This window comes from Lolium perenne, chromosome 2 (genome assembly GCF_019359855.2).
Source record: "Lolium perenne isolate Kyuss_39 chromosome 2, Kyuss_2.0, whole genome shotgun sequence".
Classification (NCBI taxonomy): domain Eukaryota; kingdom Viridiplantae; phylum Streptophyta; class Magnoliopsida; order Poales; family Poaceae; genus Lolium; species Lolium perenne.
In genome coordinates, this window is record NC_067245.2 from 120,793,224 (window position 1) to 120,865,312 (window position 72,089).

A 72,089-nucleotide genomic window follows, 5' to 3' on the forward strand; every position below is an offset into this window, starting at 1 on the left:
TTGCCTCGTGCAAGAGCTAACTCCTATAAATCAGTTTTATTCCCATAGAGCACAGAAGTCACAAGAATTAGATTTAACAAACCAGTTACTACATAGAAATTATAGGCAACCAATATAACTAAGCATACTTTGCACGAAGAGGCAACTCTACTACTGTGGTAATCAAGCAGAACATCAACGATTAGACCCGAAATTTTCTCACCGTTTCCTGCTTGCACTCTTCCTATTCCACCAAATAGAGAGAGCCATTCCTAAGGGGAGAAGAAAATGATGATTCTATCGATCTAAACTGATATAAAATGAACTGAAATACATTACGGTAGGATAAAAAATGTAAACAATCAACTCAAGCCATTAAAAAAGACAAGCAAGAACACGGGAAAGGGGAATGATGTTGGGGCCTATGTCGAGAGAGGAGAAGAGAGGTAATAGAGGGGTACCTAATTAAGGAAAACCTCACAGTTGATTCACAGCTGCCAGAACACCTCCAAGTACTGCCTGCACCATAGTAATATTATCATCAGCCAAAAGCAATCGTGATGCAAAATTACACATCAGCGATGTGTCAACCAACTGCAACCATTGAATCATCCATTTGATTTTTGAAAGATATAAATAAAGGGAACATATTAAAATAATATCGCATTAATTCATCCATGTAGTCAAGTTTTACACAACACGTATATAAATAACTCACAAACAGGCTTATTTTTTGTTACATAAATCAGCTTACTGAATAGTAGCTTCAGTTGTTGTTCTAGTTCTGGGTCAATCCATTCTTGGCTATATTCCAATGGAAGCGTGTTCTAGGATGTAGACATTTGAGGATAAACAAAACTGTAAGAAACTCCCTCGTTGTATGCAATTCAATGGATTCACACTCAAAGGGCAAATTGAAATTTCTAAGAGAAACCTACCTTAATCCATGTCGAACAAACTCCTCGGTGGATCCTTTCTGTTGGTGTAGGCCCATAAACTAATGCACATGTCACATGAGTTCTGGAGGGAGCCATCCTGTAGATGTGCATTTAAGCTGTTAGATGTCCCACCCTCAATAGCTGTTAGATGTCCCACCCTCAATAGCACACATAAACTGAGATAAGTCACATAGGCCAATAAAACCACAAACGACATGACATGAAGTATATGTTTTAGCTTAAGATAATGTCCCCACTCCAAAGTGGATTCATAATGTGAGAATACAACTTGTAGTTGAAGAATTTAAGCATCGTGTAGACATCCATTTACCTCACAAAATGAAGAGCTTTACAACCTTAGTGCTGAATCATCTATAATGGGAAATAAATGGAAGACTAATTAAGTACACATACATACTTTTGAGATGATGATATGGAGTAGAATCATGGCTGTAGACGAGGAGCAACCGCTGCAAAGAATACTCCCAATTCCCAAAGGAGTCTTAGCTGAAGGAAATGCAGCCATAACTTCAATAAGGCTCCGCTGGCTAGCTACAATCCATTGAGCATACTCATCCTGGACACCACAGAAGTGTAACCTTCAGTGAATAATATCTACCAGGTAAAAACACTACAACATAGGTTTTCAAATAGAAGTAACCTTTCCAGCAGGAGAATCCAAAAACATGAGCAGCTAAAGCATTCAAAGCAGCCTCAAGGATTCAGAAAATGATCGCGAGAGGCACCTCCAAGTTTTATATTACTACATTATTGTCAATGGTGTTTCCAGCCTTTTTACTATTCTCCACTCTACCAGACTTGCAGTAGCCATCATGACCAGCTTCCAACAACACACCTAGAGTAAAAGGTAGAGAGGTTCATCCATTAAATCAAACAATTTAATTTCCAAAGAGTGCTAGCCTACACAACTTAATATTCCGTTGTTCCACCCAACCATCTACTCAAAACCTGAACTTTTTCCACGAATGTCAGATCTGCTAGACAGCATTGCTGTGGTAATCAAGCAGAACAACAACGATCAGAGCCCCCAAAAGAATCACCTTTTCGCTCCCTTCCTGTTCCACCAAAGAGAGAGATGCATTATTAGATCGTTCCAAGATCGTACCATCCATAAGCAAGCAATTACCGAACTCCATTTGTTGTGTCTCAGATCTAAATACCTGACCAAGAAATTAACAAACATGGAGCACGGTTGCAAGCAAAATATCTTAATTAAAAACCATGCACAATAGAGAGGGGATTGAACGGGACCATGAGGGCAATTGAGCAACGTCGGATGCCTCGTCACAGAGGTGGTCGCCGCCTCATGTTGCCTCTATGTGCCTACCTCTCACGATACGAGAGCTGCCCAACACGCAAAAGAATCTTTGCTCACGAATCGGAAGGAAGAGAAAGAGATGGAGCTTACCTGGGAAGGAAGAGGAACGAGGTGCTCGCGAATTGGAGCCAGGGCAACAACCCAGGCGTGCCGCCGCCTCCTTCTTCCTCCGGGACATGCTCCTGCAGGACCACCTGCTCCGCCCCTTCGCGCTCACCTCGTTATGCAACCGAATACAGCCGCCGCCGCATCCAGACGATGCCGTCACCGGCCCCGTGTCCAGCCGCCGCGGAGCACGCTCCCTGCCACCGATGGCCCCCGCGTCCATCCTCCGTGGTCGCTAGGGCACCGCTCTTCCTGCGGCGGAGCCGCAGAGATGAGAGGAGCGGGAGGCGGCTCGGGGCGGGAGTGGGGAGGCGGAGACGAGAGAGAGAGAGAGGAGACACCGGCTCAGATATTTTCACGAATCGAGATCTAGGTTTCACCGCGGGACATGGGCGCGACGCGGACGGCGTATGCAAAACGGACGTGGTGATTATGCTGGATCGCTCGCTGAAACACCGGCCCCGCACGCACATGGGCCCAACCGTCATGGAGTCATCCAGATAAGCAAGAAGTGAAAGAAAAACTACTGCATCCGACGGCTGAGGTGAAAAGTGGGATGCAGATTTTACTGTTGCAACCTGATTGGACGATCCAGATTCGTTTGCCCCTTCAGACCCCCTGGTTGAGAGGGTAGTCTTTGAACATTTATATATACTAGCAAAAGTGCCCGTGCGATGCATCGGGAGAAGACCAAGCGGTAGCTCCGGTTGATTGTTATTAAATATTTTTCAGCCTTGAAAATTTAATTACTGAAAATCCAATTTTCTTCAGTGAAAAATATTATTTGATGAAACGTTTCCTCGCTTTGTAAAAGGTGAAAAATACTAAGAAGAAATATGAAATATATAGTTACTGGACATTGGTTGTTACTCTTTGTTAATATGGTCGCTCAAATACCCTAACACTTTAAGAGTGTGATATCTAGACATTAAGAAAAGAATTAACTCTCGGTACAAACAACTACATAAATTTAGAACAACTAATTTACTGGTCTTTTCGTAGACTGTTGATCAAAAACAGAGGAATTAACAAAGCAATTAACAAAGCAATCTTTTGTCCGGCTCGAAGCTCCACCTAATTGGGATGGAGTGGGCTGCACCATGCACTCTAATAGATCCATTCATATATGAACACCTCCGTCGCTGCAGGATATGAAGACATCAGTAATGTTGATATTTAAATAAAGGCGGTGAATCTACAATCCGACGACCATCCTTGTTCCAATAAATGTGTTATCCCGTGAAGGAGAACCTATTTTATAAATGTGATATATAATTTGTTGCATCAATCATACATGCTGCATCGCATCGTGTATCCCGGGTAAATAGCGAATCACCTAATTAAATATGGAATTGTGCGGGACTACTTATCTCTTGTCCCGGTTCCATTTAAATTTGCGTAGCGCACCCATGCCGTGTTTATGTCATGCTAATTAACATTTAATATGCGGGGTAGAAAAATAACTTGAACCTAATAATTGTGTGTCGGAATTCCGATTCCGCTTAAATTGGATAAGTTGCATCGCATCATCATTGTCATGCCATATATCATCTTCATCATCCTGATTCTTCTTCCGTAGTAGTAAGACTTGCATCGCATCCGTTGTTTGTCCATCATTTGCTTCTTCCCGGATAGGATCGCGAAGTGGTGTTGTGAGATACGACAAGTTCTCCGGATGTTACTCGGCAATCTTTAACAGGCAAGCATTTCCTAAACTGTTGTCTCTGCAGTAGTCGCTCACATATTTTATTTTGCCTTCTCTCTTATGCTGCATTGAGTTGTGTTCTTGTCACGTGTCCTATCCACTTGTCACCTCAAGCAACCCATATTGCCCCCACCACCCTCCTACAGCTGTTGTTTGGTTATCGGGTCTGCCTTGCAAGTCGTAGCGACTTCATGTTCTCAATTCCTCGTCGCCATCAACCGTTAACTCCTGTCGTCGCCGACATCCACCAACTGTTGTGCTAGATTCCTTCGACTGAGCGGATGGACAACAGGGACGCGGATTTGGCTTTGGTTGATGGAAATTTGGAATTAGGCCAGTCACTTGCACTTGCATAATGCATAACCAGATAAATCCAAGAGAAAGAGAGTAGCTTTGTTTAAAGGAGAATTAATAGAACAATACAACTCACGTGCGTTGGATCCATCAGATGAAAACCGCTTGACTCATCCACCTCTAACCCGCTTAGCCTCCTCCAACTTGCTCCCTTTCGACCAGTAGTTCCACCTCACTTCCCACCAACAACAATCCTTCCTTTTCCTCTCTTTAATTCATGTAGGCAACAGAATTCACACCAATCAATGGTGGTTCTTGATTCACCTTGCTGATACTCCAGGAAAATTTCAACGTATATAAACCGGTGGCACTTATTGTAAGGGACCGATGTGGGACTATTCAACTAAGAGTATGGCTGCTATCGGGTTGCTTGTAAATTTCTGGTATGGGCCTGATTTGAGAAAAAGTCTGTGGTGGCATGGTAAAAAAATCCAATTGCATGAAACAAAAATGTGTATTGTTATAGATCAATTTATCCATTAGTAATTGAAATATGGTGAAATATGAACTAAATGTAAAGCAGGCAATCTATCCATTTATCTAGATTATTTGCCTGCATGCTTGAGTTTGTGAAGAAAGACGAACGGAATGAATTAAGATGTGGATTTTTTTCTAAAATTAAATAGATTTGACATTGCAAACAATTATTTGCACTTGTAGCATGTACGAGTATCATCCACGGACAGTCAGCTAGGAATCAGATAGCAATTCGATCCTACGTCTAGAATCCACACGCACATAGCTAGCACAGAAGGCGGCACAACCAGTCACACGCGCATGGAGCAGACAACTTTGTCCAAAAAAAAAAAAGGCGCGGAGGAAGACCGAGAGCAGATCAACATCATGGCAGGAGGCTGCTCGACGCATGCACATCTTGGCCTGCTCCTCACCACGCCCTGTCGGCCGTCGCAGGAAAGTGGTTCGTCATCCCCGCACCACTACCACGACCCCATTGTGAGCCATCTCCCACCTCTGTACCAAAACTGTGAAAGACCACCTTCCGGATTATGTTCATCCATCGCAACAAGCTTTCATAGAGGGTAGGCGCATCAGTAATAATATTATAGTTGCCCAAGAGATTGCCCATTCTTTTTCTTTGAATTCTTGGAACAGCCAAGATTTTATGATCAAAATCGATTTGGCGAAAGCTTTTGACAGGTTAGAATGGCACTTCATAGCCTCGGCTCTAGCTCGTAAAGGTCTGCATGATCATTTTATAAATCTCATTCATTCATGCATCTCCTCACCGACCTTTTCAGTTATCATTAATGGTCAGTCATTTGCTCGCTTTAAAAGCAGTAGAGGTATCAGGCAGGGATGCCCCCTGTCTCCTTATCTATTCGTTCTTGCAGTGAATGAGCTTTCACTGGCCCTACAGGACGCTTTACAAGATAACCACATGTCAGGTATCTTGCTTGGACCAGATTGCCCTCCAATCCACAGTTTAATGTTTGCCGATGATTTGTTAGTTTGTGGCAAGGCTAATATGCAGGAAGCTTCTGTTATTTCCCATATTTTAGAGCAGTTTTGTCATAACTCGGGTCAGGTTCCCAACTGGAGCAAATCTGCCATTTTATTCAGCAAAAATGTACCTTTAGAGGTGAGACAAGAACTCAAACAGATTTTTCAGGTACCAGACCTTGACAGCAACACCATTCATCTTGGCCACCCTCTTATTCTTCCAGCAAAGGACAGATCTGCAGCTTACAGCTTTGTTTATGAAAAATTTAGAGCTAAATTATCTGCTTACAAAGCTAATAGGCTCTCACATGCAGCTAGACTCACACTTATTAAATCAGTCTTCGCATCCATACCGGTCTACTATATGTCTAACATTCTTTTCTCCAAGAAATTTCTTGCAAAGCTCACTGCTATCATAAGAAATTTTTGGTGGACAGGTGTGAAGGAGGAGCCGGTCACTAGGAGTTTGTGCCTTAGGGCATGGGCTGATATTTGCATCGAAAAGAAAAAGGGAGGATTAGGAGTCAGAAACTTGCAGGCTGTAAACCAGGGACTCATACTTTCGGCAGCTTGGAGATTGGCAAAAGAACCACGAAGCCAACTTGCTTTGATTCTTAGGGCAAAGTACCACCATGATACAAGCATTTGGAGAGCAAATCCAAATAAACCGAAATCTGCTTTTTGGACCGCCATATTAAAGGTAAAGCCTCTTTTAATTTCAGGTGCATTTTATCAAATCTTTGATGGTAGTAGTTCAATTTGGAGCACCCCTTGGTTCTCCGAGTGGGAAAAAATTTATGATAATCTTATTATACAACCACATCCTTTTGTTTATCCTTCGGTAGTTAGGGATCTTTGGCTCCCAGACCAAAAGGCTTGGAACAGAGGTTTAGTTCAATCTTTGTTTAGTCCTCAGACTGCTGCTGCCATTCTTCAAACTCCTATTATAAGCGCAGATGGGCATGACACTTTGGTGTGGAAACTAACCCCAACAGGTCAATGCACACCCAAAAGCGCTTACAAGCATTGTTATAACAATCTTGCTCTACCGGCTAACCAGCAACCCAAGGTGGTTTCCCCACAGATTGTCGCTCTTCTTAATCAGGTATGGCAGGTGACAACCATGGTGCCTCGGGTCCAAACATTTGCTTGGAGACTCCTTCGAAAGGCGCTGCCAACAGGTAAACGTGCAGGTAAATTTTCAAAGCATGTTGAACCAGAATGTTCTAGATGTGGCTCAATGGAAGATGAAATGCATATTTTATTTCTATGCCCATTCTCTAAAGCAGCCTGGTATTGTCATCCTTGGTATATTAGAACTGAAACACTTGCTGCTTTACATTATAATGTCCCAGACATGATTCAAGCTTTGCTCTCTTCGAGCCATCCACAAATTAATCCAGAGAGCTTATACACTTTCCTTTGGTGCTTGTGGAAAGCAAGAAATGACTGTCGCTTTAACAGAAAATGTGCTAGGCCTACACAGGTATTTGCTGCTTCGAATGCTATTGTGCAGGGATCAAAGATTGAAGGCCATCACCTCCCTGAAGACCATGAATCCTCGAAGCAACCTCACCCTTCTGAAGCCTTGATACGGATTCCTTCAAATTTGGCATGCAATTCCATATTCTGTGATGCAGCGTGGAAATTGCAGCAAGGACACTCATCGGCTCCGGCAGGCATTGGAATTTTTATTCAGATGGAGCACGGCCAGCATTGCAAACATCTATATGTCTCAGCCATGTCTCCCACAGCTTCTTCAGCTTTGCAGGCCGAAGCTTTTGGCCTTGTACTGGCGACTAAGATTGCAGATTTGCTTAACCTACAGGAGCCTCATTTCTACACTGACAGCTCAATTCTAGCTTCCGCTGCTGCTGCGACTAGCATTGTCAATGCTCCAGGACACTGGGCGATCAGACCTCTTCTAGCAAGCATTCAAGCAAGCAACTCTTTCCATGCAAACAAGATTTCTCACATTCACAGGAGCTCAAATGTAAAAGCCCATCATCAGGCTAGACTAGCAACCAAGATTAAGTCCAGAACCTTATCAATTAGGTGCTTATGTCCAGACATAGATAACTGTCCAGGGAAAGACATACTATCTGTATCGAGTGTGAATTCTTTCACACTCCTCTCTGTAAAATGTGCTTAAGTAATAAAATCTTCATGTTCAAAAAAAAAAAAAAAAAAAAAAAACACCGTACAATCACTCAGGCATTTCCACAAACATGTTTCGTGCGTGCTCATCAAAGAGACACATTCCATAGCAGGAGCGCCAGCCTCAACGTCCTCCAGAGCCTCATCGACGCAATACTCCTAGTCTCCTACCAGGGACTCACCCAACGCGCGGATGGGCGGACACCTGCCAGGGGGACACGGCGTTTCAGTTCCTCCACCGGGAAAGAGACGTCCGGGGCCTCGCACCATGGCTGAGCTTCTCTAGCTCGCAGGCGACGCGGGTCAGGATCGCCTACCGCTTGGAATACCTCCCCCGGGCGCGAAGTGGCCCATGTCGTCGCGACGTCCTTCTGGCGTACCGGCATGGCCGACCATCCCCAGCTCGCGTTCGACGCGGATCGCTCTCTGCCGCCGAGACCACCTCTCCCGACGGGCGCCGCCGATGCGAGATTAGGGAGAGCTGAGGAGGGGGGGACTGGGGCGGGAGCGGGACAGAGCCAACACTGGCGAACAGGAACGGACGGCGTATTCTCCGGTGGCAGGGTCTCTCGGGTGGTCTCGAATCGGAGCATGAGGCTTAAGAGGATGAGGAAGACCCAAACGGTATAAACTGAACCGGTACGTGGCAATCTAGCGTATTATGTATTTTGGTGGGAGGGCAAAACGGTCCAATAAAAAGTTGGACGAAAATTTTGGCAGAAACCTTAGCTCCTTTATTATTAGGTACTAGGAAATATGCCCGCGCGTTGCGGCGGATTAATTTTAACTGAATATGAGTTACATCTAGAATATTTAAAAATATGTTTATTTATTGATTTTCAGGCAGTGTCCATACATCCCAGTGACCTAAATTGCATATTTGTGGATATGTTTTTGTTAATTGTCTAACACTGTCCATAAATATCACCCACCTAAATTGCTATTTAGATAGTTTTTATATATTTAAATTTACAAGTCACCTAATATTGTAGTTTAGATATTTTGTAGATTTAATAAATTCTAGTTCTTTTTTGGATAAGTTATATGCACATGGATGTGTGCTGCTGGTGATGAGATGTTCACCCAATTAATGGTTTACAACCAAAATTTAAGAATGTTAAATGCACCTCACAAACAGATAATAAACTGAACATGATATCCATTTCTTTGCAATACGTCAACATTTTATTTAGCAACATATGAAACACATTCCAGAACTCATGTTGGCTTGGAATAGTGAATTTTGATTGCATAAACACTATTTATAGTAACACTGAATCAACAGTGAGCAAAAAAACAGGGCATAAATAGATTTTTTATTTTTATACTAACACATTTCTGTTTCAGAAATTGGTAATATCAAGATTTAGTCATCTTATATTAAGTAAATCACAATTAATTTATCCAAAATACATATTGGTGATATCATTCTCAAAATAGGTTAGTCAACAGATTTCTATTTCCCGCATGTATAAAAAGCAGGCGAGGTGGTCACCTCCGCATTAGTAGCATTTGACATTTTTGTCTATAGATCGAATTTTGAGGTAGTAATTTTTTTTTAAAAAATATAGTTACAACCCATAGCTAGCTAGGTATGTTTATAAATTTTCTACAATCTTTTCATTTGATTAAACGTGATGACGTAGCAACACACGGGTTTTGTGCTAGTTGATACAAATGAGTAGCTATTAATTATTGGTATTTCATAGTTCACCTGGGCAAAGTTTGGGCAGGGCCTAAAAAAGCCCAGTGGTAAAAAGCTAGGCCCAAGCCCGGCCCGGCTCAACTGTCGGGCTTGTAATTCTAGCCCAAATGAGAAAAAAAAAGACTTACTCGATAAGCCCAGCCCGACCAGGCTAAACTGGATAAAAAAATCCGAGCTCAGCCCGACCCGACATTCAGGCTAAAAATTAGGCCCGAGCCCAGCCCGAAATGTGCCGGGCCATCCGGGGAGGGCTGCCCATGCCCAGCTCTACTTCATAGGAAGCAAACATATCCTTGATTCCCAAAAAAAAAAGGAAGCAAACATACCCATCTAGAACAACAACCACATTCATTGGTATACACACAATTTGTATACCCCAACCTTTACATGATGCACGATCGGAAACCTTGATCCGAGCATTGAGTTTGGTTAGCTCCAATTGCAAGTTATCAAGCTTGCGTCAGCGAACTTTTTCTGAACTATCCATATCTCATGATCGCTTGCAACTCAATTAATTACCATTCGCAGATGGACACGGAGGTGCGAAGAGGATCACCCATTCAACAATTTTTAATCCGGTGTCATCTACAAACACATGTAGTCAGCCACACACCATACGTTTTTGTACAAATACATTCCACCATCAGAAAGCACAACAACGGAAATGAATACAATGCAAATCCAATCCGAAATTCATGAATAGATAAGATCTCAGGAATCATGTGCCTGGTGCCCCAAACCTCATGGATAGATCGGGAAATCGACGGAAAGATGGACGAATAAATCCAAATCCTTTCCGAAATTGTTGAACAAATCAAGATCCGGGGAATCATGTGCGCTGTGCCCCACAGCTCGAGGATCCACTCGGAAGAACCAGAGAACGACAGAATGATTGGAGAAAGAAATCCAAGAGATTGGGGATGTGGAAGGTGGGGATGGCCGCCGGCCGCCAGGGACCTCCATCCCGGCGCCGAGGTGACAGGGGGCTCAAGGTTGTCGTGGCGACGGTGGGTGAACCAGCTGGGAGCTCGTTCCGGCCACGAGGAAGATCGGCTAGGTCTTCAGGCCACTCGATCTGGTTTCCCTGAGAGCTCTGGTCGGTTGTGTGGCAAGAACGGGCGGACGGAAGGAGGAGGAAAGTACGAACCGTTTTTTCTCTTTCTGACTTACCGGTGGCATCTGCTGTAATATCAATGAAATACATGGGTAATAAAAAACGGACGAAAATAATGGGGAGAAACCTTACTTCCTTTATTAGTAGGTATAGAAGAAATAATGATTACCGAGAGAAAATAGCTAGCTTGTCAACTGATAATACACACAATTATATGTTAAGCAAATAATTACGAAGTTCACCATCCTGAGGTCCTTTTTAATGAAACATGTGGGTATTTGTAGTAGCAGTATGGTATCATTCAGATCATATCACTAATCAGCAGGATGATCATTTATCTTGCAAATATGTTACTAATTTCATGACTAAATTGATTCATTAGCATTATAATTTGAATGACAGATCTACAAAGCAATAACCGTGTCAGCTTGAGACATGTACGTACCAGCTAATCATATGTATCTTCACCTTCCTTTCGGTAGATGGCTTCACCATGAGATATAACAACACCTTAACATATCTGAAGAAATAGATAAAATTAAATTTTAAAGCATCATATGCATAAGGGGCTACATGGAGGATTCATGGCGGCGAATTACACCTTCGATCATGGGCCAGAAGGTAGTTGTCATCAAGTCTTGAGTTGTGCCATCCGGAGTGTCATTATGATGATCGAGGATACTATTGGTGCTAATAATTGTAATTAATACGGATCATCCACATGGTAGTGGGTAGTGGGTAGGATGAGAAATCCATGGTTTATTTTCCTTCACCTCTTGAAAAGTTGAGTGCTCTTAGGGGAGCAGTTGAAGTAGAAGTGGCACCTGCAGGTGCGCACAATGCTAATGTTTCTTCTGCAGATCGATGGGCAACCGGCAGGTGTGCAGAATCCTAATATTTCTTCCGCAGATCGATGTGAAACCCACTGCTGGCACGGAAGCTTCCCGGCCGGGAAGAAGGCCAGGGACAAGATCAGCCCCTCCGCGTCTGGCTGCCAGGTCGCGTACACGTCGTCGCTGAGAAGCTGCGACTCCTCGAGGATGGCGCCGCCGCACTGCGGCCACTGATGCACGGTCGGGCACCGCAGCACTATCTGTCCTCCCGTAATCCACTGGCCATGGCGATTCAAGGGAACTCTCCTTAGGGGAGGCAAACAGTGGTAGAGGTGCACCGACGAATGTGAATCCGTACTGAACCAAAAGGCCTTGCCGGCCTGGTATCCAGTTAATTATCTCTGAAGATGTAACGGAGCACTGGAAGTAGAAGTGGCATCTGCAGTTGTAGAATTCTAGCGTTTTTTTTTTCTTCGGAACGATGGGCATGGAAGCTTCCCGACCAGGAAGAAGGCCATGGACAAGATCAGCCCTCCGCGTACGGTTGCTAGGTCGCGTCTACGTCCTCGTCGTGGCCGTCCAGACGCGCGTGCTCTTAGGGGCTCCGGCTCCTCGAGGATGGCTCTGATGACACCGCCGCACCACGGCCCTTGACGAACTATCGAGCGATGCAATACTACCGATGCACCTGGAATCAACCGGAGGCGGACAATGGTGGAGACGCCGGCAAAGGTGGACCCCATATTGCAACGAAAAGGTCTCGCTGTCGACGCACACAAGCCTCGCCCGCGTGGGCGGTGTCGAACTGTCGGCGTATGGACTCGTCGTGGAACCAGCGAGGCCCCAGAAGTCGGGGTCGTCGAGTCGAGCATAGGGGGACACGTGCGATGGCGGCGACGCGAGAGGAGGCCTTGCGTCAGTGCATGGTTTATTTATTGAAGCGATCAACGGCAGGTTTTGTCTTCCTGATGGACTCGGAATAACGGCAAGTGTCCAGCACGTAGACGACCAGGAGCGCACAAGACGTAACAGTTAAGGCAGGTTTGTGGAGATGACGAACCGTTATTTGTTGACTTGGCGGTGGCAGGAGCCCGTAATTTCAATGAAAATCAGGGGCAACAAAAGACGGACGAACAAGAAGCCTTATTTTCTTTATTATTAGGTATAGATATAGATATAGATAGATATATATATATCTTTACTATTAAATTGGAGTTGGTCGTTTGACACTCAACGCATTTGATGGTCGTCATTAGAAGCATCTTGTCCGTCCAATCATCCCACCTCAACATCCAGCCCACCTAGACCATCCGATCGCTTTTTTGGTAACCAACCCAGCCCCCGCTTGACAAAGAAATTCGGAACAAAATCCCAACCTTTCCTATACATCCCGATCAGAAATAATTTGGGACGTGATTCCTGGATGCAGATTATGTGAAATAATACCATTATTACTCCCTCCCCTTCCGTGTGTTTCCCTACGCAAATAAAAATAATGGAGTATCAGGAACATCACGAGACAGAGGCGCCTGGCGACAAGAGCATCTGGGGCAATGCGGCGCCTTGCTTCCAATAAGTGACTCGAGGAAAAGATGGAGGGGGTAGTACGAGCTCGGCCATGGGGACGGGTTGGAGAGATGAAGTAGGCTCGATGGTGGGGCTCAGTGATGGCCGCTTCCGGCGGGATGGGCACGGCCGAGAGGAGCTCTTGGCCGCGTCGGATCTGTCCGTCCATGTGAAGGCGCCGCCGTCCTGATCCCCGTGCTAGGTTGTGGAATGTGTCCCCTTCTCTCTACAAATTCATTTTCAATATGGATATGGATTATGAATTGTGTTAGGATTTTCATCTGATTGTTTCTTGTCTCCAGAACTTTCAGGTGAAGAAGAAGAGGAGGATCTACATCGGATGTTCTCCTTAAGGGTATGGACACGTCTGGTCTGTAGTTGAAATCAACTTGGATAATAATTTCCATGGTTATGGTTGCATCTCAAAATTTCTTATCTCCATGTAGAGTTGAAAATTTCTGCTGGTTGACAATATCCCAGGCACAACAGGTTGTACATATAATCGAGTATAATGTGAATGATGAAGAATTCAGTAATGTGTTATTATCCACAAATTAAAATGCATATCTTATACATCTATTAATTATGTTGACACTAACACCACTACCATGTGAATAGTGATGCCTCTTATATAGGTGCAGTGCTATTCTTTCTGTATTATTAGGAAGCTATAACCCATTTTTCCTTTTCTGCTCATGATCAAATGTTAATATTGCCAACTCCTACCAGGTACCCTTTTTTCTTCAACAAGTATGGGAGCCTATTTTCTTCTCTAACCACCGGACTGTATATTACTTTCAGGCTGATATATGTTGTGGAAAAGGTGCTATACCTTCCCTATCCAAATTTGACAAGAGACAGTGAGTCAATGCCTTGTAACATTTAACATTTTTCTTTTCAGGTTCAATCATTTTTGTCGCTGAGAGCATTATCTCGTAATAATTTTTTAACATCTGTTCATATCCTGCGACTGAGCAGGTTAATGATGTGCTTTAGGCACTAATATGATACATTATGCTTGGTGGAATAATCGAAATAGACTGAAAGAGGGTGATCTTCTTATCTTGGCGTTCCATGTTGGGTAGTTTTCCAGACGATGGAAGAATAAAGCTAAACAGGATGTTGATAGGTGGAAGCCACCGGATGAGGGTACCCTGAAGTTTAATTCGGGTGCAAGGCATGATATTGAATTATTAACTCACGGATTTGAAAAACTCCAGAGAGGTACCCATTTGCATCCCAACATACAAGATTATGATTCGTTCATTTATCTTTTAGGCGATAACCCTATCAAACTGATTGTCTGCCATGCCGACCAAAGTACTTCTCATTAGATAAAACACTTCAGCATGCAGATTAGTTTGGCTACATTGGTTTCTCTGTGCGATTAGATCAATATCAGAACCCTAACTTAGACATTTTTTGGAATGGAGGTACCCATTCAGGAGGAATTGTAGTGGTTCCTGGCTTCCTGCAATAGTTACTTGAAGATATAAAAGCAGAGAGTCCACCCAGTGCTCCTTCAGTTACGTGTACTCTGCCATAACTTATAAGTTCTCATATATTTGAGTGCATAAATTTTTGAGCAGCATGCTACTTTTTTCTTGTATTTAATTCAGGGTGACCTTGAGTATGTGTGCTGTACAACTCTTGGCATATGTTACTAGCCATCAGAGGTTTTAATGGAAGATCAATGTGCCTGTTTTCTCATACTTCAGACTGTTATCCTCTTGAATGAAGAAATCAACCATATTCTGTTTTCTCAAAGCTGCTTGTGTAGACTGGCTGTTTAGAAAATAGTTATATTTTTATTCTCGTATTTTTTGGCATAGCTTTACACCCATTGATTAAGTATTTTGTTTTGTTTTGCAGAACGTGATGAACTCAGAAAAGATATTAAGCCATTATGTATATAACAATTTTTGGTGCTATCGGACTGATTTTTGAGATAGACTGACAGCTCTGGTTCTTAAAAAGCAAAGTCCAAGGCTGCTGGCGCTAAGCAAATAAATTAGCTCATGAAATGGGTGCTTCTTGTAATGCTTAATTGCTAATTGCCCTATAGAGAAGGAGTATGATGTACCGGCACAAGTTGCCAGTGTTGTCCTGAGCTATTTGCGCAATGTTTCCAAATAAACCTTCAGGCTTTCTCTAAGAAAAACGTTACAGGCTGCGTCTAGACCAATTTTATAGTAACCATGTCTCCTAATTACTTTTTTTGCGCAAAATTATTTATTATTGCTGATTATCCTTGCTGTTATGTATATTTTCTTGGTACATTGTTTGATAAGGTCCGATTGTTTTTCTGGTAGGCAATCATCACTAAGATGGTTTTTACCTGCCAAAATGAGCAAATTTCCGGCCAAGCAAATCGCATATGATGATTTTTTTGCATTTTATTATGTACCTTTTTCGGAAGTACTATTTGTGATCTCAATCGTGACCGTCCATGATTTACCTTAATTCAGGCATTCATTTATGTGCGCTGAATGATAAAGGAAAGGTGTAAAATGAACTTATGAGGAAAAACAATATATAGCAAATCAGGAAATAGAAATTATTCCAATCTATATTTACTTGGAAACTAAAGGAACTGAATTTTAAGCGACTAAAATCATGAGATAGATGGCTATAGTGTACGCTGCCTTTTTTTTTTAATTTCTTCACATGAAATATTCATGCTGATGACAAGTATTGTGGTACACCTGCTCAGGTACCATGAAACAATATCCAACGAGCATCACGAACTGGAAATCAGTAAATAAAAAACCAATTATTCGGGTGTATACTTGTTATGAAAAATATGAGGTACAATCTTATGGATTTGTAGAATATCTCATGGCTGTTTTTTTCATACACCTGAATCTCATACATTGCATTTACATATGTTTATAGCTGGTCATGGGCAGCTTCGCCCAGGGGCGGGCAGGGCCAAGTTTGCACGCTTGGGTACACAGTTGACTTTTTGTAGCGTAAATAAGCAATTTACTGAAGATCGATTTGTGCCGCTCAGATTGGGCCAGACTTTTTCGGGCTTTGGGCCGGGCTTAGACTTAAATTCTTGGTCCGACAGTCGGGCCGGGCTCGGGCCTAGACTTTCAGCTTCACCCTTTTTAGCTCCGGTCCAGCCCAAAAAAAGCCCAGGTACAAATATGTTGCAAGTAAAGTAGAGGTCGTAGCAACGCACGGGCATTCAACTAGTAGAAGTAATATACGAGTTGGTACATCATAAAAAATGTTTGATGTCAAAGATTGGAGACATCTTGACCATCCAATCTTACTAAACATTTCTCGCTTGTCATCCAACCATCCATCATATATTTACCAAAACAAATGACAAAATCAGATCGAAAATCCTCACGGTAATCCATTTACTTCCCAGAAATATACTTTTCCAGATATCACGTGATGTACTTTCCATTAACAGGAATCCATTTAATGGGAAACAATCACGGGATTTTAGGAAACCAATCAATTAGAAATTTCCGGAATTTGCCATACAACCGGATTTTGGGAAACAAATCACGGAATTTGCCATACAACCGGAATTTGCCATACAACCGAATTTTCGGAAACCAATCAATCAGAAATTTCCATATAACGAAATTTACAATGGAGCCTGACTGGAGCGGCGTGCACTTCACATTGCAGCGTTTATACTGGCAAGAATCACAATGCATCGTTGCTGCAGCCTTGTCGATCTCGTCTTCAAAAGTTCTTCGGAACCGCAGCGTTGTCGATCTCCTCTTCACGTTCTTCTCTTCAGCGTTGTCATCTGCCGGTGGTAATCAAGCTCTATGTTGTCTCTGATTTATATGCCTCTGATTATCCTGAAACAAGCAAATAGGAAAAATAGGAAAAAATATTTCCTGGTACAGTTCCTGGTACTCTTTCATTTCTCTCTTACCAGCAGTTGGTCAAAGATCTTCGTAGGTAAAATATTTTTAGCACCCTGTATTCAAATGAACTGAAACAAATTAACATGGACCAATTCAGTACAAAAAGTTTACCATGGACCAATTCAAGAGCCCGTGCTGTTTCCCATATTACCATGGACCAATTCAAAAGTTTTTATATGCCTTCGATTATCATGTAAGGTTTGGTTGTTTCAGGATAATGAAAGTGATAAATACAAGCATGTCTCCTCTATATAAATGGTTAATTTAGTCTCCAAGCTACTTCACCGCATGCCTCACCTTCAACATGCACGCGGTACTGCAGCACAGAGAGTGACGGTAATATCGTATATATCTCATACTTAGTCCATTTCCTACCTATATTCAACAATTACTTAACGGCTCAATCATGTTCCACGCGACTACCTTACTAGGACAATGGGCGATAATTTAAGCTGCGATGACTTGTTTAACGAAACAGAACAGACCATAATTTAGCCTCTGGCGTGCAGGCGCTGCGCACGTGAGGCGGGAGACGGCTACGCGGGCTCTAGCGTGCAGGGCCGCGCTGGATCCGGCGTGCAGGGCCGCGCTGGGTCCGGCGTGCAGGCGCCGCGCACGCGAGGCGAGAGACGGCCGTGCGGGCTCCGGCGTGCAGGGGCCGCGCTGGGTTCGGGCCCAAGATTGGGTCGGCGGGGTTGAGGGAAAGGGAGGAAGAGGAGGACGGCCGGGCGGCGGGCTCAGGCGTGGTGGCGCGGAGGCCTGCCGAGCGTGCTCAGACGTGGCGGCGTAGAGGACGGCCGGGTGGACTAGAAGATTTGGGTAGGGGAGCGCCTCTCCGGCGTGCAGGAAGAAGAGAGGATGGGGAGGGAATAGGATAGAGAGAGTGAGAGGGTTATTACTTTTTTTCAAGAGATTTTCACATGTATACTTATCATTTATTTCAGCTATTTCTATTTTCTAACTCTGTTATATGTTTTTTCAGATCACATAAACACATGGAGACAATAAACTCCGACGGGATGATGCTTGACGGAAACAAAAGCTCACCGAATTTGACACATTCAGAAGAGGTGCAATGAAAAAAATAATGTGTTTAAATGCATTTTTCATATTTCGATATGTAGAGTTTTTATTTGATAATATGTTTGTCCTTTGTAGATCATTGCCGGGGCCAAACAGATATTATCGATACTCTGATAGAACATGCCAGCCATAGGCACGAATGCGATGTTGGTAGAAGAGACATAAAACTCATCGACTATTAAACAACTGAATAAGGTGATTGTCTTTATTTTCTAAGCATGCTTCCATATGCCAATCTTTTAAGTTTTATTTTGTTCCATAAATTTTGCACATAAAAATGTTCCACTTTCGTAGGTCATGAACAATATAGATATGGATGTCATCAGTGTTCCGGAACAAGGTACCATCAAAGAGCCCAACATGATGTTTTTGGAAGAGACTTCACAGGCTTTTACACAGCCAAAGGAGGTGCATAAAATGTGTCTTTTTCTGATTGTGTGATTGTGGAGGGTCCGAAGAAACTAGACTTCAGTGATAAAGTTCACATTATACCCACAAACCCACGCAAGTTAGTTGACGAGTTTTTTTCAATACATCATGTCAATTCAAGACCCCAAATATTGGAGTAAGCAGTATGTTAAAAAAAATATGATAATATGCATTGCTATGGTTTTATCATTTTTAACATTTTCCTCACATACAGGAATGGGTGCGGAGCTCCAAACCGTATCCAATAGGCTTGAGTCTTAAGAAAATTCAGGACATACTTAGGATGGACCAACATACGGACAATGACTGCTTCAACTTGGGAATTCATATAGTGGCATGCGACGAGATCCTACAGATAGTAGAGACTGATGTGCACTACATGGATACGCTTTTGTGTAAGTTACTACAATCTGGCATTTTCATTGTTGTCACTATGTTTCTAAACAGTTTTTTTTCTCAGATGGCGATGGTGGATTCCACACGAGGTACAAAATACTGAGTAAAGCCAAATATACAGTCCCTATCAACATTGTTCAATAGTTGGCCTAGGATAGACTAAAAAATCGCATCACGCAAGTTGGTGAATATATTCACTTATCCAACGGGGTCACATTACATGTGTTTCTAATGGTTCTTCTTTTGAAGTTTTTTCTTCCTTATGCATTCATGGGTCACTTTAACTTATTCTCCATCGATAAGCATGAATGTTATGTGTCTGTTATTGATCCTTGGTCCATGCCGCCATCGTCGGAGGGTAAAATGGTTCGATCGCATAAGATGAAATTGATCTTACAAAGAATTACAATCTACCTAACCGACGCACTTGCATTAGCACAACCTGGTTGGGATGCCGATATATTTTTCTGGCCGCGCATGTCGCCAACTGGTATTCTGCAAAGTTCAAGCATGTGAGTATCTCTAAAATAAAACCCATATGTTTTACTTTCTTCGGTAATTAAGATAATAACGAGACATTTATCTACAGGGAAGCGTCTGGTTATTTCATTTTTATATTATGCTCTCATGGAATGGTAAAAAGCTGGTTCATCCAATATGCACGGTGGATACTTTACGCTGCACTTTCTATTTTTTCACTAAAACTATACATGCTAATGACAAGTATTATTGTGTAAAATGTTATCGACCAGAGAAAGAATTTTTTTGGTACACTTGCTCAAGTACCATCAAAATGAAGCACTCAAAAATATTTCATACATTGTACGACATACTCTAAGGAGTATCGAGAAGGACATTTTTTAATATAAAATAGTTAATTAGTGGAGTACTTATTGCATATTTAAACGATGTCAAATATATGGTTGTTAAATGTATTTGAGACGGGTTACAATCTTATTAGTTTTTCTGAATATCTTGTGGTTTTGATACACGTGATTATTTACAACTATTGTATTGACGCATTGTGAGAAAAAAGAAGAAGCCGTAGCAACGCACGGGCATTCAACTAGTACTTATAACAGTTTAGTTTGCTAGAGTAATATTTTTGTTTTCTATTTTAAAGTCAATATATTTTGCGTTTCCGCGGTAACGTGCGGGCATTGTCCTAGTATATATATATATATATATATCTATACCTAATAATAAAGAAAAATAAGGTTTCTTGCGGTCCAACACTTTTTTGGACGAATTTGCCCTCCCACTAAAGAAAATAAGGTTTGTTGCGGATTTTTCGTCCAACTTAAAACTGCCCTCTAAGTTTGTAGTAATTACCCACCTATATCACCCATAAGTGAAAAAAAGGGTTTGGTTCGTTTTTGTCCCGTCAAAGTTTCTTCCGATTGTTGTTTGTTTCGGACGTTTCCAAGTTCGTTTCCTACGTTCGTATGTTCACGGTAGTGGAGTTTATGATTAGTACATCTTGAGCCGGCCCATCCAGTCAATGTAGCGTGTAGAAAACTAGAAATCGATCGAAGTTGGGATGTGAATAGAGTCAACGTCGGTTTCTACTACCTCCAGCCCTTGTGCTATGCATAAATATACGTGTTCATCAATTGTGATCAATAAGTGAAAATCACACGTCCAGAATACAAGTCTCTGTTTCTCGCGACCCGGTCGATGGATTGTCTCGTCTATAGGACCGCGGCCTAATTAATCTCGCCGAAACCAGCGACAACTCAGCTACTCCTACCCCTGGACTCCATTGACGACGGTCTCTAACACCTGCTATAATAATAAAGGAGCTAAGGTTCCGGTTCGGTTCATTGGTTTCTGTCAAAAAAATTGTCAAATATTTTCTAGGACCGATTTACCCTCCCACCGACTTTCATAATAGCACATTGCCACCGTGTGTACCGATTCCTTCTTTTTCTTCCCACCCGACCGAACTTCTTCTCCACAACCGACCGCCAGCCCTCGATCTCCGACGAGCGGCGCCACCGATCTCCTCCACGGCCTCCGCTTGCTTCCCCTAGCACTCCTCGTGCGGCGTCTCTCCGCTCCAAATTTCCCTCCCGGCCATCGGGATCCCAGTCGCGGGATCTGACTGGTATCAAGGAGCTGCTGCTTCCCGGTGTGCAGACGCCAGTAGGCAGCGGCTGGACTTGCGATTTTATTGTTGGCGGGGTAGTGGGATGATCTTGTTGCCAGCGGACGCGCAGTTGCTCCGTCCGAGCTCTTGCGGTCAAGGTCTAGCAACATGATGTCTCTGCGCTCGGGAATTCTCTCGATCCCCCTCTCTCCTTGCTGATTCTCTTCTTTCTCTCCCTGATCTGTTTTTCAGTGAGTACGGAAGATGGAGAGGGGTGGATGGGGGTGGGGGAAAACGCCGGAAGCAACGGAGCTGAACGTGGTGTCGTGGCGGCGGTCAATCCAGCAAGAATTGCAACAGTTTGCTGGCGCCTGCGCCGGCGCTGGCTGGTGGGTGGTCATGCTCTCACTCTTTATGTGAAGACCAGAACTACCTACCCCGCTCAGCTATATGCTATACTATACAACTAGATTTATATGTGCGCCTTGGCGCACGATCCCGTGAAATCCGTGCAAATGTAGATTTTGTATAAAAACGATAAAAATCTGATGTCCTAAATGTCAATGAGGATGGAATTGTACATAGAACTGCATTTTGGATTTAGGCTATATGACAGTCTTGTGAATACGTCTGATGGAGAGCATATAAGTTTAATGTCGTAGCATAAATCCCAGCATAGATAGATAAAAACATGTACAGGTTCATCTAACACAATACTGTGCTAAGTATATTACATAACATAGCTGATTGAATTCCTGGGTACATTTTACTGAAATTTAGTCAAGGTTTAACAACATGGTCATGTAGGCAACAACGTTGCATAAAAAGTGTCGGATGATCAGACCAGGTTCACCATGGCTGATAGACAAACATGTGAACATCATCCGCTGCAAGCAGTACGGGCATTCAAAAGTAAATCTGGCCATCAGGGAGTAGCTCCGACGGATTCTATTCACACGTAGAGCAAAAGAAAGCTGCAAGGCTACGTATCTACATGTGAAGCGGTTTTTATTAGTATAGCATAAATACTTAACAAATCATCGTATGCAAGTATTGTAGAAAAATCAGTAAGCATGTGGGAAAACATAACTTTGAATGGACGGTTTGTTTATAAGGAAACATCCTTCTTTGATAATCCTCTTACGTAAAAATGCAAACAATCATTTTTAATCTCAGATCTGTTTGAAAATCCAAGCCGATCGCCACATCCATACTAAAAGGCCAAAGAGATCATAGAAACTGAATTTATAAGAACCTGATAACTTAGTGGCCCCTGAAACTAAAATTCAATATGCATACCTAACGTGAAGCTGGAGCCATGTACTCGTATGGTCCCAGGGGGTTATTGTCTCCCACATCTGCATTTATATCTTTTGTCAAGACATGGTGAACAGATAAAAATATATATTATATAAGACATGTTGAAAATACGTAAAAAAATATCATTTGGCCAAGGCAGAGGTTCAACAACTGATTTTGGATCAACAACTGTATCTTTGCCAAACACGTTGTCCGTCAGCTCCATAGCACGTAAAACATGCTCTATAGAGAAAGAAAGATAAGCATGCTCTATAGAGAAAGAAAGATAAGTACAATGTAATCAACACATTTCAAGAGGAATGAAAAGTGATGTGCTAGGAAGAGATGGGAAGACAACGGTTTACGGAAACTCCAACAAATTACTTCAGGGACCATATAATCTCAAAGTTTTGAATCTGAAAAAATACCACGTAATATTTGTCCTTTCTGATGAGGAATAGTTATGCATGTTATTCTTCTCTCATTTCTCAAACAATAGCATCGTAAACTTTCAGTTATCACGCACAACTATTTACATATTATTCAAAAAATTAACGCCTAGACATAGCAACTATGAACGACTGATGCTAGTATGTCACTGATTTACATATTATTCAAAAATTTAAACCTAGACATAACAACTATTTATGAATTATGCAGATCAGGTCTCGAAGCGAGAACATTTGTGTTCCCCAAGTCCTAGCTTTCAAGGAGCAAAGATCTACAGAAAACCTTTACTCAAAGTGTCTAGTGCTGACATTATCCTGGCAGCAAACTGACTTAAATAGCATAGGAAATTTAAACACGACATGCGTCTGCATATTTTCTCAGTGAAATCCCGAGATTTTAGGGTAGATAAAATAAACATTTAGATTAAAACAAAGGAAATATGAGATTTCATCAGATACTACTCCCCATATATACCGGAATAAGCATAAAGATATTGTAGTTGAGAGTCTGATATTTACAATACTGACACAAACAAACATGAGAACTATTGGCGAAGCTAATTACCAATGGGCCTTGTAAGCAACTAAACTGGAGGGCGTTCATTCTTGCCTACAGCACAAGAAAAGGAAATGTAAGGAAATGATGGTATGTACTTTTAAGAGACAAAATAGACAGAGAGAACCTGCAGATCCTTGCCAAATAAGAGGCTGAGGAGGGCCGGTTTGGTAATGTGGCATCTCTTGTCCTCCTATTGTCATCCTATCAATAGTCTTTTAGGCCTGACATTTATAGAAACAATTAGTGTGCAAATCTGCAGCCTCGAACCAGGAAACAATTTGATAAAACAAACTGCATAATTGGAGCTACCTCTGCATTGCGCTAATAAGCATTGATGGGCAACTCAATGAAGCAAGAATGGAGGCCAGTGCTGTGATGACCCCTGCGGTAGACAACAACCTGCAATCTTTAGCTAAAGCAGAAAATACTGAAAGAATAGCATATGATCAATTGGAAAAGGCCCAAAATGCCCTGAGCATGATCAACTCATTGCTACTACGAAGAGAGAAAGAGAGATAACACCTTGTTCTTCAGATTTTGCTCTTGGGCGGCATCGATCTGGATGTGGGGCAGTTCCTTAGCGGATCGATCTGGGTGTGGACCGCAGCACCAGCGCCCATCACGCATCAAAGTCACCCTCAACATACCTGCTTTTTATTCAAACATTCTTCTTATTGCCTGCTGCATCCGCCTGAGCTGTGACAATGGTTTGCGCCTACAAACAATTTACAGAAGACTTGCATCAGCGTAGGACATGGGAATGAACCAGACAAATGTACTATACAAAGCAGGTATGTCTAAAACTTATTCACCAGTAAGTCAAAGACTCATTCACCGCTAAGAAAGATGAATTTCACTCAGCCCAATTATATTCATAAGCAGCTACCTACCAAAGAAATAGTCGCAACAATAGCCTGCAGCAGCAACGTAGAACCTGAAACAAAAAAAAAGCATATAGCACAATGTATCCAAAATATATGCACAAGTACACCATTAAAAAAAACCACGATCGCAAATAAAATAATATTCAGCCAGATCACCAAAAACAGTTCTGACCATGCCAAAGGAAAGCATGCTCTGCTAAACAGAAGAATTTTACCTGCTAAGCGAAGTTTTGGAGACTTAACTGAAATATATCTAGTTGTGCTAGACTAACCCAAACGTAACACTTAAATCGAAGGACAGGCCAAAGCACAACATTAAAATGTGAATATTCATATTTGAGGTAGTATAACCAACAATACTTTCACTGCTTCTTACTCAACAAATTTCAGAACTGTAAATTGGTACTCTAAAATATTAATTCAGTGTCAAGCAAGCAGGATGAATGCATATCAGTGTATAAATGGATTATGCATACATCACACATAACTTGAAGGCTAAAAGAAGGTACATGAAAATGCTAGATGAAGCTCTGGCAATTTGCAGATCAGTTTAGAAGCCTTGGCCCAACCCAAACATGGTACCAAAATCGAGCAACAGCCAAAACACAGTACTAAAATGCAAACATACATATTTTGGGCTGCATAGCAACCAATAATTCCATTGCTTCTTACCAAACGAATTTTAGTATAAAAATATTTAAGCTGAAGTCAGAAGCAAGCAGGTAAAATACATATCAACCTATCGCTCGTGTGTGCATCATATGTAATCTGAGGCAAAAAAAAAGTCAAATCAAAGCACCAGATGCAGTCCAAGAAGCATTTCTGTGGTCACCCAGATGAACCGCCCGTCCATATAATTCAAACATCAATATTATTATCTTAATGTTGTCAGTTGTCGACTTAACACTTTACTTTCGAAAAAACCAAATTGGGTTCTTTTCTGTTATGTTCTTCTTTCAAAGGAGAACATCAAACATTCACTGGAATCAACTTGATCGCATAGTTAACTGAACTGCAGCTCCAAGAAATTTCAAGCAGTTAGAGAAATCCATAATCAATTGCATTTACGTACTGAACATCAATTTATTTGTAGGAGGTAAGTAATTATTGTGCTAACTTTACACCAGAAATGTGAACTTTTGATGAGGGACAGTATATAAAATAAAATAAAAATAAAACATAAGTAAGATCTAGTACTAGCTTCTACACACTTCTACTATATTCTAGGTAATATGGTCCTCTAGTTATGTGTGTTGTAGTGGTTTCCAGAGTATTCTAGTATAAGTTGTAACTAGGATATTTGTAGTTCTTTCCCTAGCTTATGTAGTGTTCTCTAGAACACTCTAGTTGTAAGTAGAGCTAAGTAGTGAAGGCTCATGCAGCCTATAAATAGAGGTCCAACCTCTACCTATGTAATGGGACTATGTACCCCTATTTATCAAATAAATGGAACCTTGTGTTCTATCTTAAGATCTTGGACTAGATCTTGTGTGTTGAGAGTTTTGGATTGAACTCTTGACAGCCCCGCCCCTAGAGCGATATCTAGCCTACGCCCCTAGAGCGATATCTAGCACAGCACGTTGAAGCGGTTCCTTCAACAATTGTGCTGTCCACGTTGTAGCAACACGGTGGAGTTGTTCCTCCACAACCTTGTGCTGCTTCAGGTGGTATCAGAGCCTTGCTGATCCGATCCAGCTGTTGGTCTCCTCATTGAGAGCTGCACCAAGCAATGGAGGAATTGGGGAAAAGAGTGGATGTTGTAGATCAACAAATCCAAGCGCTCCGTGAAGACCTTAACCGCAGATTTGATCAGCTAGTTGAGATGGTAAGAAAGGGTGTTCCTCCTGTTGCCAATGAAGAATCATCAAAGGAGGCAGATGATAGGCGTCGAAGAATGGGAGGTCGTATTGAAGCAAAAACACCTCATTCACGTGTTGTTCAGCGTACTTCAAGGAGGCCAATGTATGTTGAAGCTTCCGAAGGTGACGAATATGACGAGGGCCTTGAAGAACCTGATCTCCATACATATCCGAGAGTACACCGCTCTACATATGCGAGGGATACATACAAGGTGAGAGCTGAGATCCCCACTTTTAATGGAAATGTTGATATTGAGGGGTGCCTTGATTGGTTGTATAAGGTGGAGACTTTCTTTGAGGTTATGGATATTCCGGAAGATCGTAGAGTTTCTTTGGTTGCATACAAACTAAAAGGAGGAGCTGGTGCATGGTGGCATCGCCTTCAAGAAGATCGCAGGCTAAGAGGAGAACCTCGTGCGAGATCTTGGCGGCAGATGAAGAATCTTTTGAAAGGGAGATTTTTGCCTGCAGATTACGATCAGATCCTATTTATTCAGTTTCAGAATTGTGCTCAAAGAAATAGGACCGTTTCAGAATACACGGAGGAGTTCCTAAGGCTACAAGTGAGGTGCCACCTTGGTGAAACTGAAGATCAACAAGTTGCAAGATACATCAATGGTCTCAATGATGCTATCCAAGACCGTTTGATGATGCAGCAAATTTGGTCCCTTGATCAAGCACAAGCTCTAGCATTAAAGGCAGAGAGATTGGTAAAGGCGAGAAAGGCAAGTAAGGCTCCATATTCTCATATGGAAGACTCATCTAGGAGTCACTCCCACGGAATGGAAGAAGAGGCCACTCAACCCGGTGCAAAAGAAACTGTCCCAAAGCAAGCCGGAGGTAAGAGTAGGGCAAAGCCTGTGATAAAATGCTATAAATGTGGTGAAGAGGGACATGTATCTAGCAATTGCCCATTGAGGAAATTTGTCAACACAACAATCCATGATGGCAAAGATGGCAAAGAATATGAATCTGAAGATGTAGAAGGACAAGATATTTGTGAAGAAGAGGGAGAAGAGGTGGTATGCGTGATTCAGTGCCCCTGGTGCTCAACACCGCAGCCCGACAACACACAACAAAAGAAAATATTTGAGAGCAAATGCACGGTGAATGGCAAGGTATGCAAATTAGTGATTGATGGTTGCAGCTGTGAAAACCTTATCTCTCAGAATTTGGTGAATCATTTAAAGCTTGAGACACATGATCATCCAAACCCCTACACTATTGGGTGGATCAAGAAAGGAGTGAATATGAGGGTCACCAAACAATGCAACCTGCCACTCTCTTTGGGCAAGCACTATCACGCAAATGTGTTATGTGATGTTGTTGATATGGATGCCAGCCATGTTCTTCTTGGGAGACCTTGGCAATATGATGTGAATACAACACACAAAGGGAAGGACAATTCCTACTCTTTCACTTGGAACAAGCGGAAGATCATCATTCTACCAAATCAATCAAATTGTAATAGCTCCAAGGAGAAGGAGAAAAGTGACCACAAACGGAGGCTAAAATCATTCCATGTTGGTGATAAGGTGATGGTATACCTCCGGAAAGAAGGACCGCCATTAGACATCAAAGAGAAACTTAGATGGTGGAAATACGGGCCCTTCTCTGTTCTAAGGAAGATAAATGATAATGCCTACATGATAGATCTTCCAACTGAGATGGGAATATCCAACATATTCAATGTGGCAGATTTGGCTCTTTATCATCAAGAGCAAGCACTCTATGAAGATAACTCGAGGTCGAGTTCTAAACAACCAGGGGAGAATGATGAGGGACAGTATATAAAATAAAATAAAAATAAAACATAAGTAAGATCTAGTACTAGCTTCTACACACTTCTACTATATTCTAGGTAATATGGTCCTCTAGTTATGTGTGTTGTAGTGGTTTCCAGAGTATTCTAGTATAAGTTGTAACTAGGATATTTGTAGTTCTTTCCCTAGCTTATGTAGTGTTCTCTAGAACACTCTAGTTGTAAGTAGAGCTAAGTAGTGAAGGCTCATGCAGCCTATAAATAGAGGTCCAACCTCTACCTATGTAATGGGACTATGTACCCCTATTTATCAAATAAATGGAACCTTGTGTTCTATCTTAAGATCTTGGACTAGATCTTGTGTGTTGAGAGTTTTGGATTGAACTCTTGACAGCCCCGCCCCTAGAGCGATATCTAGCCTACGCCCCTAGAGCGATATCTAGCACAGCACGTTGAAGCGGTTCCTTCAACAATTGTGCTGTCCACGTTGTAGCAACACGGTGGAGCTGTTCCTCCACAACCTTGTGCTGCTTCAACTTTAGTAGAGGAGAACATAACTCCAGAACATAAGTTAGCAAACAAATGGTGGACCTACTATGTATTAAATCAAGCATGTTGTCACTCGCTTACTCTGGGCCCTCCACTTGCAAGTGTCTGTGCGGCTGCCGCTGCCTCCACAGGTAGAAATCACATGCAAACATGTTCACATGAACAAAACAAGACTGATGATCTGCTCCTAACCACGTGTGTCAATATTTTGAGGCTTTGTCGGCTACATCATATCTACTCGTGCATTACAACAGCCACACATAGTGGTTTCAGTTAGTTGGTGTCCACTGACGGTAATAAGATATTCGGTGATGTTTTCAACCACAACAAACAGACAGCAGTGCAAAGAAAATATCCCCCCACTCCGCCTTAGCATACCTTTCCCTCGAAGCATCCTGAAAAACTGTGTGTAAAATCTGGATGCCAGACAACTACATAAATGTTATCACTGAACTTAGGCCCTGATAATTCAATCTGTTGTAGTGTTTGTTTTGCAAATAAAATCGACCTGAGGATGAAGATAAATGTTCAGTCAGTGAGAAATCAGTCAATTAAAATCCTCTACTTTATTGTAGACCAATTTGGCACATGATTCAAGCGATTAAGATGAACCAAACGTTTCAATTTCAGGCATTTGAATGGCCAACTCGGTTCCCAGCCCCAGCACCAGCACGTGCAGAGAACCGTTTTCTATCTGAAAAAGTGAGACGAAATTTGACTCGATTGCTACTCCATATATCCACATAAAAAAACATAATTCTCCTATCTAGAGGCGCCTCAATATCCCCCCTCCTACGATTTTATAATCACATCTGACGTCCTATGGTCTCGCAGTTCAATGGGCAGAATCAATTCCAACAAGAATTTGCTAGTAACAAAGAAAAAAAATTCAATCTGAAGGCAGCTGACCTTAATGTAGTCCCAGAGGAAGCAGGACGGCATGATGAGTGGCGGGCGCACGAATGTGAGCCTGACGAGGCGCCGCACCTCGTCCGGCCGCCGCGGCACCAGCAGCGCTGCTGGCGATGTGCAGCGGTTGGTCGGGCTTGGCCGCGTAGGGGAGAGCAGGGACGAGGTGTTGGCGAGACCGGCCGCTCGGGAGAGGATGCACATCGCAAAGGGCGCACGGGGAAGAGAGAATAGCCACAATTCCCCCTCGCGCTTGCCAGGGCCGGTCGCCGCCGACTTCCCCCTCGCGCTGGGCGACCGCATCGGCGGCAAGTGCTCCACGGGCGGCTTGACGAAGACGAGATGGAGTGCGGCGCGAGGTGGAGGCGCGAGGTGGAGGCGCGAGGTGGCAGAGCTCGGCGTTGCGGCGGCCGTGGTCCGTGCACCTCCTGCCGGAGCTGGAGAGGAGGCGGCGAATCGGCGGTCGTCTCGATGCGGCGGCCGGCGCTCGTGCGGTTCCCCGCGCTGAACTCCTGGCGGCGGGGCTGGGGGTCTGCGAGGCGGCGGCGCGGCTAGGGGATCTGTGAGGGGAGGCGGCGGCGGGGGCGGCATGGCTGGGGGGCGCGAGGCGGAGGCGGAGGGGAGAAGAACGAGCGAAGGGATTGGCCAGGGTTGCGTGCTCTCTCCCCTATTTGCGCCGGGCCGGGCGGGCTTTTTACCGACCCGTGGATAAAATGCGGAACCGAGCGAGGGCCTCGCTGCCCTTCGCTGCCCTGGATGAAATGGCTGGCCGAGATTGCGCCACGTCAGCTCGATCGGACGGCCCAAAATCCAAACGCCTGTGAGAGCCCCATGGAGGTGCAGCAATCATACCGTGAGATGGCTCGGCTCTGTTGCTCTTCAATCTCTCTTTCTTTTGTTCTTACAACAATTTCAGTTTCGGTTCCAGGTCATCCTACCCCAGATCCTATCGCTTCTGAAAGTGCTAACAGTGGATACCAACGCTAGCTGGCCACTAGCTGAGCACATCACCTCTTTTTACTTTTTGTAAGGAAAGCACATCATACTCAACCTCACGTAGTGATACACATACAAGTCAATCTATACCTAATAATAAAGGGAGAAGCGTTTCCGTGGTTTGGTCCGTTTGGTCCGTCGTGAGTTGGCTTCGTCCGTCGTTGTAGCCGTGCAAAAGTAGGAGTTATGTTGGTGTTTCTGTCGTCCGTCACGCGTGAGCGCTTCTTTGGCTTTGGTATAGGTCACGTTCGTATAAGGTTTGGTCTCCGTCCTTGATCAGGAAAAGAGTCCAGATCGATATACCGTATGTTAAACGCTCATATAAATACATCGCTCGACCGAGCCTCAGGGAATCTCGATCGATCTTCATGATGGAGCGGCGGCGTGGCTTGCGTGAAAACAGGGAGGCGACGAGCCTCAAGGAATCGGTCGATCTTGATGATGGAGCGGCAGCGTGGATTGCGTGAACAACGGAAACAGGGAGGCGCTAGAATCGTTCGGCTGGGCTGCCATGGTCGATCGCCGCTGGACCGCTGGTGGAGCGCAAGGACGCTGCCGCCAGGGACGAAGACCAAAGGGAATAGGAGGAGTACGTCGCGGTGCCCATGGACTCTTTCTGATCCGACGCCGCCGACTACGACTTTAGACGCTAGGGACGCTCAACATTTGGGATGTCGTGCCTGCCGATGAAACTGAAAACGACGAGACGAGATCTACCACGACGAACATGAGCTCATCCTGGTTTTAGCACCCCGATCATGGACTCCCAACCAGGTGGTGTAGAAATTCTGCTCTGCTGGTTCTTGCACTTCTGCTAGCGCACCATGGAAAAATTGGGGATGCAGAACGACGAGAGGAGGCCGCTTCTGTACCGGCCATGGATGCGGTGGTGGAGCTCTCGCTGAGGCCGCACTAGAGGCGACGGTGCACCCCTCTCCGTGGTCGCCACCGTCGACTGGCCGTGGTGCAGGATTTGCATCCATGGGGTGGCATGGACTTGGTCACGCCAGGCTGCGAAGGTTCTGCAGATGACGGGCGCGCGCCATGGCTCTTACTGGCGCCGGTTGTGTTAGTATACTCCATCGTCTCCCCGTGCGGTGGCGACCTGTGATCGGTGCCGCTGATTCATGCGAGGAGCTACGATTGTCAAGGCGTATGGCTTTCAGAAAGTTATCGCAGAAACTGACTGCCAGATGATTCAGCGGGTGTGGAATTCAGAAATAAGGAGAGATGAGTGGGAGTCCATGTACTCCGTGAGAGTCTGAGACGAGAAATCACCTCACACTTTCTAGGAACTAGATGACCCGTTGCGCTATCGCGCAAATGGCAGATTCAATACATGAGAGAAATGCCTAAATCAATGCAAACAAAATCACATTAATAATATGCTAATGGACGCTAATATATAGGATGAACCTGCGTCCCAGCATAAAGATCGAACCCGAGCCTAAATTAAAGCCATGTCTTATCAGTAAGTGAATACATGGTGATAATCAGCAAGAAATAAATAGCAAATGAATCAACAGTAAGAACACAACTCATACTTTGGTTGCAAACCAGGTTGATCAGAAAATCACCAATAGCAATACACTACCATACAACACAGCCGATAGAATATGTATAGTTATACTCTAATGGTGAGATAGGTAATATAACTGGGAAGCTATAAAATACATATAAATAAGGAAAAGGGGTTAAACAGAAAATTAGGATTTGGCCATTCTAACTCCAAACCGTCCAGATCTCCGGTAAGGTAGCCCCGTCCCGAACTGCTCTCTCGCTAACTGTCAGGTTGCTACCAAATTAGAGCAGAGCGGCAGGTCCATGGCCTATGGCTTTGCTTCGAGAAGATGGACCGCCAAAACTGCAGCAGTTAGTACGCCTTGCACCTCAGGAGCCATGTTTAACCGGGACACAATCCTAATTTCTCTCTTTATAAGATTGTTAACAAGGTCGAAAATTCTGTCAGGCGATAGAAAAAATGCCTATCAATGAACAATTAAAACCAGACACCAAGTTTTGTACACCACAATAGCAAACTTAGAGTAGTCCCACGAAGTGAACATAAAAAAACAGAGCTTTAATTAATCATATAACTATATAATAAATTGCAGGTGAAAATGGCTGAGGTACGGAAAAGGAAGAACGCTTCACCAACAAAAATGGAATACCAATCAGAAATCTTAAAGGTAGCATACATATCTGAATTACTACGTGTCTCATCAGGGTTTTGGGACTTCAATAGCTGTACCACGAAGTGCACATAATTTGATCTACATCATTCATATGAATCGTTTAACAATTACTGTTCAAAGAGATCTAAAAGACAAGACTTGATATCAAATTCATAAAGCTGCTTGTAGAAAGCAAGGTGCGAGAATAGAATTAAGACTTGCATGAAGTCCTACAAATCTTACATCACAATATGTTGACCATCAAGGGAGAACGGTAGACACTTAATTAAAGTTATTTTTCCTCATTAGTGAGCTGTCTTAAACGTGTCTTGCATTTGACATGAATAAACATTTACAGGCATGTTTATTAGTCAAAGAATCAAAGCAGCAGGAACTGGTTATTAACCTTATTTATTCGTGCAAGCTGCACTCCTATAGTTCTAGGGCTTCAATATCTTGCAGGAAACAAATATATAAATCATCATTTCTAAGAGCAAAGCAACTATTAATCTCCATTTCTAAAAACTGTGTTGCATTAGAACCAATATATGTTAGAACTAAAACTCAGCTAAGAAAAGCCTATACTGCAACACATCACTGCACAGCTAGAAGATACCTGACAGCCTTTAATGGATTTAGTGAAACTTTCAGTTAAAATGAGGATCCCAAACGGTTCTTCACCAACTGCAAAAGAATTGAATAGTTGCATTCAGTATAACCCAATAATACGGTGCTTGTTTCAGAGATCTAATTGAGATGCACTTCAACAAGTAGGCTGCTTATCACATCACTGCAACAACAAAAAAGTTGACTGAATATGCATATGGATTGCAGCAGACTTAAAATAGTAGCAGGGCTATTGGAATGACAAAAGAAATGTGTAACTGAAGTGATTTATACATGCTGAACTGTATCCAGGAATGGAACTTTGACCTTCTATGAGCTCTGAATCTCCAGCCAACAATCATATCTCACTTCAACAAATAAGAAAGCATAGTCCACCAGGAGATCTGTATTCTATCCTTCTATAAGCACCGACCTTTCTCTGAACAATCTAGATGACCCGGTGCGCCCCGGCGCAGAGGTAAAAGCGAGATAGTTAATCATAAGGTTTACACGGCTGATGTTTATATAGTTGTCCAAGAATTCATTAGGTCGTCGTGGCCCCTTAAGCCTATATAAGCATTTTTTTATAAAAAAACATTCAACCAATTATATAAAGATAACACATGTATGCTGCAGAAGCGACAATTTTTTTTCATCCAACCATTTGTTAATACAAAAGAGAAATGAATGTGTATAACATAGAAGCCAATCTCATGTTTTTTTGTGCCATCAAGACATTCAATAAGTACATATAAAGTGGTGTTATTTTCTTCAATGTGAATACACCAAGATCATAACTAAGAAGCAAAGAACAGATGTGAGCAGGCCACACAAAGTGGTCTTTCATACTCGCATACCAGAATTATTATACATCATAACCGCAGGTTCCTCCCATACTAAGCCTATCAAACAAACAAAAAAAAGAATTACGATCAAATATACAGCTGAGAAAATAGAACATATATAGTGACTATAAAAAAGGTGAGAATTATTAACCTTGCTATAAGTGCATGAGTGTGATTTAACTAATATGCACATGGCCTATAGTTAATATAGCTTGTACTTTGGGAAAGGGGAAAATGCTAACAGTTTTCTTTTGGATCAAACAAATGCCAGAGACAACAAACTCAACTAATTGACTAAATTGGATTATAACCTGTAGAAATGAAATTGTGAGGCAAAAAATGAGTCCTCTGTAGACGGTGACCTGCAGACAATAAAAACACTTTTTGGTCACAACTTTCCTCTGCTCATAAGAAAGAAAACAATCAACAAATTAAGCAAAATTACAGCTAACATTGCAAGATGATAAAACCATGGACAATCACTTGATGCTGCAAAGATGTGAAGGAAAAAGGGCTCACCTTGCTGATCTAGCCTCAAAGATGGCCTTCTTGGGGAAGGCAGTAGCTGTGGACCTGGAACAGGACATCGAGGATGTGGTTCTTCATGTATCATGTATCAAGGCAAGAAATTAATTTCAGGCCGATTAATTGTCGCAAGCCCATTACTATGTCGAGTTTTGATTCCAGTACCATGTGTGTCAACTAATTAATTTGGGCCAGAGGGGTACTATTAAAAGGCAAACCAATTTTTTTTAGCATACATCAAGTATTAAAAAACATTGGCAATGTACTAATATATTGTATCTGATCATCTTGTCAATTAATTCCTTGCCTTGATATATTCAGTTGAAACATTCCAATAACAAAAGATTTTGTATTTAACTGAAAGGTGTAAGTACGTGAGAACCAATATTTTCAGTGGCTTCATCAACAAAAAAAATTAGTTATTTTCAAATTTCATGGTACAATGAGGACTATCTATCCCACCTCCCGTCTTAACATTCAGCTGACCCAACTAATAAAACAAACCGGTCTGATAATATGAATCAACATCAATGTTAAAGAGTATAAATGCTTCTTTCTACTCACCCTCCTTCTCGCTATTATTTTCCTTTCTATAATTTTTCCTGTTGATTCATGCCTTACAGGATCACTACTAATTCATAAGACAAGGCATGATGAGCAACAAAAAATAGCTGCGAGTATGAAAAGGCAAAGCACTATCAATTACCAATGAGCCAGTACAATGTCACACAAATATAGTCTTATTAATAACTATGCAGGAGATGATTCATTCTCAAGAGATGAAAAAATAAGAAAGATCTCACCTAGAGTTTAGGACCTTTGATGTGGTCATGATGATGCCTGCAATATCACCTTTAACAATGATTCTCCATTGCCCGGCCTGTACCAAACATCATTCCGGATTTACATAGAGCCCTGATTTATGGATTCAGATATTAGATATCTTGTCAACCCTAAGCAACAATAAAATATAGGTCAGGTTGTATACAAGAAATAACATCAGCTAGTGAAATGATTTCTTCAAAAAAAGAAAGGAAACATTCCATAGCAGCAAAAGCTTGATTTAACTCTTTATGAAGAAATAACATCAGCCAGTCAAATGATTTCTTCAAAAAACGAAAAGAAACATTCCATAGCAGCAAAAGCTTGATTTAACTCTTTACGAAGAAAACCCCCTACAAACTAACAGCTCAAATGGAGAGGAAATATTCAATAAAACGAAAAGCAAAACCCCATGGAGATTGTAGCAGTGAGACCACACCATGTCCCTTTTGATAGCATTTATTTTCAGAGAGAAATTCTGAAATTGTACATAGCAGAGAGCCGAAGTATATAACAATCTAACACAGTAAACAAAGGACAAAGAAGGAACATGTATTTTCAGTTGTATCAATAGACTGTGACACATAGCCAGATATATAGTTCCCCATGATGCAAAAAATAGCTCAAGAACAAATGTTTGAGGCTACAATCATGACCAGAAACTGCATCTTTGACAGACCACAGAAAGATTTAACTTTAGGTGGAATTCTTAGGCCCAAACGCAATTTGCAATATAGTTGTGTATCATTATCAAGATGTTGAGAATGAGCACGTCACTTGTATGTAACTCTATTCCTGCCAAGAATTTGTGGTATAACTGTCTATTACAGTATAGAGATTCTTCAGTGTATATGTCAAATACAAATAGGTAAAATGAAATCAAAACAGAAGGTGACCTATGTTGATCCGTAAAGTATCCACAGGCTCTGGAATTTCAAATCCTTATCTATGAAACACTACAAAATCTTTTTTAATGCTACCAGAACGTCCCATGCCGCTTGAAGATGGCAGCCAAACAAGCTAAGACGCTCCTATTGATGCTCTTACCGGCTAAGGGTGCTATCAAGAGCTGGCGTACACTGAGTTGTTGAGAGAGATCATGAGCAGGGGAATAAATGAAAGCCTCACCTCGTTTCCTGCCATCACACGCTACACCAAACTCCCCAATCAGTTAACGGCCCCTCCTGGCCATCGAGCTCAATCCACCTCCAACTCGCGTCCTCCTCACCGCCAGACGATTGGGAGAAGCTTCACCTCGTTTCTTCCCGTCACACACTGCACCAACCTCCCTGGTAAAGGGAAATCTCAAACTTCAGTGAGAAAGGAAAGACCAAACTTTAGTGGAAAACGTAACATATCAATATACAATTAATCAAGCGCACATTTTACAAATAAGATGGCTTAGAATTTACATGGATACATCCATACTATGTTTAGACGAAGGAAAAAAATCACCAATACAATAATACAAACAGATAGGCAAAGATAATAAATAGAAGCAAAAAAGTATCAGGAAAAACACAAATTTCCTGGCAGACATTACCATAGACATCATAAGCTGCTGAAGTAAATCATCATAAGCTGCTGAACCGTAGGCATCTTCAGCAATATAGCTTCTGTGTCAAAAAAAAATCAGACGACTACATCATCAATCAAATTACACTCCATTACTGGATGTAGCAACTGAACCAAATGCAAAATACAAAAAATAAATTGGCACACACTCAAGATTTACCTGTCATATTCCTTATTATTGAAGCTAACATGCCAGAAAAGTTCTTTATCTTCTGCAATTGTGCATCGACCAAATTAACACGATCTTTCGTATTAAAGCGACCATGCCAGACAACTTCTTTATCTTGATATTAGTGAAAAAAGCCTGCAAAGCTAGAGTAAGTAAACAAGTAATAATGAGAAAATATTCCATGGCAAAATATTTCAATACAATAGAGAAAGGGATAGGTAAAATACCTTGGCTGAATACGACTGTACCATACATGTGACATAAACGCCATGGCTAAATACATCAACACAGATTATATGCACTCAGAGCCACCTACATACACAAAAAACATCAAATCTGGATATAAGGGATATGCTTCAGTAGCTTTCAATATAGTAAGCGGACAGAGAATACATGATAATGTTCAGCTCTTTTCTCATAACACATTTATTAGTTCATTTAATAGAGATCAGAAACCACATCAACCACTAATATTAAACTGCAGTCTAGAAAAAAATGCAGCGATCAGCAAGCCTCTAGTTTAATTCTACATGTGGCATAGGCACCAACGATGAAAACTCACAGCAATCTCTGCATAGAATGCACCCACTCAATTTCTTGGAAAACAATAATGCAAAACTCACTCTTACAAATCACATACCTGTACCTCAAGAATTCATTGTATAATAGAAATCATTTCCCTAATAAAACTGTGCTTCTACCATGAATAGAAAACTTCTTTTATTTGGCCCTGATTTGATGCAAGAAAAAAGTCAGTATTTTTTCAGGAGATAAAATACGAATTAGAAACTTTATGATCTCCATCAATGTAAGGCAAACAAAGAGGCAAGAAACAAATATTCGTTAATGATGCATATCCACTTTAAATACATGGAAACAATATCACAACATGAGGTAGCCACAACATGCATTCATGTATGACAAATAACCATAAAACGCCATCCAACAGCCAACGAGCACTTGTCGCTGGGAGTATAGAAATAAAGGGCAACCGCATAGCATGTCACCATTGCTGAAATAAGGCTCCCATTTTGAGTAAGCGTACTTACCAAAGATGTAGAAAAGAGAACTCGGAATAAACCTCCATTACAGATTGAAGGATAATATTAGCTTTAGAATATAGCAAAAATAACATATCCGTGCTGAAACAACAAGACCTTTTCTACGGTAACACTTAAAGCAAGAAGACAAGAACTAAACGGGAACCAAGCCTGAAGAAAGCATATTAACATATTAACAAAACACGAAAAGATGAAGTTAGTAAAGAAATTGAGAGGATTCGGAGGCCCTTTAAAGATAAATAAAGTCTTGTCAAACCTGCCGATATCCCAAGATTTCTGCTCGGAAAATTGCATAATGTCATTCCCAGAAAAATAAAGAAACTCACTGCTAATCGGCACCCTACAGAATTCAATAGCAGGTCATTCCCAGACTTCCCAACAGTAGCAAGAAACATGTTTGCAATCAGACCTATGCGTATATATCCAGCCAAAAATATTGTATATACAACAAATTGGTTTATCCATAATGAAGTGCACAAAGACCTTAGGTTTCCATCCAATAACTGTATGCAACTAATAAAAGGGGATAGCAATCTACAAGCATGCAAAAGTACATAACAAATTCCGAATGTACCTCTGCCTCTTGGTTGAAGCGACCTACAATCTAAATCTTATTTTCTCTTCTAGAAAGAATGCCAAAAGCACATTCAAGTAGATGGCTTCTTTCCTCTAGAAAAGAACACACACATCATACTGACTGATCAAGTAGATTGTCATACAGAAAAATAGAAATAGAAATAGAAATTGATGAATCAATTTCAGTTGCCACTCCTGTCACAGATCAATGAGAAATATGGAGTTACAACTAAAATAGAAAATGATGAATCAATTTCAGTTACCACTCCTGTCACACATCAATGAGAAATATGGAGTTAGCACTCCATATTTTGCCTCTTTCTTGTAGATCCGATGCAATGTTCAAACTAATATACTACCAAATCAGTTACCACTCATGTCACACATCAATGTGAAATATGGAGTTGATAGTTACCACTCCATATTTTGCCAAATTCTTGTGGATCCTATGCAATCCTCAAACTAATATAGTACAAAATCTACAGGTTGATAGCGGCAAAGATGCGTTGTTGCTGCCTCTTACAAACCAGCGAATTTCCACAACACTATTTGAGATCAGAGCTCATCACGGCAGCAAGACACGGAAATCTCAATCGCGCCGGATGGATCAAATCATCTCTGGCCAGAGATGAAAAGAGAAGAATGGAGAGGAAAAACTTTAGGATTGGAAGGAAGAAATGAGCCTAACCTGAAGGTGAATCTTGTTGTGGCCTGGCCATCCTCGCCCGCTTGTCCGGCCACCACACGTACCTCCTCCACGCGCGCCGTCGCTCGCTCATGCCCGTCGTCCTCCGCTTGACCCACCTCTGTCCCCTCATCTCTTCTGCACGGTCTGGAGCCCAGGGTCGTGCTGCTCCACCTACCTACTCTGTACGCCGCGGATCGGGGAGAAGGAGAGGAGGCGGCGATTGGGGGAGAAGAGGAGGCACGGCCTATTCCGCAGCACGCCGCCAAGCAGTATGTTACTACACCTCACATATCAGAAAGTAAATCAGCATTATAAACTCTAACCTTCCACATTTCCATTACAACTAACTAATGATTTACACACACAAAATCAGAAAAAATAAATAAACTTAGAAAACAATAATTTACAAAAGAAGGTTACCTTGGATCAGCTCATGTAGTTGGACGCCTAGGGCACTAATACGCATCAACCATGGAGGTAAGTTCTTTTCCACCACACGTTGAATGTCACAGGCCATATGGTCAGCTATCACTAAATCCGTCATAACCATTGCAAGTCTGAAACCTTAGGCACGTGACACTTCCTAAAAAGACCAGCAATCGAAGTATCAAACACACTGAACAAATTGGCAAATCATGTGCATCTGTGTAAGCAAAGGATTAGAGCGACTTACAATGATATGACAGCAAGGCAGAATCAGTCGGTTCACCTCAAATCCATATAAATACATGCCATTCGAGATTCGACTTGCCGTGGATGGTCCTAACGGTGCATAAAATTGTCAGATATTTACAAAATTATGCCGTAATAATGTTGTAACATAATTAATTCAGTCTAGAGTTAAAGTAAAAGACGGGCATATCAAGTGGAGTAAAAAGATTACATGAGAAGAGAGAAGGGAAAGAGAGGTGTGAAGGTTCTGTATACCTTCAGGCTATAGTAACCATGGACAACACCAATTCTGCAATTGTCATCGCTATGAAAATCTTCTGCACACCCAAACCCTATCTGCAAAAGAAAAATAAATTTGAAGAGGAGAGAATCATATCGAGGGGGGCAGAAACCAATAAAGCTCAGTTTCCACACTTGATTTCCTCAAAAGATAAGAAGGGTAGAACCACCTGATGGTAATCAGACTCCGTAGAATTTCCCTCGGAAATCTGAGAAGCTCCATGCTCTTCGTGATCCAAAAAGGGGATCTCTTCACCTGGAAAATCTTTCACGTGAATCATACAGATATAGTAACCCTAAGCAGGCAAATTAAAGTGGATCCAGGTGGAGAACTAAGAGGAGGGGGAAAATACCAGTGGGCTATCCGGGGAAGAAGCAAAGAGGTGTAGTAGAGGCACTGGGGGTCATCGCCCAGAGTGCAGGAGAGAGAGACCGAGAGGAGAGGGACGAGATGGACTTGCCTGGCCCGGTCGTCGCCCGCCGCTAGCGCTCCATCGCTAACCACGACATCTCCATGCATCATTCCTCTCCTCCATGGTCTCCTCCTCCACTGATTCGCATCGTCATCTGACTTGGGGGCGGGTGACGCGAGGAGTCAGCGAGCAACGCGAAGAGGCGGCGGGCTCGAGCACCAGCCGGTTGTGGCGACGCGCCGCCGCCCTGCTCCTGCAACGCCTCCTCCCGTTGTCGTCCCGTCTAGTCCCGCCGCCCTCCTTCAGGATGCGGTCTTGCAGAGGCTCCTCCTGCGCGCCTCCACCCATCTCCTCCTCACAGCCCTGTGTGGTGATGGAAGCGGGGATTGGAGAGGATGAAAGAGGCAGCGATTGGGGAGGAGACGAGGAGAGGATTGGATTGGGAGGAGGCGGCTGATTGGGGGAAAGTGTTTCACCGATCTAGGTTTCACTTTCACCGGCTGCTCCCACGCACACGCGAAAAGCAAGGCGATGCGAGTGGAAGTCGAAGAAAAGCGACGGGAACAAGCGTGCGGGGCTGTCTCTGCGGCCCGACCCCATACGCGACTGGCTCCAGGCGTCATTGACTCGACAAGAAGCTGAACAAGTGAAAAAGGAAGTTACAGATCCAACGGTTAGAGTGAAAAGTGGGAGAGCAAATTCACTGTAGCAGTAACAACGTGCGATCCAGATTGATTTGCCCCCTGGAGATGGCCTGGTTGGCCGGGTAATGTTGTAACATTTATAGGAAGAATTCAAGCTGCTGTTTACAAAGCGTGGCGCGTAATCTGTTGCTCTTGCCTGTGCAGATGAGACTATACGCATAGCTGGTTGCTTTCCAAATTTTGATGTAATCCCCAGATTTTCTAAGTGAATATGTACAATTAGAATTGTCAGATGGATCAACGGGCCGGTGAGGTAGTGCAGCTGTCATCTTTCTCAAATTTCCTTCACAAATAAAGAAGTACTTAATAAATCAATTAATGGACAAACAGAGCACCAAGACAATAGAGCAATAATTATAAATTGTGGAAATTTATGACAAATGTGAATGGAAAGGACAGAACAAGTCTAGAGTATATAAAAGGGCAAAAGGTTATTACACCTCTTCAACTCACTTTTTTATTTGTTTTGTGCAAATTAAAGGGACAAATTTATTGGGTGTGTGTCAGAATTTATTCTGCCGTGGCAAAGCATTTCATCATATGATAGTGAAATAAGGAATCAAATTCCACATGTGCGCACCCATGCTTATATTGGCTAATTACATAAAAGGATAGCTGGCTCTGTAATTGAACGAGATTGTGGGCTTGATCTCTACACATGAACCACATCGAAAAATTTCATGAAAGGGAAGTAGAAAAACAATGAAGTTGTATCCGTAGCGAAGCACGGGCTTTGTCCTAGTTAGATATTAAACATGTAAGATACTATTTGATGGATTAATAAGTATTTACTCTTGCCATGAATCTAATCCCAAATTTAGCGTTTCAGCTAACAAAAATCAATATATGAAATATTGTTGATTGTGATTGTAGGTGGCGACTGTCGTCAGCGATGTGAGACTTTAATCAATGCGAACATCGCTGGTAGTGGCGGAGCTTGAAATAATTTCATGGGCGGGCCAGCGTAAAAGAAAGCACAAAAAAGATGTGGTGAACCATATCTAGACATTAGCTATTACTCAATTTTTTTGTATCCATGGTTGTTGAAATTTGCAAAGTTGAAGAATAATCGTAAACAATCCAGAATCCACCGTGCTATCATATTGCTAACCAAGAATTTGGGGACATAAACAAAAGTACATGGGTAGGAAAACTGGAGTAGATTAGGGGCTGATTTCAATAGTTGTGTTGCTTGGCAGCTGGTGGACCTCCGGCCGGTGGCCCAGCTGCGGTGGTCTCCTGGACACCCGATGCGTGTGGGTCAAGGTGCGACGCTGATGCCCTCCTCCTTTTTCAGTCTAAATCGCTACCTCCGATAGCGAGGCACCCTCCATTGCAGAGATGAAACTGGGAGAGTCGAGCGAATGAGATAGACAAAGTAATGGCCTTAGTGCGTTCTCATGATCTGGGCCTCAGATACGCAGGAGTACATATTTTTTTACTAGAAAAGTTGGGCGGGCCATGGCCCGGTTTTGCCCCAATAAAGCTCCGCCAGTGATCGCTGGTGTGCACCAATACCGCGGATGGTGGGATACTAAAATGTTCACCCCTTGATGCATCCATCTGCGGCCATTGTTGTTGTGGTCGAGTAGGAGGACTATAAGTTGGCGCATATAATTTTTGTTGAACTTACAATTTTTCCGCTTCTAGCATCCACCGACTCATCGGGGGCTAGATTCAGGCTCATATTCCCTAGAACTTATTGTAATCACGCGCAGAGAAATCAAAATTATCCAAAAATCTGTAGCAACGCACAGGCAATTTTCCTATCTATATATAATGTGTGGATTTCTTTACTAATGAAGTAGGCTCGATTTTCCCGTGCCAAGGTCAAATTTGTCCCGGTCATATTTGATGTAGAGGATTTTTTGAAATTTTGTAGGATTTAAATCTTTATTTTTGAAACTAGGATTCAAATCTTAAGTAGGGAGTAAAACAATTCCTAAAGCATGTATAATAGCGTGATGTCAGCCTTCTTTTAGAGATGGTCAGATTTTTGCTTAGTTGGAGGAGAGAGAATGGAGAGAGAAGGTTATCTTTCCTTAGCTAAGAGATCATCTCCTAGGAAATAAGGGAAGACTATTTTCTCCATTGTATCACATACGTCTTCTCTTAGCAACAAATTTCTTACTAAAATTTAATTATTCATAATAATTGCTAGAGATGGTTGTAACAGATAATGCATTGTATTACTTATATCTAATATCTTCTCTAGCTGATGTGGCGGGATAAGGAAAGACATGTCTTCCCTATCATTGTACATGCTCTTAGGCACTAAATCATTTACAAAGTCTAGCACTTCATCTATCCATAACAGCCGTACCTCCCTGCTGATCATCTATCCATAACAGTCGTACCTTCCGGCTAACTAGCACAAAATGTATCTAAAGTATGTGCTACACTATTACATTTGCGGTTCACATGCGACACAAAAACCTGAATAAAATTGAGCTAAAGAAAAGTATGAATATCACACAAAGAGAATGCCTTCTAGTGTTAATCCATACTCTCAAGCGTTTTAGCTAAAAGCATAGAATTAAATTCCAAATAGATTCTTCTCGTTCCCCAATCAACCGCTGCTTGTACTACTTCGGAACGTGCCTCTGTCTGCAGCGCACTACCAGATAGTTTATTTTTCCTACTCTCGGTGTAGTGGTCCAGGGGTACAATGTTGAGATATGCCCAAGAGGTAATAATAAATTAGTTATTGTTATATTTTTTTTCATGATAAATGTTTACATTCCATGCTATAATTGTATTAACCGAAACATTGATACATGTGTGTTATGTAAACAACAAGGAGTCCCTAGTAAGCCTCTTGTATAACTAGCTTGTTGATTAATAGATGATCATGGTTTCGTGATCATGAACATTGGATGTTGTTATAACAAGGTTATGTCATTGGGTGTACGATATAATGGACATACACCCAAATAAGTGTAGCATGAGATCAAGTCATTAAGTTCAACTTGCTATAAGCTTTCGATACATAGTTACCTAGTCCTTCGACCATGAGATCATGTAAATCACTTACACCGGAAGGGTACTTTGATTACATCAAACGTCATTGCGTAAATGGGTGGTTATAAAGATGAGATTAAGTATTTAGAAAGTGTGAGTTGAGGCATATGGATCAACAGTGGGATTTGTCCATCCCAATGACGGATAGATATACTCTGGGCCCTCTCGGTGGAATGTCGTCTAATTAGCTTGCAAGCATGTGAATTGGATCACAAGAGATGACTGATACGTCTCCGACGTATCGATAATTTCTTATGTTCCATGCCACATTATTGATGTTATCTACATGTTTTATGCACACTTTATGTCATATTCGTGCATTTTCTGGAACTAACCTATTAACAAGATGCCGAAGTGCCGATTCTTTGTTTTCTGTTTTGGTTTCTAAATCCTAGTAAGGAAATATTCTCGGAATTGGATGAAATCAAAGCCCGGGGGCCTATTTTTCCACGAAGCTTCCGGAAGTCCGAAGGAGAGACGAAGAGGGGCCACGAGGGGGCCACACCCTAGGGCGGCGCGGCCCCCTTGGCCGCGCGGCCCGTGGTGTGGGGCCCCGTGCCGCCTCTTGACCTGCCCTTCCGCCTACAAATAGCCTCCGTGACGAAACCCCCGCACCGAGAGCCACGATACGGAAAACCTTCCAGAGACGCCGCCAACGCCGATCCCATCTCGGGGGATCCAGGAGATCGCCTCCGGCACCCTGCCGGAGAGGGGAATCATCTCCCGGAGGACTCTACGCCGCCATGGTCGCCTCCGGTGTGATGTGTGAGTAGTCTACCCCTGGACTATGGGTCCATAGCAGTAGCTAGATGGTTGTCTTCTCCCCATTGTGCTATCATTGTCGGATCTTGTGAGCTGCCTAACATGATCAAGATCATCTATCTGTAATTCTATATGTTGCGTTTGTTGGGATCCGATGAATAGAGAATACTTGTTATGTTGATTATCAAAGTTATATCTATGTGTTGTTTATGATCTTGCATGCTCTCCGTTATTAGTAGATGCTCTGGCCAAGTTGATGCTAGTAACTCTAAGAGGGAGTATTTATGCTCGATAGTGGGTTCATGTCTCCGTGAATCGGAGGGGTGACAAGAACCTCTAAGGTTATGGATGTCTCGTTGCCACTAGGGATAAAACATTAGTGCTATGTTCAAGGATGTAGTCACTAGTTACATTACGCGCAATACTTAATGCAATTGTCTGTTGTTAGCAACTTAATACCGGAGGGGTTCGGATGATAACCTTATGGTTGACTTTTTAGTCTTAGAGGCATGTGGATGGCGGTCTATGTACTTTGTCGTAATGCCCAATTAAATCTCACTATACTCATCATGATATGTATGTGCATGGTCATGCTCTCTTTATTTGTCAATTGCCCAACTGTAATTTGTTCACCCAACATGCTGTTCGTCTTATGGGAGAGACACCTCTAGTGAACTGTGGACCCCGGTCCAATTCTCTTTACTGAAATACAACCTACTGCAATACTTGTTCTCTTGTTTTCGCAAACAATCATCTTCCACACAATACGGTTAATCCTTTGTTACAGCAAGCCGGTGAGATTGACAACCTCACTGTTTCGTTGGGGCAAAGTACTTTGGTTGTGTTGTGCAGGTTCCACGTTGGCGCCGGAATCCCTGGTGTTGCGCCGCACTACATCTCGCCGCCATCAACCTTCAACGTGCTTCTTGACTCCTACTGGTCCGATTAAACCTTGGTTTCTTACTGAGGGAAACTTGCCGCTGTGCGCATCACACCTTCCTCTTGGGGTTCCCAACGGACGTGCCAACCACACGCATCAAGCAAATTTACGGCGCCGTTCTTGCAGAGATCAAGACACGTTGCAAGGGGAGTCTCCACTTCTCAATCTCTTTACTTTGTTTTTGTCTTGCTTAGTTTTATTTACTACTTTGTTTGCTACACTAAATCAAAATACAAAAAATTAGTTGCTAGTTTTACTTTATTTGCTATCTTGTTTGCTACATCAAAAACATAAAAAAAATTAGTTACTTGCATTTACTTTATCTAGTTTGCTTTATTTACTGTTGCTAAAATGGCCAACGCTGAAAATATTAAGTTGTGTGATTTCACAACCACAAATAATAATGATTTCTTATGCACACCTATTGCTCCACTTGCTACTACATCAGAATTCTTTGAAATTAAACACCTTTCTTGAATCTTGTTATGCGAGAGCAATTTTCTGCGTGTTAGTTCTGATGATGCTGCTGCCCATCTTAATAATTTTGTTGAACTATGTGAAATGCAAAAATATAAAGATGTAGATGGTGATATTATTAAACTAAAATTGTTCCCTTTCTCATTAAGAGGAAGAGCTAAAGATTGGTTGCTATCTCTGCCTAAGAATAGTATTGATTCATGGACTAAATGCAAGGATGCTTTTATTGGTAGATATTATCCCCCTGCTAAAATTATATCTTTGAGGAGTAGCATAATGAATTTTAAACAATTAGATACTGAACATGTTGCTCAAGCTTGGGAAAGAATGAAATCTCTGGTTAAAAATTGACCAACCCATGGACTGACTACTTGGATGATCATCCAAACCTTCTATGCAGGACTAAATTTTTCTTCACGGAATTTATTGGATTCAGCTGCTGGAGGTACCTTTATGTCCATCACTCTTGGTGAAGCAACAAAGCTTCTTGATAATATGATGATCAATTACTCTGAATGGCACACGGAAAGAGCTCCACAAGGTAAGAAGGTAAATTCTGTCGAAGAAACCTCTTCCTTGAGTGATAAGATTGATGCTATTATGTCTATGCTTGTGAATGATAGGACTAATATTGATCCTAATAATGTTCCGTTAGCTTCATTGGTTGCACAAGAAGAACATGTTGATGTAAACTTCATTAAAAATAATAATTTCAACAACAATGCTTACCGGAACAATTCTAGTAACAACTATAGGCCATATCCTTATAATAATGGCAACGGCTATGGTAATTCTTATGGGAATTCTTACAACAATAATAGGAGTTCACCCCTGGACTTGAAGCCATGCTTAAAGAATTTATTAGTACACAAACCGCTTTTAACAAATCTGTTGAAGAAAAGCTTGGGAAAATTGATATACTTGCTTCTAAAGTCGATAGTCTTGTCATTGATGTTGATCTTTTGAAATCAAAAGTTTTGCCTAATGAGAATCATCATAATAAAATTGTTACTACAGCAAATGCCATTCAAGTTAGAATTAATGAGAATATAAGATTAATGGCTGAACTACGTGCTAGGTGGGATAGAGAAGAAAATGAAAAACTAGCTAAAGAGAAGAATGTAGCTAAAGTTTGGACTATTACCACCACTAGTAATGCTAATGCTACACATGTTGCTGCACCTCCTATTAATACTAATAAAAGAATTGGTGTTAGCAATGTTTCCACTTCTAATGCAAAGCGCGAAAAACTGCTCTAAAAGCTAAAATCATTAAATCGCTCGTGATAAAGCTGCTGAAATTTTTTCCAATATTGGGGATGATGATCCCATTGCTTTAGATTATAATGGTTTGAATTTTGATGATTGCCACATCTCTGAAGTTATAAAGTTCTTGCAAAAACTTGCTAAAAGTCCTAATGCTAGTGCTATAAATTTGGCTTTCACACATCATATTACAAATGCTCTCATAAAAGCTAGAGAAGAGAAATTAGAGCGCGAAGCCTCTATTCCTAAAAAGCTAGAGGATGGTTGGGAGCCCATCATTAAGATGAAGGTTAAAGATTTTGATTGTAATGCTTTATGTGATCTTGGTGCAAGTATTTACATATGCCTAAGAAAATTTATAATATGCTTGACTTGCCACCGCTGAAAGAAGTTGATAATGTTCGCATTACCGTTAACAATAACCTTGTCCCCGTTGATTTTGTTGTCTTGGATATTGAATGCAATGCATCTTGTCCCATTATATTGGGAAGACCTTTTCTTCGAACTGTTGGTGCTATTATTGATATGAAGGAAGGTAATATAAAATATCAATTTCCTCTCAAGAAAGGTATGGAACACTTCCCTAGAAAGAGAATGAAGTACCCTTTTGATTCTATTATGAGAACAAATTATGATGTTGACACTTCGTCTCTTGATAATACTTGATACACACTTTCTGCGCCTAGCTGAAAGGCGTTAAAGAAAAGCGCTTATGGGAGACAACCCATGTTTTTACCTACAGTACTTTGTTTTTATTTTGTGTCTTGGAAGTTGTTTACTACTGTAGCAACCTCTCCTTATCTTAGTTTTGTGTTTTGTTGTGCCAAGTTAAGCCGTTGATAGAAAAGTAAGTACTAGATTTGGATTACTGCACAGTTCCAGATTTCTTTGCTGTCACGAATCTGGGTCCACCTCCCTGTAGGTAGCTCAGAAAATTAAGCCAATTTACTTGCATGATCCTCAGATATGTACGCAACTTTCATTCAATTTGAGCATTTTCATTTGAGCAAGTCTGGTGCCATTTTAAAATTCGTCAATACGAACTGTTCTGTTTTGACAGATTCTGCCTTTTATTTCGCATTGCCTCTTTTGCTATGTTGGATGAATTTCTTTGATCCACTAATGTCCAGTAGCATTATGCAATGTCCAGAAGTGTTAAGAATGATTGTGTCACCTCTGAATATGTCAATTTATATTGTGCACTAACCCTCTAATGAGTTGTTTCGAGTTTGGTGTGGAGGAAGTTTTCAAGGATCAAGAGAGGAGTATGATGCAACATGATCAAGGAGAGTGAAAGCTCTAAGCTTGGGGATGCCCCGGTGGTTCACCCCTGCATATATCAAGAAGACTCAAGCGTCTAAGCTTGGGGATGCCCAAGGCATCCCCTTCTTCATCGACAACATTATCGGGTTCCTCCCCGAAACTATATTTTTATTCCATCACATCTTATGTGCTTTTTCTTGGAGCGTCGGTTTGTTTTTGTTTTTTGTTTTGTTTGAATAAAATGGATCCTAGCATTCACTTTATGGGAGAGAGACACGCTCCATCAGAGCATATGGACAAGTATGTCCTTGGTTTCTACTCATAGTATTCATGGCGAAGTTTCTCCTTCGTTAAATTGTTATATGGTTGGAATTGGAAAATGATACATGTAGTAATTGCTATAAATGTCTTGGGTAATGTGATACTTGGCAATTGTTGTGCTCATGATTAAGCTCTTGCATCATATGCTTTGCACCCATTAATGAAGAAATACATAGAGCATGCTAAAATTTGGTTTGCATATTTGGTTTCTCTAAGGTCTAGATAATTTCTAGTATTGAGTTTGAACAACAAGGAAGACGGTGTAGAGTCTTATAATGTTTTCAATATGTCTTTTATGTGAGTTTTGCTGCACCGGTTCATCCTTGTGTTTGTTTCAAATAAGCCTTGCTAGCCTAAACCTTGTATCGAGAGGGAATACTTCTCATGCATCCAAAATACTTGAGCCAACCACTATGCCATTTGTGTCCACCATACCTACCTACTACATGGTATTTTCCCGCCATTCCAAAGTAAATTGCTTGAGTGCTACCTTTAAAATTCCATCATTCACCTTTGCAATATATAGCTCATGGGACAAATAGCTTAAAAACTATTGTGGTATTAAATATGTAATTATGCACTTTATCTCTTATTAAGTTGCTTGTTGTGCGATAACCATGTTCACCTTGGGACGCCATCAACTATTCATTGTTGAATTTCATGTGAGTTGCTATGCATGTCCGTCTTGTCTGAAGTAAGAGAGATCTACCACCATATGGTTAAGCATGCATATGTTAGAGAAGAACATTGGGCCGCTAACTAAAGCCATGATCCATGGTGGAAGTTTCAGTTTTGGACAACAATCCTCAAATCTCAAATGAGAAAATTATTAATTGTTGTTATATGCTTATGCATAAAAGAGGAGTCCATTATCTGTTGTCTATGTTATCCCGGTATGGATGTCTAAGTTGAAGAATAATCAATAGCGAGAAATCCAATGCGAGCTTTCTCCTTAGACCTTTGTACAAAGCGGCATAGAGGTACCCCTTTGTGACACTTGGTTAAAACAATGCATTGTGATGATCCGGTAGTCCAAGCTAATTAGGACAAGGTGCGGGCACTATTAGTACACTATGCATGAGGCTTGCAACTTATAAGATATAATTTACATGATACATATGCTTTATTACTACCGTTGACAAAATTGTTTCATGTTTTCAAAATCAAAGCTCTAGCACAAATATAGCAATCGATGCTTTTCCTCTATGGAGGACCATTCTTTTACTTTCAATGTTGAGTCAGTTCACCTATTTCTCTCCACCTCAAGAAGCAAACACTTGTGTGAACTGTGCATTGATTCCTACATACTTGCTTATTGCACTTATTATATTACTCTATGTTGACAATATCCATGAGATATACATGTTACAAGTTGAAAGCAACCGCTGAAACTTAATCTTCTTTTGTGTTGCTTCAATGCCTTTACTTTGAATTATTGCTTTATGAGTTAACTCTTATGCAAGACTTATTGATGCTTGTCTTGAAGTGCTATTCATGAAAAGTCTTTGCTTTATGGTTCACTTGTTTACTCATGTCATATACATTGTTTTGATTGCTGCATTCACTACATATGCTTTACAAATAGTATGATCAAGATTATGATGGCATGTCACTCCAGAAATTATCTGTGTTATCGTTTTACCTACTCGGGACGAGCAGAACTAAGCTTGGGGATGCTGATACGTCTCCGACGTATCGATAATTTCTTATGTTCCATGCCACATTATTGATGTTATCTACATGTTTTATGCACACTTTATGTCATATTCGTGCATTTTCTGGAACTAACCTATTAACAAGATGCCGAAGTGCCGATTCTTTGTTTTGCTATTTTTGGTTTCGTAAATCCTAGTAAGGAAATATTCTCGGAATTGGATGAAATCAAAGCCCAGGGGCCTATTTTTCCACGAAGCTTCCGAAGTCCGAAGGAGAGACGAAGAGGGGCCACGAGGGGCCACACCCTAGGGCGGCGCGGCCCCCCTTGGCCGCGCGGCCTATGGTGTGGGGCCCCTGTGCCGCCTCTTGACCTGCCCTTCCGCCTACAAATAGCCTCCGTGACGAAACCCCCAGTACCGAGAGCCACGATACGGAAAACCTTCCAGAGACGCCGCCAACGCCGATCCCATCTCGGGGGATCCAGGAGATCGCCTCCGGCACCTTGCCGGAGAGGGGAATCATCTCCCGGAGGACTCTACGCCGCCATGGTCGCCTCCGGTGTGATGTGTGAGTAGTCTACCCATGGACTATGGGTCCATAGCAGTAGCTAGATGGTTGTCTTCTCCCCATTGTGCTATCATTGTCGGATCTTGTGAGCTGCCTAACATGATCAAGATCATCTATCTGTAATTCTATATGTTGCGTTTGTTGGGATCCGATGAATAGAGAATACTTGTTATGTTGATTATCAAAGTTATATCTATGTGTTGTTTATGATCTTGCATGCTCTCCGTTATTAGTAGATGATCTGGCCAAGTTGATGCTAGTAACTCCAAGAGGGAGTATTTATGCTCGATAGTGGGTTCATGTCTCCGTGAATCTGGAGGGGTGACAAGAACCTCTAAGGTTATGGATGTGCTGTTGCCACTAGGGATAAAACATTAGTGCTATGTTCAAGGATGTAGTCACTAGTTACATTACGCGCAATACTTAATGCAATTGTCTGTTATTAGCAACTTAATACTGGAGGGGGTTCGGATGATAACCTGAAGGTGGACTTTTTAGGCATAGATGCATGCTGGATGGCGGTCTATGTACTTTGTCGTAATGCCCAATTAAATCTCACTATACTCATCATGATATGTATGTGCATGGTCATGCTCTCTTTATTTGTCAATTGCCCAACTGTAATTTGTTCACCCAACATGCTGTTCGTCTTATGGGAGAGACACCTCTAGTGAACTGTGGACCCCGGTCCAATTCTCTTTACTGAAATACAACCTACTGCAATACTTGTTCTACTGTTTTCTGCAAACAATCATCTTCCACACAATACGGTTAATCCTTTGTTACAGCAAGCCGGTGAGATTGACAACCTCACTGTTTCGTTGGGGCAAAGTACTTTGGTTGTGTTGTGCAGGTTCCACGTTGGCGCCGGAATCCCTGGTGTTGCGCCGCACTACATCTCGCCGCCATCAACCTTCAACGTGCTTCTTGACTCCTACTGGTCCGATTAAACCTTGGTTTCTTACTGAGGGAAACTTGCCGCTGTGCGCATCACACCTTCCTCTTGGGGTTCCCAACGGACGTGCCAACCACACGCATCAATGACATACCACGGTAACGAGTAAAGAGTACTTGTCGGTAACGAGGTTGAACAAGGTATGGAGATACCGATGATCGAACCTCAGACAACTAAAATATCGCGTGACAAAGGGAATCAGTATCATATGTAAATGGTTCAATCGATCACTAAGTTATCGTTGAATATGTGGGAGCCATTATGGATCTCCAGATCCCGCTATTGGTTATTGGTCCGAGAGGAGTCTCGACCATGTCTGCATAATTCACGAACCGTAGGGTGACGCGCTTAAGGTTCGATGTCGCATAAGTAGATTCGGAATATGAGATGGAGATCGAAGTTTGTTCGGAGTCTCGGATGGGATCCAGGACGTCACGAGGAGGTCCGGAATGGTCCGGAGAATAAGATTCATATAAGGGAAGTTAATTTCTAGGTTTTAGAAAAGTTCGGGATTTTTCCAGTGAAAGACTGGAAGGTTCTAGAAGGTTCCAGGGGTCCCACCAGTGGGCCCACGACCCTATGGAATATCCCAGATAATGGGGTTACAAAAATAGAGGAAACAGATGTGTGCATTGCATTCATGCATAGAAAATCTGGGGAATTTTCGCGCTTTAAAGTAAAACAGTCACAGTAACTGAAGTTTCACTTGATCTTGGTGGAATTGAAGTAGCTCATCAAGTCAAGCTCTATAAACCTCAATGTGACTTTGCTAAAACCTTGTTTTGGGTAGAGATAATTTGATCTAAGGGGTTAGATCAAATGGAATAAAAACCAACACAAGAACATATGAATCAAGGATCAACTACTTGATCTTATTAAAGATCACAACATGGTATTCCTTGCCATAACATATGAACATCCATTTAATTGGAAATCAAGTAACAATAAATGAAGAAACTATTCTTCACTTATCTTTTCCATGTCCTAAGACTAATCTATGATCCTACCATGAAACCTCATGGTATTCATTCCACTTCAACATTGGAATTATAACAAGGAGATCCACTCAAGAAGTATATATTCTTCTCTATTCCAGATAGCTTTACTTCAAACCTAAAGAGGTGAGAGTCCTATTTTATTTAGGAAAGCAATGCCAAACCTTGAGGCAAACCTTGGATATAAATATCCATATGATCACAACATCATCTTCAAGAGGAACCCTATAGTATTATTGAAGTCATTCTCAAATGAGAGAGAGACCACTCATACTAATCCAAGCTTGACCTATTTAAGAATCAAGGACAACCTTTGAACTAAAGTATTAGGAGGTAAACCATTTCATCTTGGAGTGGTGAGATAACCAAATACCAAGTGGAATAAGACTATATCTATGAATTAGTGAAATAAGGAGTGGACTAATCCAACTAAGTTAGACAATTGACTCTTAGCTTAGATACCTAAGAAGTATTAGGAGTACACCATAAACCCTTGAATAAACTATTCCTATGAGAGAGAGCTCAAGCTAAGGTGTTACACTCAAGAAAGTTAAGCCAACACTTGAATGTGAGGGAGAGAACTATCCATATACCAGATGATAATATCAACATTGTTTAAGTAAAACCCTAACTAAATATCTCAGGCATTTTCCTGGGATATAAAACTATTGAGACAACCATGACCATGTCCATCCTAGAAAGTAAAATAGAAGTACTATACCTTAATTGATCAAGACAATGCTTGATCATAGAAGTGAGAACCTCATTTAATGTGAGATAACCTAGGAAGCCAAACCTTGATAATTATAAATTGTGTAGTAATCATAAACCCTAAGAAATTGAGGTAGAGATATTAAGAACAAGTTGATCATGCCTAATCCATGATCATGCTCTTGAGGTATGTGAGGATAAGTTAAATCCTAATAGAATAAGTAGATATCATTCACCACATGAAATCATATGGAGGTAACTAGTAAGCAACTCTAGGCTTATATCCTAACCTTAACTTGTGATTCACTTGGTGATCATAAGTAGAATCCTACCACATTTATATTCTACTTATCCCTCAATTAAGAACCTAAGCAAACCTTGGAGTCAAACTTTATACTTTATGTGGTGAGAAACCATTCATCCATATAACCAAAGTTAACTATAAAAAGAACCATAACTACTTTAGTTACTTTAATAATAGATTAAGGATATAAACGAAGTCTATAGGAATAAGATAGAATCAAATCTCAGATCCTTAACCACTAAATGGAAACAATAATAATTAAAGTAAGTAACCATCTTATTTGGTTAAAGGAGATTAAACCCTAGCAAACACAATATGGTGTTATCTCAATTCTACAATCCAGAATTATATCTCAAACCTAGTTGTGAATCACTTGGGTGATTACAACTATAAAACCAGACCATAATTGAGATTCAAACCAAGTACCATTAGGTGAATATAACTAGAACTCTAGAATTGCTCATTAGTTAATTTCCATGCTTCACTAATAAAACCTAAGAAACATTTAGTGCTTAAACTCACAATTAAATCCATGTGTGGTGATCAACCACTTATCATTATAACCAAGACCAAACCATGATGAGAGTAATATCTACTCTAAGTAATTCAAGGTGTTATTAAATATAATCCTAGTGCTACCCTTGAAATATGGTTATAATAAAATTTACAAGATCCTAACAAATATGTTCTTACATAAAATGATAGGTAAGTGACAACATTCTCAAATAAGAGGTCAAGTCCTTAGAGATATTCTAGCACATGAAATCATGCCACTAAATCACTTTCTTGTTTGAAATCCATAAGTAAGTATTACCCTGAGATTATTTCTTGCATGATAAAACCAAATAAAACTCTACATATCAATAAATAAGAAAACAATCATTGGAAAATAATTTGAATATTTCCAACGACAATATTCAAATTCATGCCTATATGGTTGTTTAAATTCAAATACCAGTAGTAATTAATAAGCCAATGTTTTAATACCATATTAGAATTGCTAATACAAAAAAACAATCTTTTAAGTGTTGTGAGTGAAGTCCAGCAGAATTCAAACAAGCAAACTCTACAAAGGTGATTAAATTCTAAATAGAATTTCAATCAACAAAATAGAAAACAGGAAATAGAAAAAAGAAAAGAGAAAAATGGAAAGGACTTACCTGGACCTCACCTGGCCGAGCAGCCCACCAACAGCCCAGCAGCATTGGCCCAACACCAGCCCAGTACCTCTTCGTTGAAATATCAACGAGAGGGGCTTCGTCCTCATCCTCTCTGGGCGCATGGACGACAGCACGACGACGTGCTCGCCCATCCCTCTCGCTGTCGACCTCCCCTGGCTCGACGTTGTGACTAGGCGTGCCCTAGCGCCGTATAAAGGCTCAAGACGAACCCTAGCTCGCTTTCTTCTTCCTCTGCCTCACATTCGCCCCAATTCCGAAACCCTAGCCACACGGACTCCGGCCGTCGCCGTCGACAGAGACCACCCCAAGCCTCGCCGTGACTACCATTAGAATCGCCATGGTCGACTTGTTCATCATGCAGGAGGAATCGGGTCATCGTGACCGAAATCGGCGCCGACGACCTCAACTCCCCGACGGTCGGAGCTAGCAATTCCGGCGATGCCGACCTCCTCTCGCCTCGCCACCAAGCGCGTCGTGCTCCTGGTGAGCCGCTGATCTCCCTAGCATGCTTGCCGAGTTTGATTGCACGCCGTAGCTCCACCACGTCGGCTAACCCGTGAGCTCTGCCGCTCGACCTCGTCGCCGGCCAAGCTCCGGCGACCATTTGGAGGCGGCGACACCACCAGTAGGTTCCTCTCGTCGTCCTCTTTCCAGCGAGCCCACGCAAAGCCTCGCGGGAGACCGCAATCGTCGGCGACCATCGGCAACTGGCCGTCGGCCAGCCTTCCCCTGCCACCTCGACGCCACGGTGGCGCCTGACGTGGACACTGGCCCACTAGCCAGTGGCTGTGGGTACATTAGCCCGGTAGGTTTAGTCATTTCATTTAAATTTCAATTCAATAAATACTGCAACTTTGCAAATTCATATAAAATTCAATATAGCTCAGAAAAATATAAATGATACATCAAAATTCATAGAAAAGTAAACTCTATCCAATAAAAATATAATATGAAATTTTATTTTTAATAAAAATTTAATTGTTTTATACTTAATAATTAAATCTTTTCTTTTATTCCTAATTGAATTAAAATTCAATAATTAGGAAAACCTTCTAAAATAAATAAAAACCAGTAAGAAAATAAATAAAACATTAAAGCTAATTTTCTTTATTTGTTATTTTGTTAAATCATTATTAGTGGAAAATTTAAACCCTGATTAATAATTATCTTAATTATTAATTCTTTTAAAATAAGAAAATGTCAAATCCAATATTATTTTTTAATTCAAAGCAATTGTAACTTCACCTTTTTAATGAAGTTATCAAGCTAAGAATTATATGGTGATTAGGAAACCCTGATTCCATATTGAATAAAGAACACAACCTCATAATTGTATGTAAAACCCAAAACCCTAATTCCATTAGGAACCCTAATTCCATTATTTCATGTGAACCTTAATTTGCTTCCAACCTAAACCCTAGGTTAGAACTTATGGTCATGGTACCTTCTTTTCAAACATTGAACAATAATAGCAATTAAATAATTGCCAGGACCACATAAAATGTAAGAACCCTATCACTAGTTAATTGCTATGCTATGTTATCATCTAAATAAAACTTGTTGATCTAGTAGGATCAACCAAGTGTAAAACCCTAGTTCCTATTCCCAATACCACCATCCTTAACGATCCATGAGTAGCATCACACCATTGTGATGAACTCAAATAGTAACCATGATTGAAGATTACATTCCCTACTCCACTAAACCCCACTAGTGTTGGATACTTATCAACCATCCTATTTTGGAGTCAATTACTCCTTACTTAGTGGATCAAGTAGCAAACCCTAGACAACCTCAATCCTAATTGTAATACTTCTTATTACTTAAGAAGTATGTTCTTCAAAAGTTATTCTTTTGAAGTAATTAAGGAGTAGCAATCAAAACTGCTTCATAGGATTTATAAACCCTAGCCAACTATCAACAATAAGATATACCACCTTGATAGCAACTATTGGTAATTAAGATGTTTAGGCTTAATTCAACAATACAAGCCCTAGTTGCTGATGAATCCAACTAGGTTGTGATCCATCTAATACTTACTTCAGAAACTAGATGAAACCATAAGTCAACCATAGAACCCCACCGATCGAATTATCATACTTATTCTTTATTAAAGAACATGTTCTTCAAAAGTTATTCTTTTAAAATATATAATAAGCAATCATTAACCGTGCCATATAGTACTAAAACTGATAACTGTTCTTTACATGTCAACATTACGCCAAATACCATTCTTTGTGTGCTCCATTGATTACTATGCTTTATTATCTACCTGTCCATGATACCAAGTAATCCTACCTGAATAAGAACCTTGTTTGTGAATCACTCTAAAAGTGCAACACACTCTAAACCAATCATATCAATCCACTAATCCTAAATCATCGGGGTTAGGTCACGCTTAGAGCGACTGCATCTCATACTTATGCATTATTGCATCCTTGGCAATCTTTTAAACATCGTCCTTACCGGACGATAATGCTATTTCAGAATTTGGAGTTATTGCGTATCGAAGACCTTGCCTGCATAATCTTGCAGTCAAGAAAGGCAAGTTCATCACTTGCTCATGTCATTTGAGTATTTTTACCAAATTACTTGCAAAGTACTATGTTTATCACTATTGCATAAAAAGCAAAACCACTATTTTCATAACTATGAATATGACTATGTGGTGGGCAATGGAACCATGGATTGTGTTGATATGGTGGAGGTTCCATTGCAAGTGTTATATCCATCTAGGATTAAACAACAAATGTCATCTAGTGATTCTTGTGCCGTAATACCCGTGTTAACCATAAGATCTGGAGTGGGACGGAATAGTCAATCGTATTTCCACCTCTTGTACATCAACGGATGCGCTTACCGTAGCGGTTGTATCTTGCGGAGAAATTGGTGGGTGGGGAGCCCCTTCTAATTCCCCACGGTATTGCAAATTTCTTACCGTAGTGGTTGCTGCTTGCGGAACAATTGGTGGGTGGGGATCCCATTCTAATTCCCCACGGTAATGCGGTCTATGATGGGTTGCAGCTACTGGCGAAGGAGTTTGGTTAACGAGTCCCAGACTGTCGTCGTGGTCGGGGTCCATCCTTAATTGGTGTAAGAGGACCAGCGAGGACCCAGGGTCGGGGTATGCAACAAAGGGTGGGTGTGCGAGGTAGCGGAGGAATATGATTGGCTATGACCTTATACCGGGCCTCACACCAAAGGAAGTGTGGACGGGGAGTACGCCCGGTTGGCACCAAGGTTAAGATCTCTTATGGGTAAAGCAACACACCTCTGCAGAGTGTAATGAATCGTGACCTGTCACTCCCTGTTCCGGGATATGGAAATGCGAACGCTGCCGGAAAGGAGCTCCATGAAGCTCTAGTAAACCGGTGAAGGCTGACGGACATAGTTCTTCTGAATAAAACCAACCTTTTGAAGAAATGGTTATGAAAACTTGCATTGGTATTAGACTTTCTGGTCTAATGCCGTAGCTAGTGCATTAAACACCTCTTTCTTATAATGAACTTGTTGAGTACGCTCGTACTCATCCCACTCTTAAATCCCCTGCTTAGATATGGAGGCATCGAAGGAGGATCTACAGTGCAACTCGAAGGCCGAGGAGTCAACAACTACTTCAAGAGACAGGACCCTGTCAGAGGAGTCAAATACCACATCCAACATGGAGAAAACCTAGTTTAGCCATAGAAGGGAACCAGCTTCCTAAACCTAGCTCCTACTTAGCTAGAATCTATTCTTAGCCTCTATAGCTAGTTAAATACTCTACAAAAATAGTTCGTGATAAGACTAGACTACGAGTCGTTCTTCTGGAGTTTATTCGCAGTTTTACCTCATTGTAAAGTAGGAGGCTGTGATGATCTTATGTAACAGAATCTATATGTAATTCTATAGACATGCCTTGGACCCGCATATGTTTCTGTTGTACCACTCTGAGCGATATAATACTAGTGGAACGGTGTTTCATTGGTGTTATATCAGACTTGCATACTACACCATGCAGTGGTATGCCGGGTCACCACAGTTGGTATCAGAGCAAATGCTTTGACCTAGGATTAAAAACCTTTAAAGGAGACCTATAGGATTGGTAGTGTCTATAGGAAGTTGTCTTAGTTAAACCCAATATTCTTATGACTTGAGATGGGTATTCACTTGAGAATAATCCTGACACACTTAAGTCAACCTTTCTTATCTATCCTCCCTAAGTGAAGTTAGTTAGCTAATCCTAAGTATGTAGTATACCATAAAGTCGTTAAAACAATAGATGAGTAGATCACAGTTGGTATACAACACATGGTAGTCCAAAGAGAGGATACAACCATAAGGAAGATATCCTATTGGAAGATGTGTACCCACACATGTTATGGTTAAGTAAGAATTATCCAGACCTATAATAAGAACGATATCATGTGATAAAGACAAGTGATATGAGGTAGTATTGACCATGATGAGTTAATCATGGGAGGTAAGGAAGAGAGATAGGAATAAAATTTGTCTACTTATATGGTAGAGTTGCTAATCATATATGATTCACTTGAGAGTCATTATGTGATGGAATAGAACATCAACATTAGGAGGAGAACAATAAGAAGCCAGTTGTGCAAAAATAGTGTAAGAATTATATTCCAAAAATATGGGAAGTGTGGCAAGCACATCATGACCATATGTTTATGGGAGAAACACTTGGAAGAATCAGAGCTATATTCCAATAGTTAAGTGTATAGAGTAGCCATATTAGAACTGAGAAATACCATGTGAGGTAGTCCTCAACAAAATTAGAAGTCAAGCTAATATTTCCAAAGAACTTTAGGTCAACCAAAACTATTCCAGACCACTTTGTATCAAGTCTATCTCATTGCAACTGTGCAAATAAGGTAAACGTTGAGACAAATAGTAGAATCCCATATATTCGTGCTAAGTATCATGATACAAACCTTTCTTATGTGGTGTTATATACTACACATCAAATCCTGATGTTTAGATATGTTTTACTCAACTATTATGTTCAGGCTTATGATGATGTGTATTATAAACATAAAGCTGAATCTTCTTGGATTTTATTGGATTTTCATTGTTTGACTAGATCCATACATGAAGTTTGACTTTGATATGAAAATGCATGTTGCAATATCAAGTCCTTACTTGATGTTATAGATCTAGAGGGAAATGGTATTCGTGTGAGGAAGTGACGAATTCTAAAGATTCTGAAGACAAGATGAAGGTTCATCAGAAGAAAGGAAACAAAGATTGTGGGAAGCAACCACAAAACTCTGAAGGAAGTATCAACCAAAACTCTTGCTTAGCCTCAACAGAGGAGTACTTTAGTACATAATAAGCATGAAGGAGAGAAATCTGGTGATTATGGTGAAGCTGAAGCAGATCCATAGTCAACATAGAAGAGGGAATGCATGGGAAATCACTTAGGATACCATATTCATAGTGTCAGCTAGTGGTTTTTCTGCAAAATAAACCCTGAATGAAGGAAGATCATATATGAAATCATAGCAGATATAAGAAGACCATAGTTGGTATCAGAAGACCACAGTTGTGGTATAGGATCAATACTGTGAGATAAAGTAGAAGATGTCTCGTCCAGTTGATCAGAACCTATAATAGAATCCATTTTTAGATAACATATAGCCACAATTGGTATCAAGTAGTCCATCATTGGATTATTTGTACAAAGAAGTTGTGAACAAATAAAATTTTGTTAGCCAAATAACAATGACCTATAAAACATTAAGTCGAAGGATTCGTGTTGGATGTACACAAATTGAGTGGATATACCACAGATATTCTTCGCAAGATCTTAGAAGAATACAAACCATAAGCTAGACCTAGACCAATATTCTAATCATCAATCCAATGGTTGGAATAAAAGGAGTTGAAGACCATAAGAAAACTCAAAGGGGTAGAGTAAAGATTGAGATGGATGTACAATAACTCAACACTTTAAGCTAGAAAGAAGCAGAAGGTCTGAACTGAGAGGAAGTTCGATCTTATTTTCATAAGATTATTGAACACTACTTTCAGATGGATGTCAGACCAGAAGCCGAAGTTCATACCTCGAGGAAGTAAGAAGTGGACTATAACCTGAGAAAGTGAGTATTTACTCAGAAGTATGAAAGCTCAAGTAAGACAAAGTTAATGAAGTTGGACAAAGGAAATACCGAAGACCAAACAAAGCTTTAAAAAGGCCAAAGACCGAAGAAGTTTGACAATACCAAAATCAAAGACTAATAGAATGATTCCTTTCATGGAACCTAAAGAAACTAAAATAGTGATATGTATCAACTATAATCCCTGATTGGATAGACTAAATGAGTCTAATCCATTCTTAGTGAAATAAACCATCAAATATCAGTTTCAAGGTAAGTATCTTACCAAGTATCATTACTGCAGTTTTGGTAGTAAGGGAAAACAAAGACCTATTTACCAATTAGGAGTATGTTATCAAACTAGTCTTCAGTTAAGACTAGCGGCATCAGAAGAAGTCTCAATCATTGAATCTTCAGTGAGAAAGGAAACAAGCTTATAGAGTTGGAAGAAATCAATGAATCAAAGTAAGAAACATGGTTCAGAGACAAACCCTAATGGATTCCAGGAAGAATCTGGACAAGGGATATATTCAATGATATCCAGTAAGATCAATACGGAGTTCGAGAAAAGTCGTAGTCTGCACAAGTCAGATCCACACTCCGGAAACGTGAGAGAGATCAAAACTTCGAGGACGAAGTTTAGTTTAAGGGGTAGAGACTGTAATATCCCAAATAATGGGGTTACAAAAATAGAGGAAACATATGTGTGCATTGCATTCATGCATAGAAAATCTGGGGAATTTTCGCGCTTTAAAGTAAAACAGTCACAGAAACTGAAGTTTCACTTGATCTTGGTGGAATTGAAGTAGCTCATCAAGTCAAGCGCTATAAACCTCAATGCGACTTTGCTAAAACCTTGTTTTGGGTAGAGATAATTTGATCTAAGGGGTTTGATAAAATGGAATAAAAACCAACACAAGAACATATGAATCAAGGATCAACTACTTGATCTTATTAAAGATCACAACATGGTATTCCTTGCCATAACATATGAACATCAAGTAACAATAAATGAAGAAACTATTCTTCACTTATCTTTTCCATGTCCTAAGACTAATCTATGATCCTACCATGAAACCTCATGGTATTCATTCCACTTAAACATTGGAATTATAACAAGGAGATCCACTCAAGAAGTATATATTCTTCTCTAGTCCAGATAGCTTTACTTCAAACCTAAAGAGGTGAGAGTCCTATTTTATTTAGGAAAGCAATGCCAAACCTTGAGGCAAACCTTGGATATAAATATCCATATGATCACAACATCATCTTCAAGAGGAACCCTATAGTATTATTGAAGTCATTCTCAAATGAGAGAGAGACCACTCATACTAATCCAAGCTTGACCTATTTAAGAATCAAGGACAACCTTTGAACTAAAGTATTAGGAGGTAAACCATTTCATCTTGGAGTGGTGAGATAACCAAATACCAATTGGAATAAGACTATATCTATGAATTAGTGAAATAAGGAGTGGACTAATCCAACTAAGTTAGACAATTGAATCTTAGCTTAGATACCTAAGAAGTATTAGGAGTACACCATAAACCCTTGAATAAACTATTCCTATGAGAGAGAGCTCAAGCTAAGGTGTTACACTCAAGAAAGTTAAGCCAACACTTGAATGTGAGGGAGAGAAATCCATATACCAGATGATAATATCAACATTGTTTAAGTAAAACCCTAACAGAATATCTCAGGCATTTTCCTGGGATATAAAACTATTGAGACAACCATGACCATGTCCATCCTAGAAAGTAAAATAGAAGTACTATACCTTAATTGATCAAGACAATGCTTGATCATAGAAGTGAGAACCTCATTTAATGTGAGATAACCTAGGAAGCCAAACCTTGATAATTATAAATTGTGTAGTAATCATAAACCCTAAGAAATTGAGGTAGAGATATTAAGAACAAGTTGATCATGCCTAATCCATGATCATGCTCTTGAGGTATGTGAGGATAAGTTAAACCCTAATAGAATAAGTAGATATCATTCACCACATGAAATCATAGGGAGGTAACTAGTAAGCAACTCTAGGCTTATATCCTAACCTTAACTTGTGATTCACCTGGTGATCATAAGTAGAATCCTACCACATTTATATTCCACTTATCCCTCAATTAAGAACCTAAGCAAACCTTGGAGTCAAACTTTATACTTTATGTGGTGAGAAACCATTCATCCATATAACCAAAGTTAACTATAAAAAGAACCATAACTACTTTAGTTACTTTAATAATAGATTAAGGATATAAACGAAGTCTATAGGAATAAGATAGAATCAAATCTCAGATCCTTAACCACTAAATGGAAACAATGATAATTAAAGTAAGTAACCATCTTATTTGGTTAAAGGAGATTAAACCCTAGCAAACACAATATGGTGTTATCTCAATTCTACAATCCAGAATTATATCTCAAACCTAGTTGTGAATCACTTGGGTGATTACAACTATAAAACCAGACCATAATTGAGATTCAAACCAAGTACCATTAGGTGAATATAACTAGAACTCTAGAATTGCTCATTAGTTAATAACCATGCTTCACTAATAAAACCTAAGAAACATCTAGTGCTTAAACTCACAATTAAATCCATGTGTGGTGATCAACCACTTATCATTATAACCAAGACCAAACCATGATGAGAGTAATATCTACTCTAAGTAATTCAAGGTGTTATTAAATATAATCCTAGTGCTACCCTTGAAATATGGTTATAATAAAATTTACAAGATCCTAACAAATATGTGCTTACATAAAATAATAGGCAAGTGACAACATTCTCAAATAAGAGGTCAAGTCCTTAGAGATATTCTAGCACATGAAATCATGCCACTAAATCAGTTTCTTGTTTGAAATCCATAAGTAAGTATTACCCTGAGATTATTTCTTGCATGATAAAACCAAATAAAACTCTACATATCAATAAATAAGAAAACAATCATTGGAAAATAATTTGAATATTTCCAACGACAATATTCAAATTCATGCCTATATGGTTGTTTAAATTCAAATACCAGTAGTAATTAATAAGCCAATGTTTTAATACCATATTAGAATTGCTAATACAAAACAACAATCTTTTAAGTGTTGTGAGTGAAGTCCAGCAGAATTCAAACAAGCAAACTCTACAAAGGTGATTAAATTCTAAATAGAATTTCAATCAACAAAATAGAAAACAGGAAATAGAAAACAGAAAAGAGAAACATGGAAAGGACTTACCTGGACCTCACCTGGCCGAGCAGCCCACCAACAGCCCAGCAGCATTGGCCCAACACCAGCCCAATACCTCTTCGTTGAAATATCAACGAGAGGGGCTTCGTCCTCATCCTCTCTGGGCGCATGGACGACAGCACGACGATGTGCTCGCCCATCCCTCTCGCTGTCGACCTCCCCTGGCTCGACGTTGTGACTAGGCGTGCCCTAGCGCCGTATAAAGGCTCAAGACGAACCCTAGCTCGCTTTCTTCTTCCTCTGCCTCACATTCGTCCCAATTCCGAAACCCTAGCCACATGGACTCCGGCCGTCGGCGTCGACAGAGACCACCCCGAGCCTCGCCGTGACTACCATTGGAATCGCCATGGTCGACTTGTTCATCATGCAGGAGGAATCGGGTCGTCGCGACCGAAATCGGCGCCGACGACCTCAACTCCCCGACGGCTGGAGCTAGCAATTCCGGCGATGCCGACCTCCTCTGGCCTCGCCACCAAGCGCGTTGTGCTCCTGGTGAGCCGCTGATCTCCCTAGCATGCTTGCCGAGTTTGATTGCACGCCGTAGCTCCACTGCGTCGGCTAACCCGTGAGCTCTGCCGCTCGACCTCGTCGCCGGCCAAGCTCCGGCGACCATTTGGAGGCGGCGACACCACCAGTAGGTTCCTCTCGTCGTCCTCTTTCCAGCGAGCCCACGCACAGCCTCGCGGGAGACCGCAATCGCCGGCGACCATCGGCAACTGGCTGTCGGCCAGCCTTCCCCTGCCACCTCGACGCCACGGTGGCGCCTGACGTGGACACTGGCCCACTAGTCAGTGGCTGTGGGTACATTAGCCGGGTAGGTTTAGTCATTTCATTTAAATTTCAATTCAATAAATACTGCAACTTTGCAAATTCATATAAAATTCAATATAGCTCAGAAAAATATAAATGATACATCAAAATTCATAGAAAAGTAAACTCTATCCAATAAAAATATAATATGAAATTTTATTTTTAATAAAAATTTAATTGTTTTATACTTAATAATTAAATCTTTTCTTTTATTCCTAATTGAATTAAAATTCAATAATTAGGAAAACCTTCTAAAATAAATAAAAACCAGTAAGAAAATAAATAAAACATTAAAGCTAATTTTCTTTATTTGTTATTTTGTTAAATCTTTATTAGTGGAAAATTTAAACCCTGATTAATAATTATCTTAATTATTAATTCTTTTAAAATAAGAAAATGTCAAATCCAATATTATTTTTTAATTCAAAGCTATTATAACTTCACCTTTTTTAATGAAGTTATCAAGCTAAGAATTATATGGTGATTAGGAAACCCTGATTCCATCTTGAATAAAGAACACAACCTCATAATTGTATGTAAAACCCAAAACCCTAATTCCATTAGGAACCCTAGTTCCATTATTTCATGTGAACCTTAATTTTCTTCCAACCTAAACCCTAGGTTAGAACTTATGATCATGGTACCTTCTTTTCAAACATTGAACAATAATAGCAATTAAATAATTGCCAGGACCACATAAAATGTAAGAACCCTATCACTAGTTAATTGCTATGCTATGTTATCATCTAAATAAAACTTGTTGATCTAGTAGGATCAACCAAGTGTAAAACCCTAGTTCCTATTCCCAATACCACCATCCTTAACGATCCATGAGTAGCATCACACCATTGTGATGAACTCAAATAGTAACCATGATTGAAGATTACATTCCCTACTCCACTAAACCCCACTAGTGTTGGATACTTATCAACCATCCTATTTTGGAGTCAATTACTCCTTACTTAGTGGATCAAGTTGCAAACCCTAGACAACCTCAATCCTAATTGTAATACTTCTTATTACTTAAGAAGTATGTTCTTCAAAAGTTATTCTTTTGAAGTAATTAAGGAGTAGCAATCAAAACTGCTTCATAGGATTTATAAACCCTAGCCAACTATCAACAATAAGATATACCACCTTGATAGCAACTATTGGTAATTAAGATGTTTAGGCTTAATTCAACAATACAAGCCCTAGTAGCTGATGAATCCAACTAGGTTGTGATCCATCTAATACTTACTTCAGAAACTAGATGAAACCATAAGTCAACCATAGAACCCCACCGATCGAATTATCATACTTATTTTTTATTAAAGAACATGTTCTTCAAAAGTTATTCTTTTAAAATATATAATAAGCAATCATTAACCATGCCATATAGTACTAAAACTGATAACCGTTCTTTACATGTTAACATTATGCCAAATACCATTCTTTGTGGGCTCCATTGATTACTATGCTTTATTATCTACCTATCCATGATACCAAGTAATCCTACCTGAATAAGAACCTTGTTTGTGAATCACTCTAAAAGTGCGACACACTCTAAACCAATCATATCAATCCACTAATCCTAAATCATCGGGGTCAGGTCACGCTTAGAGCGACTGCATCTCATACTTATGCATTATTGCATCCTTGGCAATCTTTTAAACATCGTCCTTACCGGACGATGATGCTATTTCAGAATTTGGAGTTATTGCGTATCGAAGACCTTGCCTGCATAATCTTGCAGTCAAGAAAGGCAAGTTCATCACTTGCTCATGTCATTTGAGTATTTTTACCAAATTACTTGCAAAGTACTATGTTTATCACTATTGCATAAAAAGCAAAACCACTATTTTCATAACTATGAATATGACTATGTGGTGGGCAATGGAACCATGGATTGTGTTGATATGGTGGAGGTTCCATTGCAAGGGTTATATCCATCTAGGATTAAACAACAAATGTCGTCTAGTGATTCTTGTGCTGTAATACCCGTGTTAACCATAAGATCTAGAGTGGGACGGAATAGTCAATCGTATTTCCACCTCTTGTACATCAACGGATGCGCTTACCGTAGCGGTTGTATCTTGCGGAGCAATTGGTGGGTGGGGAGCCCCTTCTAATTCCCCACGGTATTACAAATTGCTTACCGTAGCGGTTGCTGCTTGCGGAACAATTGGTGGGTGGGGATCCCCTTCTAATTCCCCACGGTAATGCGGTCTATGATGGGTTGCAGCTACCGGCGAAGGAGTTTGGTTAACGAGTCCCAGACTGTCGTCGTGGTCAGGGTCCATCCTTAATTGGTGTAAGAGGACCGGCGAGGACCCAGGGTCGGGGTATGCAACAAAGGGTGGGTGTGCGAGGTAGCGGAGGAATATGATTGGCTATGACCTTATACCGGGCCTCACACCAAAGGAAGTGTGGACGGGGAGTACACCCGGTTGGCACCAAGGTTAAGATCTCTTATGGGTAAAGCAACACACCTCTGCAGAGTGTAATGAATCATGACCTGTCACTCCCTGTTCCGGGATATGGAACTGCGAACGCTGCCGGAAAGGAGCTCCATGAAGCTCTAGTAAACTGGTGAAGGCTGACGGACATAGTTCTTCTGAATAAAAGCAACCTTTTGAAGAAATGGTTATGAAAACTTGCATTGGTATTAGACTTTCTGGTCTAATGCCATAGCTAGTGCATTAATGTAACATCCCAAATTTTAATAAAAGAAAGTTAGAAGAATTCCAGAGAGCAAAATTTCAAACCAACAAAAACTTTTTAAATTGCATATAGTGCCATGCATAGGACTTGTGCATTTGATTGATATGCCATGATGATTGTTATTATGTTTATAAGCTAAACCCTAAAATCCTAATGTGATCATGAGAAGATCACCAACCAAATAAATCAAAAAGAGAAAGAAATCAAATAAATGAAAAACCCTAAAACCCTCACATATGCCCTAGGGCATTTTTATAAATTTTGACCCTAGACCAATTTGGTCTTCACCATTAGTTGAATAATGTTACTAAACACTTATTACAACTTTTGGAATCAAAGAATCACAAATCAAATGGATTTCAAATACAAAACTTGCTCACATATGATAATGGTCAAATCTGCCAATTATAGTCTGATCACTACTTTGAGCCCTTGCAACTCAAATTTCTCAAACCAAACCTTGCTAAATCTTCGCACCAAATCCAAGACAACATCAAGGTGAACACTTTTTGTAAAGATCACCATGCCAAATTCTTTCTTGATCATTAGCTATGCTCATCCAAAGTTGCAACACTTTAATATGTGCAACAATCTCACACTTAGCCAAATTTGCCAAACTTTGAATTTAACAATTCCACCACCACACTCCATCACCTCTGGTCATTTCTAACTAAATGAAATACTCACAATTCAAAACTTGCAACCATTTGAATTAAATCAAATTTGGACAAAATTCAAAAATGGCATCTATGTAACTATTTGACACTATTTGCTATAGTGATCTACTCTAACCCTAACCACCCCATTTGCACCCTACTGGTTCCCCTGCCCCCTCTAACCATCAATGCCAAATAGAAACCCTAAGAGAGAGGAGGAGCAAGGCTAGGACATGGCCATGCCGGCCAAGTCGCCAACCCGACCACCTCCCCCTCTCTCCATTGCTCTCCAACCTTGGCCCTGGTGTCCAGCAGCTCCACCTCACCTCTTTACCTCAGCTAGCATCGACCACCTCGCCGTAGACACCGTGGACTCGCCGGAAACAGCGCGCCCAGTGGTGGCCACGCCATGCCGCTCGCGTCGCGCGTGGCGCGCCACAGACGCGCACTGGCCACGTGCAACGCCACCGCCTCAAGCACTCCCTGGACCCCCTGTGAACGAGTTGAGCACCGCCGCACACGTACGCAGCCGCCAGACATGCCCTCGACCACGACCCGTGCCCGCCGCCGCCGGAGAAGGAAACCCTGATCCGCCGCAGACGCGCCCGACGCGGAAGCAATGCGACCAAACCACGCCCTGCCCGACCAAGCTGTCGCCATCCAGAGGATCGCCATGATGCACTGAGCAGTGCGCTGCCCTTGCCTAGCTCGATAGCTCGCCGGAGAAGCCGCGCCATGGTCGCCTTCCTCACTGCCCCGCAGCACCCTCGCGTCCCTATAAAAGGAGACCTCCCTGCGTCAATCCAAGCACACCATCGCCTTCCCCTCCCCTCACTCGACCACCAGAGCCACTCCACCGTCGACATTGCCCACTAACGCCACCCAATCGAAGCCTCACTGCCCGTGATCGCCGCCGAAGCTCGCCGTCGATTGGAGCCGCCCCAGGACGAGCCGATGGTACCAGGAGCTTTGCCGTCGTCGACATCGTCCCCGAGCACACTGCCCACCCTAGCTGGAGCCACGGTGAGCACTCCGACCCCCTATTGCCGCCGCGCCAGTGAACCCCTCTCGCCGGCGGTGACGATGAACGAGCGTCGTTGGATTAGATTCTAATCCAACGCCTCTGTTTAAAACGTACCGCTTCGGGTTTTATGAGCCACTGACGCTTGGACCCCACCCTATCAGCGCGCCGCGCGTCTGTGGACAGTGGCTGGGCTGGACTGGGCCGTTTTATTCGAATCTGGCCCAGTTTCGTTTCCCGCCGGCCCTATTAATTCAAATGACATTTAAACAATTCCAAATAATTTCAATACTGCCCAAACTTTGAAAATCAATAGATTCAAATTGGCTTAACCAAATTCAATGAATTTTATATGGTTGGAAAGCTAGTAAAAAGATCTAAAGAATGCCACTGGTCCCATGTCAAGATGTGCTGTAGAATTAATCTGATAAAAAGAAGAAGGCAGGGACTTTTCCATATTCAAATAATTATTAAAAATCAACCAGAATAGATATTAAGTTAATTCCAACTCTAATAGCTCACATTTGACTTACACTAATTGTTTATGCAATAAAATGGTGTGGTCACTTTGCATGATCATGCCCTAGTTAATTAATGGACAATATGGCTAGTTTATGTAGTTGATATTGTCCAAAACTATTAAGTAAATCATATGAAGTATTATACTTCATTTAAACCTTGTCTCAAATGAATTCATGTGAGGTTTGGACCCCTGGCCAAACTCACTTATATGAATTACTTAGAGATTTAAATCATTTGTAGCATTACTAAATGGTATGAGGTGGTCTACCTCATTTAAATAATTTTCTCAAATGATAATGATGAATATTTGACTAAGGTCAATATAAGTTCATATATGATTGTTTGAGAAATTAAATCTTAAGAAGATTTCAATGAGAGGAAATTATTTCTCAAGAACCCTATGGAAACTATCATTTACATATTAAATAAAAGGAGGTGAATTCTCCTCAAGCAACACAACCCATGCACCCTAATTAGATTATTTGTGTGCATAGAATAGTTTGTGTGTTTGTATTGTGATACATGGAATAGCCATTGAATTAGTGAGTAATTATACTCGTATTCAAATTTAGACGCTAGCACCGGAGAGTACACAGAAGAAGTAGGTTGCTACCAGGAGGAGGAGGAGGAGAACTTTGAGAACTACCAAGGCAAGCTAATATTCTTGCAAAGTGCAAAGCCCCTTGGGGCAAGGCACCATGAATCTTATCTTTTCTTACATAAGCCTATCCCAAGTTTATACATTAGAAGTTTTTACTTGTTTTCTCAAGAAGTTGATTTTATAGTTAACTTTGGTCAAAGTAAGGAAGTTTACTAGAGTAGTAAAGTTAGTTTTACTCAAGCAAAGCAAGATAGCACCCCTCATGATTTAGAGCTAGTGCTAATGAATAAAACTTGACTACTCTAGATGGGAACAATGTGACTTGAAATGAATTTGAAACCTTGGAATGATGAAGCATTCCATTGAATGATTTTTGAAGGTGAATATGACCAAGAGAAGATGGTGATTTTTGACAAACATGATATTGGTTTGAATGCGATACCTTTCCAATATTGAGTACCCCCACAATACCTGATTATGGGTAGGGCTTAAC

General features: G+C 41.1%; 2 protein-coding genes and 1 long non-coding RNA gene across 32 annotated transcripts; all 3 read right to left on the reverse strand.

The window, feature by feature from the left end:
* Window positions 1–21,786: 21,786 nt before the first annotated feature.
* Window positions 21,787–24,338, reverse strand: LOC127333535 (uncharacterized). 3 transcript variants are annotated; one of them, XR_007871294.2, is made up of 5 exons: window positions 23,769–24,338; window positions 23,584–23,680; window positions 23,466–23,510; window positions 22,243–22,510; window positions 21,787–22,142 (listed from the first exon to the last, which is right to left on the reverse strand). It is a non-coding gene; the product is annotated as an uncharacterized lncRNA (long non-coding RNA). The 3 variants fall into 3 exon arrangements; XR_007871295.2 differs by lacking the exon at window positions 21,787–22,142 and having other exon boundaries at window positions 22,150–22,510; window positions 23,769–23,841; window positions 23,982–24,337; XR_007871293.2 differs by lacking the exon at window positions 21,787–22,142 and having other exon boundaries at window positions 22,150–22,510; window positions 23,769–24,334.
* A 7-nt stretch (window positions 24,339–24,345) lies between these two features.
* Window positions 24,346–30,103, reverse strand: LOC127328809 (uncharacterized). Its single transcript, XM_051355382.2, has 2 exons — window positions 29,423–30,103; window positions 24,346–24,393 (listed from the first exon to the last, which is right to left on the reverse strand). Exons 1-2 carry the CDS (start codon window positions 30,011–30,013, stop codon window positions 24,346–24,348), a joined length of 639 nt encoding a protein of 212 aa, XP_051211342.2. The 5' UTR covers window positions 30,014–30,103.
* A 1,744-nt stretch (window positions 30,104–31,847) lies between these two features.
* Window positions 31,848–41,376, reverse strand: LOC127333533 (uncharacterized). Of its 28 annotated transcripts, none has more exons than XR_011751909.1 (17): window positions 40,872–41,376; window positions 40,581–40,666; window positions 40,387–40,467; window positions 40,133–40,221; window positions 39,880–40,042; window positions 39,460–39,736; window positions 37,775–38,864; window positions 37,362–37,446; window positions 37,126–37,277; window positions 36,934–37,006; window positions 36,519–36,679; window positions 35,372–35,483; window positions 34,563–34,616; window positions 34,355–34,405; window positions 33,526–33,646; window positions 33,209–33,276; window positions 31,848–32,380 (listed from the first exon to the last, which is right to left on the reverse strand). XR_011751909.1 is itself a non-coding variant. In XM_051359916.1 (6 exons), the coding sequence occupies exons 1-5, from the start codon at window positions 34,654–34,656 to the stop codon at window positions 33,033–33,035; spliced, it is 273 nt and encodes a 90-aa protein (XP_051215876.1). In that variant the 5' UTR covers window positions 34,657–35,126; the 3' UTR covers window positions 31,848–32,380; window positions 32,999–33,032. The 28 variants fall into 28 exon arrangements, 4 of the variants coding, with proteins under 4 accessions (XP_051215876.1, XP_051215873.1, XP_051215875.1 ...); XR_011751906.1 differs by lacking the exon at window positions 33,526–33,646 and adding an exon at window positions 34,056–34,100 and having other exon boundaries at window positions 40,872–41,373; XR_011751907.1 differs by lacking the exon at window positions 33,526–33,646 and adding an exon at window positions 32,999–33,047 and having other exon boundaries at window positions 34,563–34,643; window positions 35,133–35,483; window positions 40,872–41,372.
* Between the last annotated feature and the right edge of the window lie 30,713 nt (window positions 41,377–72,089).

Coding starts and splice junctions, on each gene's coding strand:
- LOC127328809 (XM_051355382.2), bottom strand. CDS start 30,013: ATGCCGCCCCCGCCGCCGCCTCCCCTCACAGATCCCCTAGCCGCGCCG. Junction 24,394..29,422: donor TCCTCTGGGACTACATTAAG/GTCAGCTGCCTT, acceptor TTTTTGTTTCAG/GTTCTACGTTGCTGCTGCAG.
- LOC127333533 (XM_051359913.1), bottom strand. CDS start 34,656: ATGATACATGAAGAACCACATCCTCGATGTCCTGTTCCAGGTCCACAG. Junction 33,277..34,055: donor TATGATGTATAATAATTCTG/GTATGCGAGTAT, acceptor ATTCTTTTGCAG/TTGGTGAAGAACCGTTTGGG. Junction 32,350..33,208: donor AATCCATTAAAGGCTGTCAG/GTATCTTCTAGC, acceptor AATCTTATAAAG/AGAGAAATTAGGATTGTGTC.